Genomic DNA, 71,087 nt, shown 5'->3' on the forward strand with positions numbered 1-71,087 from the left:
AGCAACCCAAGGTTGTTTTTTTTAGGGCAAAGTGGAATATTCTTCAATGGCCGAGTCAATCTCCTGATTTCAACCTGATCGAGCATGCTTTTCACTTGTGGACAAAATCTATCTGAATTTGTCAAATTTAAATTGAGCCTCTGAAAATAGGGGACTGTATATAAAAATGGTTGACATTTCTAAACCTTCGTTCGATATTTTTGATCAACACCTTGAATTAAAGGTTAAAGTCTGCCCTTCAATTATATCTTGATTGTTTCAGTTAAAATCCTCTGGTGTACGGAGCCAAAATAAGGGAAATGGTGTCAATGTCCAAATATTCAGACCTAACTATATTCATATTGGATCATCTTTTAATCTTTACGAGTTTGAGATACCTATGTTCTCAAAGAGCCATTTTAAAGTACAAATGGCTATTAGCTACTTACACCTTTACTATAGTAAATCTGAGTCAAGCTATTTTAACTTTTACCTAATTGATCAGAGTAATCCGAATCCCTCACATTGATGCAAAATCAATCAACTAAATAAGACAGATATTTTTCACAATGTGAGGAACAAGTGGCACGGAGTTTTATTAGACTTCAGCCATCAAATAATACAATTTAGTTTATGCTACACGTGAACCTCCTAAGATGGCGCAATTTGATTGGTTCGCTATCTCGGGATATTATCCTATGATTGAGATCTCAAAGTCGCGATATTGTTTTCATCGCAAAATGTCCGTCTCGTCACGCTAATAAAAACAAATAAACCGTTAATAAATAAATCCCGGCAAAAAGTGTTTTCTTGTTTATTTTTGGAGTCTCACGTCACGTGTAGTATATACAATTATTCGCCGAAGTTTATCATCCTATTCCCACCCCGAAACAGAAGAGGGCGGTAATGCCCCCATGACGCCGAGACGCACGCTCAGAGGGCAGTAGGAAGAACAAGAAGGGACCGATCAAGGAAGCTGAAACTCGGTCGGTTCCTCCCAGGCCTTACATAGATCTTAACTCGAGTCCGTCAAATTCAGACTGACACTTCATGGTATATTACGAAATACACAACTCATTTTTTGTATCTCGTCAGGAAGTAGCCGTCGTTTACATAAGCGAGCTGTCTGAGCGGGACGTCTTAGTCACCCTAGCTGTTCCTGTGATCGGAAATGTCTGCTTCCCCCGGCTGCGGCTCTCAATCGGCCCAGAGCACTGCCCTGATCGGCCCTAGCCCAGGCATGTCCATGTTCCGGTGGCTGGAGGTGTTGGAGAAGGAGTTTGACAAGGCGTTTGTGGACGTGGATCTACTCCTGGGCGAGATTGACCCCGACCAGTCTGACATCACCTATGAAGGTCGGCAGAAGATGACGAGCCTGAGCTCATGTTTTGCTCAGCTCTGTCACAAAGCCCAGACCATCTTCCAACTCAACCACAAGCTAGAGGTTTGTTTGCTTGTATTCATGTATTTATTGATATGACGTTTGCATATGCATGTCCATCAAACAACATCTATCAATCAACCAACGTCTATCAGTTAACCAACTCTGACCTATCTTAACATGAAACGTCACTGTCTTAGTATCCAAAATGAAGAGAAATAAATCCAATAAGCTATGTTACAGTATCAATATTAACCTAACAAACATATTCGAACACATGACACATGCCAAGCAGGGTGGTTTCTGTGCTTATGCACAGCCTATTGAGATATGCTTAATATCTCAGTGTGCTTCATGGCCCTGCTTAGTAGGACATTCCAGAGACTTTTCAAGTAATAAACCAGGCCTGTTTTTCAGGCTGAACTGCATGATCTGAGAATTACCCCCAGTACCTCAGAGCTTGGTTGGATCATATTATCAGCCTTGCCCAAGCCTGAAAACGGACTCTTGGAAAATCTCAGTTGGAGTGTCATTGGATCTCAGTGTCTCCATCTGATAGGGTGGGTCATAGCATATTGATTGACAGGCTAGACAATTTGGTGGGGATATCTGGTACAGCACTAAATTGGTTCAAGTCCTAAATTACACTCTTTTGTCAATTGGCAACTGTATACCTCAATTGGTAACTGTATACCTCAATTGGTTACTGTATATATGAAGAACAATAATTATATTTTGGATTATCAAGGATTCATACTTCGTATGAATCGTAGGGTCGTTCAACCTTTTTTATATAATCCTACTTATCCAAATTTTGAGAAGCAAAAATACATCCTGACGCAACTATGAAGATGTGCTTAAATGACATTTCTCATTCAATCCGATGACTACGGTCTGATTGATTCAAACAATTAACTATTTACAAAGTTTGAAGGTGGATGACCTTCCAGCTCCATGACTCCCGGCCTAGCACTGTCGGATTCTCTCAAAGCTAACCAGGGCTGGCCTGGTCCATCTAGTGTAGGAGTGCCATAGGGGTTGTCCATTGCTCTGATGTCCGCTAATGTGATATGTCCAAAGCCTCAGAATGGAGAAGGTGACTCTGCCTTTTGCAAGAGCTCCCTCTTTTGGATGAGATGTTAAGGTCCTGACTCTCTGTGTCACTAAAGCTCCATCGCACTAGTGGCTAACCCTGGTGTCGCAGCCCGGTGCATCCAGCCTATAGTTTCTGCTTGGATGTTTTACCAAGTCCCTAAGAATATTGGGGACATTTGAAAAGAAAGCCATTCTGTTTTTAGGCCACTCTTCCTTGAATGAGCTTCAAAATGAGAATGAAGGAGCTTGTTAATTCTCACATCAATGGTTTTATCTGTGTTTGAAACTGATGTAGAGCAATCTTTCTACCTCCCTGCAAAAGGATTTGGTACTGTGTGGTGTTTACATTTTATGGTGTTTTATTGTATGGTTTATTGTGTTTTGTACATGCAGCTGCTGTTTTGGCAAGGTGTCTCTGGTAAAAGAGATGTTGAATCAGACTAACCCAGTTAAACAAACATAATATAATAATATAGAAAAAAAAGTATAACCATGAAACAATGTACCTAGGGAGTTGGACAAATGCATGGTTTCAAAGGTCAGCTAGAAAAGCTATATGGTAGCAACCTCATCAGAGTAAAAACTCAATTTCCACCAGAGCCGACATAATGGTTCAAGCTGGTTGGGGTAACAATTCTGAATTAATTTACCTCTGGGTTTTACTTTAAAGGAAAAGATTCATTGTTTTGTTTTGGAATAGTAAAATGATACATGCTTATTATAAACAAAAATGCATTGTTTAATTATGGAGGAATTTCAATGAAAAGGCCACTATACTATAACCAAGGCTTCTGTATTAGCCCTTGTTTGGACAAGAAAATACAGATGAGAATACATTCTAACCATTCAAAGGTTGTCATTTAAAGGCGCGGTCAGCAAGATTTAAGAGCTTTAATTTGAGTGTAATTACTTAAATGTCAAAGCAATCCATCAGAACTAGTGAATGCAATTTAAATCAAAGATCTCTTTTGAGTTTAATTTCTGACCAATAAGGGAATGTATTTTGTGATTGGATTACAGAGTAAATCTGGAAATGTCAATCACAGATTCAGAGGGTAGATGTTTATGTAGTTAAATTTCAAAATCCTTCTTCTCTTTCTGCTTTCTCAAATCTCTTAAATGTATACTTAAGTATTCAATTATTTGCTGCCCAATATTTATTTTTGAATCGCTGAATCAAATCATTAATTTGGTCAAATGTGGAGTGAAGAACAGAACCTCTGTAATAAGCATCTTTGTCTGTAGGAACATGAATGCCAATGGGGTTACAGGTGTTATGTGTGACCCAAGATAAGAGGGTTTTCTAGATGCCCTGGCGCCCGCCTTGTGTACACAACATATGTATTGGGTTTCTTGAATAGAGAGACGTGTGCCATACATGGTCATGCCTCAGGTTAGAGCAGTTGAATGATGTTACCCAAGAAGTGTTAGCCTGAAAGTTAATACAAGGCTCAGCTTCTGAGCAAAGGGTTGGAGGCTGATTATTGACTTTGCATGCTTTTAATTTGTTTTATATCCTTCAGCTTTTGATTTAAAATTTTGAGATTTTTCTTACAATTGGGTAAGAGTTAATTGTGTTTGCTCTTCATTTATTTCTCTGCTTGAGACCGGCTTTAATATGAAAAGGATGGGTTTTGCTTTGTTTCAGTTTTACCCATATACTGTGTATATATATATATATATATATATATATATATATATATATATATAATATATAATCATTCTCTGTATTGATCATCATTCATCGGAATGATATTTTAATGTTTATAGGAAATATTTACACATTTAAAATAACTTAAAAATAGATATTGGTAACAGATGTTTCTGTGAACCTGACAGTTCACCCGTCCTTTTAATTAGTATGAACTAAAGTATGTTATACATTAATGACAACCTAGTTATTCATTTATTCAAGAATCAACTTGAATGTATTGCACAGAATAATCACTATTTTACAAGGTTATGGCTGCATCCAATTTAATGTTTATTTAATGTAGGCCTACACTGGTTATTATTATTAATATTATGGTTGACCCATGCATGTGCTTCCCGTCTGCAGGCTCAGCTGGTAGACCTGCGCTCTGAGCTGACTGATGAGCAGGCGGAGCGGGCTGTGCTGGAGCGGGAGGTTCACGACCAGCTCCTCCAACTCCACGCCCTCCAGCTGCAGCTCCACGTCAAGCAGGGGACGGCCGAAGACTCAGACTCCATCAAAGAGAAGCTGGTAGGCACGACACAAAGTACAACGTGCCTCACTGGGTTAAAGAACTTGGGAAATTGATGTGCTTGTGCACCAGTGGCAATAAAATCGGGTTTAAAAGTAATTCTAATGCAGATTAAACCCCACATTGGAATTGTAATATTGAGTAATCTTTGATCCACAGTCTAGTGAAGGGGGACTAACCAAAATAATAATCTTTCATCATCATCTCTCATCATTGTTTAGTTATGAGTTTTTAAATTAAGTTCATGCCCTTTTTATATACTACTTATTTGCTGCTAGCATAAATGTGTGTTCATGCTTTTCAGAGTCCTACCCAGGTTGTTTTGTTAAATGGTGGCGCTGCCAGCCACTCAAATTTGGCGCTTGATTGTCAGATTGAACAATTATTCCTTCATAAAATCATGGGGGGGCAAAATATATTACAAAATATATATCATTCAATGAGGGCAAAGTATATCAAAAGCCATACCAGTTAATGGACACCAGTTACAATGTTTAAAATATTAATAATAATTTGTGATCCGTCGTCAAGAATAGTGCGTTTGTGATTTTCCTTCACATGCTCTTGTTGAGCGCTACTGCTGGGCAATTTGATTGAAACTTTGCACAATGAATAAACCACCTTTTATTTGTATGATAATTTGAAGTAGGCTACCCCATGAGTTAAAGGATGTGTGTCTTATTCAGGATCAGACCACACAACATTTCTGTCCACTCTCAAATGGCACTTGTCAAAAATCCTGTAATTATTCCATCCTAAAACGTTCATAATCGCCCAAGTCATCATAACAGGTGACTAGCTTGCTTACTTAAGCAATAGGTCTGCCTAGCCTTGCTTAATTATAGGATCAAGTATAGGATCAAGTTATGCACAGGCACAGTGGGGGCAGGTATCCGGGTAGGTACGTGGAGAGACAAGTTAGCCATCAAATATTTACCTTCAGGCAGAATGAAATGATTTGACAGACTTATTTACAGGCCTGCAACAGATACCTGATATCTATATATATTTTTCCTTAAATAGGACAAAATGCTTCTGAAGTAAATTGCCTAGATTTAATCAACCAAATTGACATTAAATTGTACACCCCCAAGTGACAGTAACTGAACCAGGTTTTCAAGTAGACAAAACAATAATGAGAGCAACACATTTAACTTTGATACATTTAGTTTATGAATCTGGATTGTAGCAAGATCATCACTTAGTTTATTTAATCCTTTTTTTAAACAACGTATCGCAAACTTTACTTTGGATGGTCTCGCAAAGCTCAACACTATATGTTTGCTTTCGGCATATCATAAAATATTATATTTTATGGAACCATATGCTTGCGTATCTCGATAAAAGTATGTTATAGTCAGTCCTGCAAGTGTAGGCATTTAATAAAGAGCAGATAAGGGAGGTAAAAAACAAACTATTCTGCCCTCTGCAAAGACTGATAAACAAGCATGTAACACAGCAGGTACTAGATAATTAACTAAAATCTTCCATCCAGCTCACCACCACCACCGTGTCTAGGTAGCTTTTCAACCTTTTTTGAACAAGTGATATGGAAAAAAGATGGCTTGTGAATTTGGTTTCATACTGGTGACATGCTTATTGTTTGTATCTTTGGATCAAAGTGTATGCTATGATACCAAATTGCCTTATCTAAATGCTCCATATCTTCTTTTTAATCTCTGCGCTTGCATATGATTTACATTATCCTAATCTCCTTGCTCTTCTGCCTTTTCTGTTTGAATTATTTTGCTTGAAGCCCCCATCCACAGTGGACGAGATGGTAAGTTTATTCCTGTATTCCAGTAATAATAAAGTAGGGGCAGAGGAATGTTCTATCCAATGTGCTTTGTGTACGATTGATAAGCAGTTGTTTTTTTTAATTCTAATTACATAGAAATGGCATTGCCATCAATCAGCTTTTAGTGAGTGAAACGCGTGGAGAGAATGTTTCTGGCAAACCTAGGCTTCCACTGCACGAGCCAATTACATGTTGAGACCACTCCCGGCTCATTTCCGACCAATCAGGGCATGTCTCACCTGATTGCTTGTTAATCACAGGTGCGGGAAATGCAACCCTTCTCAACGGCGGAGACACGCATGAGAAGAAGCTGAGTGGCAGGGGGCTTTTTTTGGCGGGAGTTCAGTTTTAAAGATCTCGCTTTCTTCCACTCTTTTCTGCCGTCTACACAACTCTTGAACCTTAACTACAGCACCTTTTTTTTGTATACCAAATGTATAACATAGTGGTTAGGGTTAGTATTGGAAGCATTTTAGGAATCAGATCTGCTTTGGCTCTAGATTAAGATCAAGTCTGGCCGAGTTGAGATTGCACAATGCAGACCATGCATTTCTATGATTATGAAATATTGCCATAGCCACTACATTGTATTTAATTTCGTCTAACTATTTAAGGCACATATTTTTGCCAAAATCTATTATTAGTAGAAGGGACTAATACCTCATCTACTACTCTATTCAAATATTCAATTGCAAAACAGTCAGAACATTATATTTAGTTGGGAACTGCCATTTTCATCAATTCGGTATAATCAGCCATATAGGTATGAGAGTCATGTATTATAAACGTCATGCATCTTTAGGACAAGTGTAATATGTTTCACGTGGCTACTGAAATCCATGCTACAATGTATAAGCACATATTGTGAAGCAAATATTGTGGATGTTGCCCGGCTTTGATTGCATTACTACTCGATCTCGCCATGTTTTGACATGGCAGTTGGGAGTGCATACCGGAGCCATTTAAATGAACTTGGAGGCAAAAATGTAATTACATACACCCAAACCAATTCCCACAAACCGCCAATGCTTAGAGGTGTCATTGATGTAAGAGGGGGCAGTTGACTAGAGCAACGCCAATTCTAACATTTGACAAAATGGAAAGAAACGGATGATATATCATTCTAAAGGTCCAATATCTACCCTTGCACCAGGCGTTTAAATGGGTACTACATTCCAAATGTACAATATTGGAGAGAGGTTGAGGACACTGAACAAACTGGAGTACAAGATGAGCTTAACGCAACATATTTTGATGCCAACGAAATTATTCTACATTCAGTTGATTAGCTAATGCCTTATGTATACTTTTGCAAAAAAGGTCCATATTTAAATGATTTTTTTTTACAAATGTGTTCTTCTTTAGTTATTTTGTGCTTTACAAGCCCATTGGTTTACAAACGGATACTCTAGAGATAGTCTCTCTTGTGGTATGTGACAGGAACAGGAGCTGGGGGCCAGCAGAAAGGGTAAACTGAGGGAGGTGAAACTGGACGCAGAGGTACGACAGCACAAGAAGGAGAACGAGGCCCTCCGCAGGCACATTGCAGTACTTCAAGCAGAAGTGTATGGCGCAAGACTGGCTGCAAAGTATCTTGACAAGGAACTGGCTGGAAGGTAATACATCTTGGCATAAAATGTTTACATATTTAGTCCAAATTGTGTCACCTATAGTTGAATAACTTCAGTGCCAGACCAAAATAAAGTACACAATTATTCAATGTAGATATTTTTCATACATAGAGTTGCACCTAAAAACACGTTTTTGCGCCTGCATCTGGTCTAAAGTTGTATCACATAGCTATGACACATGCCTGCAATGGTGTTAACCTCAAGCTAAATTTGGTTGAGACCTTCAGATTTCAGTCTGCAAAAGTCAGCTCTGAAATCGTGCAATGTATGCACGGCACTACACACATGTGCCATAAGAATGTGATTGCCTATTTAAGCAATATTGCACAAGGGTGTGCTTTACCATCATTATTGGCACGGCATTGATGGGGTAAAAACCTTGGTGCCCTGCAAGCATCACAGTCTGCAGGGCCCATACTGACAGTAAAACATACCCTCTGTTTGTAATATTGTGATAATTGATACGTTAAAACAAATTCTGCACTGATTCTATTTACCCTAAATGTGCATTGGTAATCAGAATATTCCTGCAGTAAATACTATATTTATTAGAATCACCTTGTTTATTTCCATAAATATTTACAGGATTGTTCTGGGCATAGCCGTGACCTTTCTGATGGGTGATGTGATCTATTAGAGTGCAGCAGATTCAGCTCCTGGGTCGGGACATGAAGGGACCTGCCCATGACAAGCTGTGGAACCAGCTCGAAGCGGAGATCCATCTGCACCGCCACAAGACTGTCATCAGAGCCTGCAGGGGGCGCAATGATCCCAAGAAGACACTGGCGTCTCCAGTCGGGCATGTGAGTCTACAACCAGGGGCGGGGGGAGAATGGCATTGACTTTGTAGGCTGAACGTCAACATAGACGGATTCCACTGGAAATGATGACCAAAATCAAAAAGCAGACAATTATACGTGCAATTAAATCTGTATTTTGAACCCTCAGGTCCCTGGTCATCCAAATCCAAACGTTTTCATCAGTTTTACAAATGCACACACGAAGCAGGCCCCCTATTATTATCATACAGCAGAAATTGCCGAAAATTGAGTTAATTTGTCACCGGTGTCACTCATACTACCCGTGCCCTGGTATACAAAAATAGCATAAGCTTTAGTATTGTTATGACTGACACCTGTCTGTATCCTATGATGATGCCTCTGTGTTTAGAAGGGTACTGGACAGGTGGGCTAATGTTTGTGATTGGTCAGGCTTATTATTAGCATTCACAATTAATCAATTAAATGTGAGGTCACTCCTAATGTAGAAATCCCCCCTTAATAAAATCTACTTACAGATATAGGCTTTTTTCTATGCATGTATCTACAGCTACTGCCTATACACTAAAACAATCCTAATTTGAAACTTATTATAGATTTGGGTGACCAGGGTCTTCAGGTGTAAACAGTACTCTTCTACATTTCCCTATTTTATTTATGGACTTTTTAAGTATGTATTAATAAAAAGCATAAGAAATTAATTAAATTGTTTGTTTTTTTTACATTTACCCAATGACTTTCAATAAATTGAAAGTCATTGGGTAAATGTAAAACAACCATGTTCTTATATCTTGGGAATCCCAGAAGTGCATTCTATGTTGCCCATTTGACTTTTTAAAGGAATGATCTTGAACCCATTTTCCTTTCATCGTAGGAGTCGGACATGTTGAAAAAGACTCAGGGTGTAGGCCCTATACGGAAAGTGGTGCTGGCCAAAGACGACAACGAGGGACTTGGAATTTCTATCACGGTAAAAATCTTGTAGAACTTCAACTCTGCTTGTATTTTATTTCTCTAGAAAGCCAAATTACATGAGAGGATACCTTTTCTGTAACTCCAATAAATGTTCCAAAATACATTTTGAAAAAGCTAAATGAACATCTTTGAATATTTTCTTGTCAAAAGTAAGTCTATTCTAAGGAATTTAAGTCAGTGGAGTGAGTTATACGTGTGTGTGTGCGCATTTGTGTGCATGTGCGTGTGTTAGACTTGGAGTGTGTACAGCGTCTTGATGCTATGCTCGCTTGAGTTAACCTTGGGACTTTGTGGTGGGGAACTCTCACCAGGGCGGAAAGGAACACGGCGTGCCCATCCTGATCTCGGAGATCCACCCGGGGCAGCCGGCCGAGCGGTGCAGGGGGCTCCACGTGGGAGACGCCGTCCTGGCCGTCAACAGCATCAACCTGCGGGACGCCAAACACAAGGAGGCCGTCACCATACTGTCACAGCAGGTAAGATCACAGACGCACTATACGCTGACGCAATCCTCCACGGCCGGTTACTGACTCTGAACAAGGGATATGGGTGAAGACAAATGTTTTAAAAGAACTTTAGCAACGCATGGCTACTTTCACATTGAATAAGAAATACATACTTTTCTTGTGTCATTCTACAACGGTCCAGTGCTTTCCACGGTGTCCAGAAAGCCAGTGCTTGTTGGCCTTTTTATCGTACATGTCGATCACACGTTTGTCGCTATTCGCCCGTTTAGATGTGCGTGTGTTTTTTTCTCCGCGCCCTCAGCGGGGAGAGATTGAGTTTGAGGTGGTGTACGTGGCCCCCGAGGTGGACAGCGACGACGAGAATGTGGAGTATGAGGACGATAGCGGACATCGCTACCGGCTGTACCTGGACGAGCTGGAGGAGGGGAACACGGCAACACACTGCAACAGCACTCCCACCGAGCCGTCGTCACCACGGGGTAAGGCTCAGAGCAACGCGCTCAGTGTAGACTAAGGCTGGGCGATATGGATCGATATATTATCACATTAAGTGATAAATATCATAATATGTTTATCAGTTAAGAATTCCAGTCTAAGTTCTCCAGTCTAAGTTAATAACATTAAAGTTTATTGAACTTAAGGTATAGTATAACAATACGACTTATTTGCCTTGGTTTCAAACTGTATATTCTGATCATTTTAATGGAATATCTTCTCGCAAATCATTTTAGACTATAAAACCTGGTATGAAGGTAAATCGATGTCTTCATTTCATGATCATGCAATCGCATCCAGAGATGATAATATTGATAATCACCCAGCCCTAGTCTTAACCTACCAGTGTTAAGATGCTTCCCTTAAAAAAAACAAGTAATCAGGCCTAACGGGCCATTAATGGATACAAAAGGATGAATAATGTATTGGGGTATTGCTAGTCCCTAAAAACATCTTGCCCTTCTGGTATACTTTTTATAGGCTTAACAATTACGCATCCCTAGAGATCATGTAAGCACATTTCACTAATTGATTTACATTTGTACATTATTCTTTTAACGGGTTTTGGACCGTAATCATTCTAGGAATGTCACTTCATCTTTTGGCAGACATCTTTTGGCTTATGTGTCCTACAAATAAAACAGTTTTGACTTAAAGTCTGGAGGCATTGCACGGGTTTGATTGGCCTTTGCTTCCTGCCCTTTTTATGACCGATGCTTTTGACAAATTTCAGTAGTCTTCAATCTGTATAATTAAGACTAGATTCACCGAAAACAAGTGGCTGCACCTTAGGTCTTGAGGTGCTGGCACACTGCCCCAACAAACTGCAACATCGGCCTAGTTAGCCATACCCATTTGTGGTCTTTGTATGCAGTTCTTTGTTGGCAAACTACATTGGCCAACCGTTCTGTTATTGACACGACTTCGAAGTTAGTTTAGTCATCATGCGATATTAATCATATTTTATCTCCCATTTCCTCCGCACACAGCTTCTGTAGTGAATGAGAAACCTTCAGAGGAGACCCCTTCCAAGGCCGCTGAGTCGACAGACAGCTCTTCCTAGAGGACACTGAGGAACTTTAAAGCCTGGAAATTATGTCCAGAGAATCAATGAGGAAAGGAGTGGCGGAATGACGCAATGGTCAGAAATACTGCCGACAAATGTGATGAGCTTGGAGCAAAGGAAATCATAACAGTGTTGCTATATTTTGATCCTCGTGATTAGAGTATTTGTTATGTACAAGCTGAATATCGGACCTATATCTTTTAGTTTAAGTCTTAACTCAAAAGATTTCGAAACTGACCTGAATTCCAAGCATGGTCATATATCCTTCTTGCCACTTTGATATTGTATATACGTCTGTATGGAAACCTGCGTACATCTGAGAGGAAGAGCCGAAGTGGTTATGGCTCATATAGAAGCAGGCTTTTGGAAGCAATTTTACATTTGTTTCAAAACTTTTCTGTTTTAAGCTCTGTAGTGCACCTATACTCCACTTACATTGAGAACACAGGGATGGCTGAAACTGTTTGAGGGTCTACATTGTATTATCTCTCCAAGTTGAGTCTTCTAAGCTAATGGGATGCATAATTAATGATGAAAGTATGTGTATTATGCAATATCTTAAGTGTGCATAGCTACCTTCAGAACTCACAAAAAAAGTTTTCTTTTGAAGTAGTGTTGAAAAATGATGTTTTTAACTCTAACTAGCTTGGAACATAATGTGGCATTGTTTTTGTGGTATGCCAGTTATCCACATAGTTGATAGTAAGACTTGTGTGATATTTAATAATTCTTCAATGGGGAGACGGGCTACAAAGTGACAATCAGATGTCATTCTTGCATAATCCTTGGATGGCTCTTTATATTTTTATGGATACTTTTTTTTTAAGGGGGGGGGGGATGCAAATGTGAAATGTCCCTAAAATATACATAAGTAAAATATATTTCAGACTTTATTATTATGTATTTATTTTGGCCCACACAGAACTACACTTATTACAGAACTAATACCGGTTAGGAGGACAATGAGGAAAGATACATGAAAAGCAATGAAAGGTCAGAAAAGGAGCCGGTGAGGTGATTGCCTGGCCTCCGATCATTCCGATTTGCGAGCATCACGATTGGACCCAACTATACACACCGTGGTATCCTTGTGCCCTTCCTTGTGAGGGCCATTGATGTGTGGAGAAGGATAGGGACCACCAGAGGTCCAAGTGAGACTATGTTACGATATGTACTAAAGCAGGGCACAGGATGCTATGAGGTCCCCTGGTCCAGCAGTTGTATCTGATTAGGAGACAGCGGCCCCCCCTCAGAGGCCTCTTTCATGTAAATTATTTCTTCAACTGTGATCCATATGGGACTTCAAATATGTGGGAGCTGTCACTGGCCTATACATTTGTGGATGGGAACTATAGTGTATTTATTTCCCTGTTTAAATAAAGTAAACAAGTCTCACTTCAATTCTTTATTGTATGTTGGCATGCTTTTCATTAGGCCCTAACTTTAAAAAAAATCATTTGAAAAGTTTGAACTTTCGCAGGAAAGAATGGACCGCCTCTTTGGGGTATGGCTTCAGAGCTAGACAGGTGGGAAGGTTCTCTGGCTGCTCGATCCACAGTTTATGTGCAATATTCTTCTCTGTTAGGGTTTCCGATAGAGTGGATAGGGTCGTCTGGTCTGGCACCTGGAACATAAACAGTTGACTCATGTCAATATTTGTATTCTAAATAACCAAGTGATCGACTTTTATTAGCCATGATTTTTCTTTCTCCCATTCTGCTCAGGCTATTTCTGTCACATCCAAGCTGACTCGGCAGGATTTAAATGCGTTACTTCGGTTGACGTAGTTATTGAAGACTGAAACATGCAACATCGAGTCACGGGTTGCATCGTCACTATCGTCTCAATGAGTCACAACGATTTGTGTGTATTGTACACATTCATCCAACAACCTAAATCGTTTGACATTACAACAATGTATGCATCAACTGCATTAGTATCTGTCAATGAGCTGATCAAGCCATATGTTTATTCAAATTACCTGGAGAACTACTTTATGCATTGTGTCCAGTTGGGCCAGGTACTCCTGTGTGTCGCTGTCATGGTAGTTCAGGTGGATGGCCGCCGTGGCGGCGTGACAGGCCTGCGTTATGACCGCTCCGAGAGGCCAGGCCATCTGGTGGAGCAGGTCCGACCTCACGACCACATACTGGACCAGGTGGCGAGCGGTCTCAGGTCCAGTCACGGCCATGACGCTCCTCTCGAGTTCAACCCTTTAGCGGTACTCGCTCTCGAGTTATCATATCCGGGCAGCACAGAGGGTGGATGCAATGTTGCCAGATTGGTCCAGAGAGCTGCAGCCAGTGTTGCCGGCTTGGCGGGAAATCTGGACCAATCTGGCAACACTGCATGGATGTATCGGATAGGGGATGATGTTGTTCTTCTTCTTTGTTTTCACGGGAGTCTACGTGCTCGCGGTGGCACAGTGCTGCCCCCCGCAGGTCGTCACAGTTAATAGAATGCTTTATCGTTGCATTGGTCCTCACACCTACAGGAGAACGACGAGACGCGTAGAGCAAAAAACGGCCCAGGTTCATTGTTGACGTTGTCTATGGAATAAACCTCGCAAACTATCTCCGCCTTGGATTGCGAAATAACATAGACGAGTCACTTTCAAGGCTCTTGTTAGGGAAGGTGTGTGTGGGGGGCTTCTTGTACATGAAGCAAGCTTTGAAACGGCCAACTTAGAGCGCCATCTAGAGAAAGCCCTTGACTTCTGTAGTGGGCTATATGAACATGAATTCAATGTTCAATTTTGAGTCCCTGTTCCTTCTCTTTACAAGTAAATTGCCATCAAACTTTGAATGAAAGATGGCATTATAATTAATATTCCACTTAGATTTCCCAATAATTGCAACACCAAGTGTAATCATATAAATAAACATTGTGCTTGTCAATTGTTCACTTGCCTGACTGATACTATGTAGTTGTTTGTTCGCTGTATAAATGTATAGCAATAAATTATATTTAATCCAACAACGTATCAATGTCCTTTTATTGTTTTTTGGTGTGTGTGTGTGTGTGTGTGTTTGTGTGTGTGTGTGTGTGTGTGTGTGTGTGTGTGTGTGTGTGTGTGTGTGATAGACTCACGGCCACGTTACATTCCGTCTGTGCACGGCACCTTCTCAACGAGCAGGTGTTCGCCTGCAGCCAGAGAGGGCGCCAATATACCAATTTTCCACACAATGTTATGTACTTCATTGAAAACCACTTCGCGGCGCGTTTTTATTTTTTACTGCTTGTGGCGCCCCCCATGTGATTTGGCGCCCCCCACAAATATGGCGCCCCGGGCGGCTGCCTGGTTCGCCCGTGCCTAAAACCGCCCCTGACTACAGGTCACAAGGAATCACATTGCTTATCGCTATGAGGTGCTCGGTGTTCTGGGGAAAGGGGTCTATGGACAGGTCCTCAAGTGTTTTGACCACGAGCACAATGAGCTTGTGGCCCTCAAGCTCCTACGCATTCAGCCTAGGTCAAATCATAGAATAAAGAGACTTCTGCACAGCACACAGCAAATACATAGATAAAGAACATTACAGCAAAGAAGCTATAATAGGGTCGGTACCATAAAATCACAAAGGTTCAACTGGAAACCTCCCCAGAGTTTAAGTTGATGCCATTAACCGTGATCTCCTAACCATGGCTTGAACATTCACATGAAGATCATTAATAGTCCAGTAATACCTGACATCTGTTCGATATTTCTATGACAGAATCATAAACTGCAAAACATAATAAATTGACAGTTGTAGCCAAAGCTCTTGTGAATCCTACTAACATTCCCTTCGGCCTCTCAGCGAGGTCAGGTAGTGGCTTGGTGGAGGCAGACGTTGCTTAAGGTCTCTCAGCAGGGCCGTGCAGAGGCTGGAGCCTTGAGGGCGTTTTGGAGGAGCTTGGAGGCAACAACGTCTTTCCTGAATCTACCTCTTCTGAGAAAAAAAAAATTCTGTGAGGGGATACCCCTGTTGAAGAAGGCGGTTGATGCACTGGCCAAGAGAGAGCCATATTGTTGGTGGATATCTTGAGAATCTTTCTGGCACACTGTTTGTATGTGAGGCAGAGTTTCTCTTGCTACTCTTAGGAAGATAGTAAATTATTGTGACCCTCTGTATTGACACTTGGCTGCCGTGATGTTGATTCTGCAGATGATATTCGCATGGCTCAGTGTTCCCATGCTAATGCCCTCCTTCATTTCCAAATCAACATCAAATATCTCTTCGCCAGTTGAATCTCTTGATTCAAAGTGCTTTAGCAATAGCACCACTGCCTGCCCAGCTGAGCCTTCAAACATGTGAATACATTTTGATGTCCTCCGTATCCGTACTGCCATCGGCAGAAAGGCTGTAATGATGTTTTTTCACTGCTTCTGCATTCCCTCTGCATCATTCATTGCTTTTATTTTTTATTATTTTCTATTATTTATTTTATTAAAAAAAACACGTGTCATCATTATAAAAAGGAGGCGTTAATGGCAGTGCGAGTGCAGGTTGCCAAATTACACATTCACGCCAAATGCTGAGACTAGCGTAAGCGCCTGTATGTACTGAATCATGAGTGGATCTACCGGCACCTAGTGGTGGTATTTGGAAAACAATAACTACAACTAAAGGTAAATGGTGAAGTCAAATATTCTACTGCGTATATTATATTGTATAATATTATATATGTTATATTTGAAATATTGAAATATTGTAGTATTCGAACATGGATATCATTGAATTGTTTTATCTTTTGGAGGATCCGATTTACTTCAGTTCAGTTCAGTTTAACTTTATTATCCCAAAAAGGAAACTTGTCTTGCAGTCAGGTACCCATAAATAGCACATAATAACATAAAGATACAGAACAAAGAAATAGACACAGGCTAATATAAGTTTAAAAAAACGGTCATACTTATCTAGTCATCAGATTCAAATACATTTACAGGTTTACTTGGTATCAACAACCACGTGTGCTCTCTTTTTAAGTATGGTTCCCCTTGTCATGTATTGTTTATTGTAAAATATATATATATATCACAATTCGTTTTTGCATCAAATCATACTATAAAATTATTTTATATACAAATAATTAATTTAATTCTGGGGCTATGGTGGAGAAAAGGGAGGATGACCCCAGAAAGAATCTAATTAATAAAACACCATATTATATATAGATTTGAGCTTTCATAGAATACTGTTGCTTAATGATTTATCATAAGGTCAGGAGTTACCTTCATAAAGGTCTCGTTCATATTGTCTAATCAATATGTTCAATCTTGATGTTCAATCTTGGTATAGTTGTAAAGATCTGGGGCGTTTTCCCCGTCTGACCCGACGGGGAAAACGTCAGAAAACAGCCCTGCAGTCTGACCCGACGCTCCAGGGGGCACGTCACGCCCCCCCCCCCCCAGATTAAAGATGGAATTGCTGGTGCAGAGCTGTATAGGGGATACATTATTAAAACCTATGCAGCCTCATTATGCAGCCATGGGCTCGGTGGCAGTGTGTCACAGTGTACAACCCCATTCGTGAGCGATACGCCGTCAAATAACTCGTTTCTGTTTGACCCTGTTTGTGCCCCGGGCTAAAGGCCATATGGCTACATAATATGGGGGGGGGGGGGGGGGGGGGGGGGGGGGGTTGGTAATCTCTGAATGAGCTGGTTAAGAGGGGGAAGTGAGATGGAATTACCAAGAGAAAGGGGATTGAGATGGAGGAGGGTCTGCTGCTGGGTGGACTGGACGAGTAAAGTGTGTGGAGGGGATGGGGTTTCTGGTCTTTTGACCTGCTTCGGGCAGTCTGTTGCTGGGAGCTTATGTTTTTGTACATTTCATAATCCAAAGTGTAAGCCCCATTTTTTATATCCATCTCTTCAGAGATAGCGAGAGAGAGAGAGAGAGAGAGAGAGAGAGAGAGAGAGAGAGAGAGAGAGAGAGAGAGAGAGAGAGAGAGAGAGAGATATCATGGGTCAGGCTTGCGTTATACTTCAACCAACACAATTTGTTTGTGCCCATAAACGTAAGCCATTATAGGATGACGACGACAATATTGTTGACCTTTTTGGAAATTGTAGTGTATACTAAATATGCGTTTCAAATAACAATTAGTTAATTCTCGCAGAAGATTTGACCTAAATCTAACTAGTAAAAATATATCTAATTGAGCACGGGACATGCTCAATGCTCAAAACCCACAAGTTGGTAGAATATTTCATCAAATAAAAGACAAAATGTAAAAACATGAAACTACATGTACCACAACCTCCCCAGATGTCGCGCAGGCGCGTTGCGGAGCAGCGGCCGTATGGAGTCACGTGGAGATCGTCGGTTGGATCCACCTCACACTAGTGTCCGCTGGAGGCTTGTGGAAGGCTGGTGTGTTTGAGCGTTTGCCTCGAGTTTTATTTGATTCATGTTGTTTTTGAGTGGCCCGTTCTTTTGAAAGAGGGCAATTCGGCCAAGGATGAGCGATAACGATGATATCGAGGTCGATAGCGACGTGAGTATAGTGATTTATTGTGTTTTTTTCATGTCTGAGTGGCTCATATAGCTGGTTAGCACTGGTTAGCTAGTCGTAAACAGGCTAGCTTGGTTTCCCTGAGTGACTCTAATGTGGTTGTCAGTAAGATGTTTTTTTATCGGAAATAACGGCTTTCGAACTCAGTCGGTTTCCCGAAATTGCTATACTATTAAAAACACGATCATAGACATAAGACTTAGGGTCCATTTAATTTTTACAGTGTCTACAATTGCACTTTTTGTTCTGTTTCTTTGCAGGAAGACTCCCCGAGGTATCACGGTGTGGTGCGTACCAAAGGGGATACTAGTCCCCGTGTCTTATCTTCTCCTAGTCTCTCTCATTCTACCTTTTTCCTTTCTGCCCTTTTTAAAATTCATCAGATGTTAAATTTGCGCTCGAAAACTTGTTATCGTTCAGTGCGAGACGTTACGGTTTACAGGAGATGCCACTTGAGTCACACCGTTTAGATATTGCCCGTCGATGCACACCACGCTTAGTTGTCGATAGCACGGAACTAGTGAGGCTTGCTTATGTATTTATGATAGGGTAGCGATTGGTTTGCCGTGTGAAGCGTGCATTAGTGCAGCGCAGGGCATCCCTATCCTGTGTGCATGCAGCCATAGGGAGTTGTTGAGACGACATCTATATTTAGACCAAAGCCTTATCCTGGTTGAATAGCTGTATTGCTTTTGAAATGCATCACAAAGCGTACTGTACTTGATAAGCGATCCCGAACGCCTTTTCGTTGTGATCACTGGGGGATACCACTCGCGATAACATTTGCATTGAGGTCATCTCACGAAGGAGTCACCACTGAGCACGTTCATAATCAGTCGACAGTATTGGGGTTAGGATTGTCGGAGCACGTAGCGTTAACGTTGCCCTTCCATCTCGGCGCAGTTTGAGTGTCAGGAAGGATGCTGCGGGATGTTTTCTTATGTTGCAGCCAGTGATTAGAGCCATCTTCTCTCGACAGACCATTGAGTGCTGGCAAGCAAAATAATGACGTAGCCGCATCCCATACGGGCGAGGGAAAAACACCCAACACGACATGGGCAGAGAAGCACAGTCGTATCATCTCTGAGCATGCTGCCAAAATGTCAACGCACAGTACCTGCTTTTAAGTTTTTTAGATGTCAGTTATAGTATACATGTAAAGACAATCCCACTTTAAAATCCAATGCTTCCTTAGGACGTAATATAAAAAAAAATTCTACCATTGACACTTCAAGTTAAAATTATGATGATTTACATTAATGTCATTCAGCACTACATGCCGTTGGAAACTATTTATCTTATCAGTAGATTAGTTTCTGTTTAGTTCCTTATGAGACATGATAAAGGAAGAGCACAGATGCATCATAAATACGTATCCAAAGTAAGGATTATGCCGTATCTGAATTGAAACAAATACTCTGTTACTGGTGATGACAGCTTACTGGAAATAAAATAGCTGTCTAGCAATGAGGGAACACGTTGCTTGTTAGAATTATTGCTAGGTGTTCTTTGTTTTTCATGAAGGACTACTGCTGCATTACTTTGTAGAAGTAGTAGTTGGTGGCCTGCCGTTCCTGGTTTTTATATAAAGACAATGTCTCTGTGCCTCTCCTGATCACATGTGATGGGGTAGCTTTGTTTCGCCAAGGTGTGGCACAGTGTTTGGCCACCAAGCATTAACTATCACCAAGGCTGGGGTTGTTATGTAGCCCAACCAGTCAGGTATGAACGGCATGGAGGAAGCGGCCTTGTTTGCGTGTCATCTCTGAGGTGGCCTGCGAGACCTTTCCTGCTTTATGATGGAGGTGCCATCATGGGCACACCCTGGAAACTGGATACCTAGTCCTAAGGGACCTGTTGGATGTTTCTATAGAACCATATGTACCATAGCCTGCCCGCAACCAAGTTAGTAACAAGCAGGGCCTACCCTTGAGGGCTAATACCCTGAAGAACAAGCTATTAATGCCACTGGACATAGTGGCTTTAGTGCCACTGGTTAGTCAGCCGAGAATACAAGAACGGTCTGTTGGTTTGTCAGGGAATTACCTTGCAAAATGGCTCTCCATAATTACAATTATTGCAAAGTCAAAAATCGAACCAGCATGAGATACATCTCCAACGCTTATTTTAAACTCTCATTTTTCACAGCCTACTGCGGTGGACTTTGGGGTTAGAGGCCATGTAAAAGGTTCTGCTCATTACATCCCTACAGGACCTAACCTAAAAACTGCCACTCTTGAAAAGCATTTTCTGCCTGAGATAGCAGACCCCTCGTTTATTACATACAATTTCCCCTGTTTTGCACCCAAAATAACACACTTGAAAAAGATATTTGGGGTTTACCCAACCTCCATGGAACTAATGGTGCTGCCACAATTGTGCCTGTGATGTAATCCAAGTTGTTGATTCTGTAAATGCTCTGAAAACCCTTGAACCAATGCCTACCCTTTTTCAATCCACACTTAATTTGCTGCAGGATTTCCAAACATAGAAGAGACACGTATATTTTGAAGTGCTCTTTATATTTTGTTCCATCCTTTATTGATTCAGCGACGTTCCTCTTCACTCTGGTTTCTGAGTAACACGTTTGTCTATTGCTTACAAGTCTGGATATTGAGTCACACATGACGTGTGTCGTGGCTTACTATCAAGGTGTCTGTTACTGAGTGATCCGGCGGCAGCGTCCTATACTGCGTGCCGTCCAACAGGTGGTTTTGTTTTCATTTTTGATCACACGAGCCAGTGAGTCACGGTGTGATGTGCATGTGACTCCTGCCATGTCGTGTGACTAGGGCGTGACTTGGCTGCATTGTTTTCTTTCTGCCTCTTCGTGTTTAGTCCGGGCGTTTTCTCATTAGACAAGTGTTAACAGCATGATGAGTGGGGTTATCTGGTGGCCAGGACGACCGTCATAACGTCATTCATTAGTCGGGTCCCAATCTGCGTACAGGTTATGACTAGGAACAGGTTGAACCTCTAATGGGGAAAATTGCTGGCCAGGCTTCAGTTATGCGACCAGGGCGTCCATCTTGTTCCGCACAACAATCTTACTGGATGCAAATGTCTGAGTTCATTGTCTGTACCTGTCTTACTGCATTTTGTCTGGGCTTTTTTAATACTGGGGAATAGGGAAAAAGGGTTAAAACTTGACGATTTACACATCTGATGAACATCCCTCCCACTGTGGGTTGGCCTGGAGGTGTCCGTGTGGGTTGTGGTGGGATAGGAACAATAGTTCCACAATCCATTAAGCTATAGATATACCCCCATATTTATCTCCAGTTGTTTAATTCTATTTTTATGAAAATGCTAAGGCCGCTTATGTTTTCAGCAAATCTCACTGTTGACACCATTTTAAAGGATAACACCAGTGTACCTTTTTGTGTTCATGAGTAGGAGTCAGGTTAGTTTCATTGTCATCAGATATTACTGCGAAGGGCGCATTTTGTTTTGTTGCGTGGAAGGATTACCTGTGTGCTGTAATGTTCTTGCAGAGTGTGGTGTCGTCCCTACAAATTTTCTGCATGAATGGCAGTGAACATATTGGCTTAGTCTGTGCATTGTGCGCATGAATACATTATACCAGTATGGTCCTTTTTTTAAACGCGATGAGCAGAGATCAAAGCAGAATGTTTTCTATAGTCTACCGGAGGGGCTGGGGTCCCCTTGGGCGGGAGGCGCATGCAGCTCCTAACTTGGCTCAACATGCCCCGGACCCTCTGTCTCTCTCTCTCTCTCTCTCTCCCTCTCTCTCCCATGGCCACTCTGGTCCTTGTACCGCTGGCCCCGTCCCAGGCCCTGGTGACGCTCTCTCTGTGCTCCGCAGGCTGACAAGCGGGCGCACCACAATGCACTGGAGCGCAAGCGCAGGGACCACATCAAGGACAGCTTCCACAGCCTGCGGGACTCCGTGCCTGCACTGCAAGGGGAAAAGGTTGGTGGAGGCCTGGCCTGTGGTCGGGGGGCCTGCAGGCCTCCCTGCAGCCCCCTCCTCAAAGGGAAGTGGGTTGGTGGGTGGGAAGGGGTCAAGGGTGTTGGTTCGTGGAAAACCTTTTTTTATCTTGTTTACAATGTTAACAAGTTTAATATTATGAAAAGTATGTACGTATTAAGAAATATGTAACTGTTTGGTGAGCCATATGTTGTGTTTTAACATGTGTGCGTGTCCTGATGAATGTGGAAGGCTGTGTTTGTCCTTAGTGGAGGCCAGAGGCAGGGCATAGATGCTGGAGCAGTAGCTAGACTGGGACGCTGTCTGGATTTACTCCAAACAGACTCATCTTGTAGAAATTAGTTTTTCCTTTCCTGTCTCGACATCCCAGACGTGGAGTATTTCGGAGGCCGGGCCGCCCCACCCCTACAGTGATGTCTAATATACAATTCTATGTGATTAATGTTTTAGTGGGGAATGCAGCATAAAGATGTCTGCTTGGATAACGGCTCCATTAGCAGCGTGTGGGCCATTGCAATATATTCTGTCTTTGGGTTCAGATTTGTACCCCCCTGGTGTCACTTGCCATGGTTTGAATGTGGCAGTTGTAATTATGAAAGATGACCGTGTGCTATGGTCATTCCTGAAGGTTTAAGTGTTTATTGTGACGGGTTCGGGTCAAGAAGGCGCTCAAAGCATAAAGGCTAGGAGGCTGATCTGTGTTGGTTGGCACCCCACCACACCCTGTTGTTTGTTGTTTTTTTTAAGGGCCATCTAATCAAGATGTTCCCTTTCCAGCTGGTGGTTAAGAGAGGAGCCACACATGACTGTAGTAACCATCTCTGTTTGGTTTAGTGCGAGGAGCTGAACGCTCCAGTGGCCCATGGCCAGGGAGGCAATAGGACCCAGCTTCCCCATCTCCACACAGAGGTGCTTAAATACTCTTGACAGGGTACCACGTTGTGTGTAAATGGACCCGTGTAAAGTCATTGGTAGATTCCCTGCAGTCATCCCCCCCAGCGTTAGAGCGGCGTGTGAGAGACGAATGCAGTGGGCATGTGTGTAAGCGATGTGATAAAGACACTGTACCCTTGCGGCCCCGCTTTATTTTTTTCATTTCCCACCAGCAGCAGTCTATCAAGCAGGCGTCTCGAGCCCAAATCCTAGACAAAGCTACAGAGTATATCCAGTACATGAGGCGGAAAAACCACACGCACCAGCAGGACATCGACGACCTGAAGAAGCAGAACGCACTGCTGGAGCAGCAAGGTAAGAGCATGGGACACACACACAACCCTCTGCGGCCCCCCACACCCAGAACCACTCTCCTCCAGCATCACTGCATGTCCCTTGTGTGGGTGCACTTTATCACACATAACCCTTTATGTGGTGTGTTCTCTCGTCGTGTGTTTGTGCGCAGTGCGCGCACTGGAGAAAGTGAAGGGCTCCACGCAGCTCCAGCAGGCCAGCTACTCGTCCCCCGACAGCAGCCTGTACACCAACCCCAAGGGCAGCGCCGTGTCGGCCTTCGACGGAGGCTCCGACTCCAGCTCCGAGTCGGAGGCCGAGGAGCATCCCAGCCGCAAGAAGCTCCGCAGCGAGGACAGCTAAGAGGGCCACGAGACGCACTCCACCCCACCCCTCTCTCAATCCCCCCCCACCCCAGCCAGCCCTCTCTGGCTGGGCCTGCACCAGAGGCTCCCCCAAAAGTGCTCAGTTTTCTCTGCAATCAATTAGTATTTGGAAAGGGTCGGGGTCCTGGCCACTAGTTAACTAAACGTTAACTGTTAACCTGCGGCCAGAACGTCTCCCTAGGTTAGTCTCTCTTTTGACGTGTCCAGCAAATCCCTCTACCAGAAAATACGACCAGAAACCAACAACAAACCCAAATATGAGGCAGCTTGGCTTCTTACAGACTTGATGCTTTTTGTACCCTCTACGGTCCCGTCTCCTGGGTTCTGCGGGTGAGGGAGAGGGCAGGTGACCTCCTCCAAGCACTGCTATATTAATAAATATGTTTATTTCTTTCATTTCGTTTAATGTTCTTGCTAAGAATGTCATTGAATTTATTTACGCACACCTAGATGAAATGTCCTAGGTATTTTCTTTTGGGCGAAGAATTGTTGCCTAATTTTCCACTTTAGAGAATATGAACTGATAACGCCGACCTCAGGCCCATTGGATGCGGATTGTTCCCCATTTGGACATGTTCAACATGTCAAATAAATTTTAAATTGATGTTTTGGAAAAAGAGCAAGGAACTCTTAAGAGCTTGTATGGTCCTTTAGTTTGATCTAGTGAACGAATTTTAGGTGGCTGAATACATTAGGCGTCTACGTTTTATATAAAAAGCAATGATTGGGTCTTTTTCAAGTAAAGTATGTTATGCATTTTGTAGTATTCTCATAAAATCATGGGAAAAGGTCACATGTAGTTTTCATTAAATGTATGATCTAGAAATTTATTGTCAAAAGGTAGCTCCCTTTGTTTTCCAGATCAAGGAAAGAAGGCAAATTAAGTTGACGTGTCGTGCTTTAGTTATACATTCAATGTTGCTGACACCCCCCCCCCCCCTCTCCTTTTCATCAAGGACAACTAGCAAGCTGTTTCTGCGTGTCTAGGAAATGTGTGTATATATCATTTCCTTTAAGTTCAATGTAGGATATAATTATTGTTAAAAGGTCTTTGTTCCATTCCATGGAAGATACAGGTATGTTGTACATACTGCCAACAATTGTCTTGCAAGTTGAGGTGTACCTTAACTATAAGACTGAAATAAACTATTTTATCCGTTAACTTTGTATTTATTTCATTCACCATGTCCGTGATCTAGTGCAACCCAATTTGAGACCTTAAGTGACTATGAAACTTGACTTTTCGCCCTTTCAATCAGTTTATTCTATCCATCCATGCAACAAGCAAACTCAGAATTTGAGCGTCTTTCGCTGTGCACTACGAACAACTTCACTCAACCTGCAATAGCCTCCAGACATATATGGTTATAGCTTATCGATGGTTTCTAAATTAAGACCATTGTAGTCTATAATTTTATAATATCTAACACTCAACACCCGCACACATCCCTCCAACGAAAGTGGAGCCCCAGAAGCGTTCATGAAGAGGTGTGTCGCTCATTCTCCCCGAGGTCAGGAAGACTTCACAGGACAGGAAGAACATTCTCACCTCATTAGGGTTTTGCATGGGGATTTTATTTTTAGAATAGCCGTGATGCAGTGTCCAGCCGAATCTCCACGTCACAGTTCACTACATTAGCTATTAATAGTTACTGAGCATACATTTCACACCTCATGTCTAATGACGTCGAAAGCGCCGTCTTCCGTGAACTTTGTTACGTGCCATCACAAGACCCTTCGTATAGCCTCACTTTCACCCGTCTAGAGCGCGTGACGTTCAGAAAACAAAGCAACAGGGCTAGCAATAACTCGGTGAAACGCAAAGACGTCCCACCAAACCCCTCATCTTTTATTCCAGCCAGTCCTAACCCCCGACCCCCCACTAAAATCCCCAGCCCCATATGTCCGTTGCGGCACCACAGTCTGCCTTCGTGGTGCTAAGGTCTGTCCACATCTACTGGGAGACCGCCTGCAGGGTGAGGACAGGTGGAGCTCGCCTCCACCGTTGACGCCCGCTCGAGGCTCCGTGGGGCCCTACGACAGCTCCCCGTCGGCGGCGGCTGCCGGTTGTTGGTGGCTGCCGGAGGAGGGGCTGGAGCTCTGGCCAGACACGGGCAGCTGGTGGAAGTGCTGCAGAGCCGCGGCCACCTTCTCTGGGCAGATGTTGTACACTGGGTGGGTGGGCGCCTTGGAACCCAGGATAAGTTGAGGAAAAAACGTTTGCAACGTAATCAGTTAGGTTTGAAATAGGTTCCACATTAGTAAAAGTTGATCGGTGCAATGTAGGCTCGTCTTATTAGTTGGTCAGCCATAAATAACAGCCATATTAAATCCTATATTCACATCAAATGAAGCTAAAGAGTATTACAGGCATACAATGCAAAGCAGAGCCACTGGTCGCTAGAAAACTGGTGTCATGATATGTTTACGCTACAGAGTTGACTCATCATTTCTCAACCAGATATATTTGGTTGTCTGCCCGTCTCACATTTCTTTGATGCAACAATGTCGCCAACAGCAACGTCATCACTCTTTCATATTTCTACGGAAGTATTCTGCAGTTATGTGTCAACGTTTACGACCAGCCCCAACCCAAAGCTCCACGGTGCCTCACCAGGCGGTTCTCCTCCTTTCCCAGGATGAACTCGCGGTGGAGGTCCATGTTGCCAAAGTGCTGTGCTATGGAGAGGCCACTCAAACAGTAACAGGTGTGGTAGAAATCTCTGGACCTAGAGGGAGCGAGATATTTATTGAGTATGCAACAAACCTCTGGGGACATGCATTATTTTTCTTAAAAAGACAAAAACAAAAAGACAATAAGAGCAAAACCATCAAGACCTTAGCAAATGCTCAGTCTTTCACTTAATATTTCATCGAACACTTTTGGATCCATCAATTCCATGGTAATTCTCTCCCAACGGGGAGAAGAGCAGAACATTGGGGAGAGATAAAGCAGCATGGTCGCAAAACAAATAATCCCCAGGCCTTGGGTTTCTGTGTGTGTGTGTGTGTGTCTTTGTGGTGTGGTCCAGATGGCGGCGGGTACTGACTTGCCAGGTTTGTCCAGGAGCCCTCCGGCCGGGTTCTGGCAGCACAGGAGGATGTACTCCTGCAGGGCCTGCTGCTCGAACATCCACCTCTGCAGACTCAGCTCAGACTCACCTGCACACAGGGGGAGGGCGGGGGGCAAGATCAACCCCAGACTCATGACCAATGGCTCGGCTGGCGTCGCTTAAATACACACCACAATAAAAACCTTCTCATACAAATCTGAATAGATTTTCTCATCTCAGGTTAAAGTGTTTCTACTTACTTCAATGTATCCCAATTTTTCTGCCCAATTTTTTTTATTTTTTATTCCATAGCTACAGGTTCCTCTTGGTGGTAATACCCCTAGGAAATCCAAGTCATTACTTAAAAGATGCCAATTTAATGGTCGATTTGCCCGGCGCAACATCCAGCTATACTATGGTCAACCCTGATTCATAAAGATGCCTTTGAATTGGGGCGTTGGACTCCCTGTGGTGCAGATTGGAGGCGCCAACCTAGACTTCGTCTCTCACAGCTTTAATAATCAGTCGGTATCAGTTTATGCGCCAATTAAAATGTCTATCTGCCTCCACTTTAGCACCTTTAATTAAGACATCTTTTGTTTTCTCCCTACTTTCTCTAATTTACACAGCAGAGGTATTAAAATTCGAATTGATGAGATTCGCATTTCATAACGTTAGAGTTATCCACAAAATATCGCCTGCATCTCATCTTTTTCGTCATTTCCAAGTCAGACATTTAGTGGACAGCCCTGGGAAGATTGCATTGGGTTAAATCCCTGTCATAAATCCTTAATCTCAAGGATCTATAATTAACTATTATCTCTCAGTGAAGACTGCTATAAAAAATACTAAACCAACAATGGAGCTTGAGTCAGAGCGGACTTTGCTGAGGAGTGGTGGGACATGGCAGAAGAAAGAATGCCTACAAGCCCGGTCTGTACCGGACTTGGGCCAATACAATCTGTAGCGCTGTGCAGCCGTTCACTAATCCAAGAATGAGCCGTCTGAAACGTTCCCAAACAAGGATGACGAGTGCGACCAATGTCAAACCTTCTTTTCATGTCCGGTCACGTACAGCTCCTGGAAGTGTAACCTCACTATTAGCTCCGACATACTTCCAATAAAATTTCTTGCTTGGCCACACTCGGCTGTATGTGGAGCTTCTACTGAAGGGGCGTCATTCAATGTCAGATTTCTTCATCTTTATTAGCAAGCCGTCGCCTCTTACTACGCTGGAAGTTGCCTAAGGGCCCACTTATGTCCCGCTGGTTGACAGATGTCATGTCCTTTCTGAGGCAAGTCAAGTATACTCATGAGCAGGGACGGCTGGTATCAATGGGCTAGTGGGGCTAAGCCCTCCCTATCTTTTAGAATAAACATGAGAACACTATTAAATTAATGAAAATATTAAAAGATAATAATTACCTCAACTTAGAATTGGTTGATTTTGGTGCAACGGAGAAGCAACAGCACCAAATAATCACAAAAACGCATGGGGATACATATAGATATGTTGTGTGGGCTTAAGAAAATCAGCATCCAATCGGTGTCGTCCAATCGTGATCGACAGGTGTTATGACATACCCCCTTGATTTAGAGACCATTTGGGCTAAATTAATATAGCCCAGACCAACAGAGACAGTGACTCTCACTGGTGACGGTCCCTGTAAGAGGCGGGAGAAAAAAGTGAAAAAAAAACCTGACCACAATGGCGAGCGCTAATTTACCTAACAAAGTGGACTATCTACTGACTCATCCGTTTCTGTTGATGTCTTTAGAAGAAAAAAAAGAAATAAAGAGGGGGCACATCGGCCAAACGATGTTCAGATAAAACAAAATGACACGCGACAAAATCGTTCATTTTGCACCTCTTGGTTCGAAAGGAAAGACTGGCTAACGGCTAGCTTAGCTAGGAGCGCTCTCTTCCGTTTCCCTTGCGTGCTGTTCGGAGGAGACACAGCTTGAACCCAACAAGGGGTTGCGGATTTAAAACATGTGTCCTGTAAAGTAAAGAAACACGAATGCAGTGCAACTCACATTGGAAACTGTGAAGCTTTCAATGTTGGGCAAAGTAAATATTGCCTGTCAGCTGGATGACGGCCACCGCATCTCCGTACACAGAGACACAACGAGCAGGTGAAGAAAAACAGACATTCGCTGTCACTGATTGTGGACTCCATTAGGTTCTGTGGGGCGCACGAGCTAGCTCTCAGGGGCTCTGAGGAACCGGCAACTTCACTCCAGCGGGCCGTGTTTTTGGACTTCGTTGACCAGTTCTCTTTTTTTTTTAAGACAGCCAGTTAGCAGATCACCTGTCAAACGCACATGTTGCCAAGTACACGTCTAAGACTAGCCCAAACGAGTTGCAACCCCTGTGTCATCGGCAGAGTCAAGAGAGGTGCACCAGTACACTGAAGAGGATCGAAACATTTCTCCGAAGTGCCACGGGACAAGATGGGCTTAACGCCCTAGCGATGCTGTCTGTTGAGCGGGACCTCATCCAAAAATCACCGGACTTCAATGACATGGTGATTAACCTGGTTGCGACTCAGAAAGGCCGTCGATGTGAGCTTCTCTTCAAATAAGGTAGGCCAGAGCTGCCCTGATATTGATTGTATTCGGGAATTGATGCTTGCTTCATAATGTTTGTGATAAAAACAGTGCAGTTGGCAGTCGTTACAGTGCGAACACGTTTTGTTTGTGTGTGTGTGTGTGTGTGTGTGTGTGTGTGTGTGTGTGTGTGTGTGTGTGTGTGTGTGTGTGAGAAACTTTTGCCATCAGAACATGTTTGTAGCCTACTTATCTAATTGTTTATAGAGCATTATTAATTGCTGTAACTTGGTGCTGTGTCTCTGGACTGTACCTCGGATGTGATTTTGGAAAATCATTTCGTTTCTCCATTGCCTGCTGTCTCCCTGCATTCTATTTGTTGTGATTCGAGGCCTGATATTGAAGTTATTCGGGACATGATGCTTGCTTCATGTTTGTGATAAAAGCAGTGCAGTTGGCAGTCGTTACAGTGCGAACACGTCTAATTTCTAACACTCTCTCTGTCTCTGTCTCTCTGTCTCTCACTCCCCCACCCCCCCTTCCCGTGAGGATGGACACTGGCTTACAGCGGCCCTCACAACCCCACACCACCACCCCACCCCTTTCAAGTGTAGATTGTATATAGTTCTCTGCAAACCTATGGTGGCATCATGCCTTCAGTGTGTATATTGTATATAGTTCTCTGCAAACCTATGGTGGCATCATGCCTTCAGTGTGTCTTGAACAACCACGCATAAAAGGTTGCACATATTATATTGATATTTTATCGTATTTGTCTAAATGCATACTTGACTGTAGATAGATTTATGAGTGAAGTTACCAACACAATAGGTTGGCCGTAACTCACCCATTTTAGAATCACATTCTCTCTCGTGTATAATTCCCAATTATTATTGATGTATTTGCACTTTTAATCTTGCTGAATTCTACAAGGCAAATAAATTAAGTTAAAACTTAGTTCCCCGGCTCCATTCGTCTTTGTAAGGAAATGTTCTCTTTTGTCTTTATTATTTTGTCAGAATGCACCAGAATGCTTAGTTTGTCTGTGAAAATCACCAATCTTCGGGGGAAGGATGCCCCCAGTCCCCCTACAGGGGGTTTGGTTTACAAACTTTTAGCCCCCCCTAAAATAAAATTCACCAGCCGCCGCTGCTCATGAGGGGAAACTCTTGAAAATGTCTTGATAAATTGCTGTACTTTATGACAACTAATTATCAGTATCGCCATCTAACTCAAAGTATGTATGCTGAGAGCTGAAATTATGTAGTGGATTTTGATGGACTGCTCTCAGCAGAACGATGCCCTGCTTTTCAATGAGGATCTCAGACTCGCACACTCATCGCCCCTGACCTTTTATTCTGGTCACTTGGATAATGCTTTGGCTTTACTGGTGCAAACCAGTTTTCTTTGTTGTCCTAGTTTGACCTAGTTTGCGCCGTCTTATGAGACCAGCGTCCTGGTCTCATGAGACCAGAGTCCTGGTGCTGGTCTCCGATGGTCTACCTCTAGGACGCCGCTCACGGGCATCCTGACGCAGGGAGGTATGGACTCTGACTAAATCTGGGTTTCATCACAACAGCAATTTGGGTCTGATGAAACCAAACGCATCTCGCCACAGTCCTTGAGAAACCCTGAACGTGGCTCATCTCAACAGTTTGTTTTGGTTTGTTTGAGGCCAGACATCTCGGCAACCTTTACACAACACCCAAGAGTTGTGTAAAGCTTGCCGTATGGTTGCCAAATAAAGATATAGGCCACGTACATGTGTTAGCGAACTGTTGCATCACCACTGTGTCTTAGTTCCCTACAGTGAACGCCGCTATCTGCAGTCAATGTAGGAGCCAAGGCTTGATCTTGACAAGGTTTTTAATCTGTGCAGAATACCTTTACTTTCTTTTTGGTGTTTGCACGGTTTTCAAAGAAAAAACATTCCCTTTCATACCCTGTCATGGGTGTGATTGAGCTCCTGCCCGTATCTTTTAATCTGCATTTGTCGCCCCACGAGGAATTCTTCTATCAAGCAAAATCAACAGAAATCCCAGCCAACTTTAAACGGGGACACAACAGAAAAACATGTTTACACTTGAAACCCTCTGAGGCACTCCACGAGATTAAAGAGCTCCGTTAATAAAAGAGCGACTAGGACGCAAGACTTGGAAGTGATCTCCTGTGTGTGTGGGTGTGTGTGTCTACGTACGTGTGTATCTGCGCTTGTCTGTGCTTATCTCCGCGTGTTTGTGTGTATCTGCGCGTGCGTGTGTGTGGTTGGCGTGCGTGCCTGTGGTTGGCGTGCGTGCGTGCGCGTCTGCGTGCGTTTGTGTGTGTCCCAGTGTGGGGGGCGGCCCCTACCGTCTCTGAAGAAGGCCCGGTGCAGCAGGGGCAGGAGCCCCGCCTGCCAGAAGGAGTAGCAGCCGTCCACCAGCTTGTTACAGCGGCCCTGGAAGCCTCCCTCGTAGCGCATCTGTCTGCTGACCGTCCACCGCTGCAGGGGAACAACGGCGCACAACACCCTCAGAGACATCCCCTTTAGAGGAGAACCAAAGCCCATGAGACGCCTCCCCCTCTGGGTTAACCCCGCGCTACTGCACGCAGAACTACTTATTGACGCATGTGGATACTGGTCACCTGCTGGTGAAGTGGTTCGTTATCTAGGTTCATGGATTTGAAAGAAAAATTGGCTTTCCTCTGAAGATCAACTTGCTGTTGGCACGACCGGTTATGTGGGGAAAATATAAATAAAGAAATATATATATTTTTTATTTTACTGAAATACAGCTAGCCTTGTTTTTGTAATGCAACATGCAAACGCAGACCAAAGGACTAAGTGGGACATGGCTGATAGGAAGAAAGGAGCCAGAGGGGACGGTCAGTACAATCGCAGAGTCGAGAGCGTGAAGTCTGAAGCCGAGGACGGTGAATGAGGGCCGGCTGAATCCTTTTTTTGTTGCTATGGAAACCACTAATTGGCTCCCATTCCACTCCGCATGGCATAGATTGGTTGAGCATGAAATATGATTTTAAACCAGCTGGGCTCCAGTCTAATGCCAGGCACAAATGATAATATTTTAGATGATTAAATGCCATGGGTCCACTGTCAGGACACGCACCCCTCACTGCCGTCAACCCTGCCCAGGGCTGAAACAGACCTGGTTAGAGTGTGGACGCCTTCGGCAGTTCTGCGCACAGAGGCTCTACGTGGATAAAGGTGGATTACAGATGCTGGGAACAAAGAGGTTCATCCACTTTGAATCTGAAGAGGTGAAAGATGTTTAAAAGGATTATCCCTCACACGATGGAAGATGGACTCCATTATTTTTAAGACATTTTATGTCTTATAAATCGCTAATGCTGTGGCTCAAGCTCCCTCGTTTTGACATGTTCCCTTGGTCAATGCATCAGGAAGCCTTAAAAAACGCTAGGTGTGTTTCAGTCTTGTGTCCTGTTCAGAGATAGGGTCTGCTGTGGGGCGCAGGGTTATTTTTGTGATGGTATCACCTTTGCAGGGTTTTTGCCTTGGCTTCAGCCCTGGACCATCTGTTAAAGAGCACCACAGAGAAGCAGCATTCTTGCTACCGTAATATCACACAATATTCCACGTTAAAACAGGATATTAGAGGAGGATTTGAACCCCCACCCCTCTTCTCCAAACGGCGTTATCAATATCATCTGACGTTGAGGAAATCAACGTCAGATAAGGCCGCATGGAGCTTTAGCCAGGTTTCGATCTGGAATGGGAATGAGGTTCGCTTCCCCAGTAGGCGCTGGGTAAACAGAGTCAGCGCGTTATTCGTGTTGTACGCGTGAAAGGTATAACGTCTAAATAAACACAGGTGCACTACATTTTTGGATTGCGATGCAACCCAAATCAACCCAAATGAATCAGGGTCATATTGCTGCATGTTCAGGGAGTGGTGGAGCCAGGTGAGGGCTCACCAGCAGGGCTTTCAGATCCAGCATATGCTCCTTGCCCAGGATGACCATGGCCGCTGTGCCACAGAAGGTGTAGCCGCCGTGGGCCTCCAGGCCAGGAACACCCCCCAGTCCGCCCTCCCAATTCTGACACCTGCGGAAGGAAGCAGCGTTAAAAGCTCATTGCTGAAACATGGTGTCAGCAGGGGCCGGAGAGGGGGGGGGGGGGGTGTTTGGTAAAGATTATTTATTTTGACCTTCACAGCACCATGTTTATTGGTGCTGAGGGAGTCAAGAGCAGGAACACCCACTAACATATTAAGAACGAACACTAACGGTAAAAACAAGTCCAAAGGAAGAGGTGATGGGACTGTAGAGGGACTACGGACAAGACAAGGCTGGGAGAGGGATACGGCCCGGGGGAGCGGAATAAATAAATCAACTGAAAGGAAAGGCGTGTCTCACCGTAGGATCCAGCCCGGGGTGTCCTCAAAGAGTTTGGGCGTGAGGATGTTAGTGAGCGAGGCCACGGAGGCTGCGCAGTACGCACTCCTGTGGAGTGGAGGGACCAGCGTCAGGAGACCCACCCCCCCAGGGGCAACAAACACATCACTGCCCTCGGTAGAACTGGCCTAATATGCCTGAATAGGTTGTTTCTATAACGCCCTTGTGAACAGAACCAAAGCATCAATTTCACACCTTTTCTTTTTTACGCTTTTTGTAATGACATGTCTTTTTCTGAATTCACTGTAAATAACTAAAAAAAGTATCAAATTGTACATAAGAATAAAAGGGATAATTTCTCAGTAAATGTACTGCCTGCCAAAACCTTATGCAAACAAGTGTGCATGTGTATATATACACATAGATTAGCAACATAATGTATGTGTGCATAAAAAACATTGACTAAATCTTATGAATGAAATGTATTGATTGAGTTTCTGCTGATGACTGAGAAAGAGGAGTCTAATCTGAAAGCCAAGGGAAAGGATGCAGGAGAGCGAGACAAGAGCGAGAGACAGAGACAGAGACAGAGAGAGAGAGAGAGAGAGAGAGAGAGAGGCACCCCTCGGGTGAAACCATGGCGATAGGCCTTCACCTGACATCCACCTCGCCGCCGACATGCATCACAAAGGAGCCATCTGGCTGCTTGACAGAGCGTAGGAAATCCAGCAGCCTCTCCCTGGAACACAGGACAGTGGGAGACATGTGCCATTAGTATACAGGACATTTGTATTCAAATCCCCAGGCACAGGTTGTTTATATTGCCTATTTATCACCCATATTCCCAATGGAACCAGGACTTCATATTTCCATTGAATGTGCAATATCCCAGCCTTTAAGCAACTGTTATAGTGCCATAAAGTTTTACACCCATGTGTATTTTATTTATATTTGCTGGTCGATTTGCCTGTTTTCTAGGTGTCATGCGTTTAATCCTGACTGTATTTTTCGGTTTATATGCGTACTTGTACTTTATATCATCTCTTTTTGGAGTTCACTTTTTCTATCACGAGCAGAGCAATTGCCTGAGTAAACAAACATCTTTCAGGATTAGCAAAGTGCTCTGAACGGGATAAACAACAAACAACACTGTGTCTACCACTCACACAGCGATCGCCCTGTCTGGTGGTGCAGACGATCAGCACCCCAGCCTCTCACCTTAGGCTCTCCGTTCTGGAGATTAACCCGGACAATAGCGTAAGGTGCTGGTGCTGCGACCCCTACCGGTCTATGATGCCGTAGGCCTCCTCCGTCCCGATGATGCACAGGGCGTTGACAGCGGCGTAGGTGGGGGCCAGGTGCGCGTGCTGTCTGGGGCCCCCTGCGAAGCCCCCGGTTGGGCTCTGGCAGTGGGCCAGGAACTGACACACACTAGACGGGGGGGGGGGGGGGGGATAATGGGAGACTGTATTACTAGGAGTGGTGTGAAATCAAATGCTTAAATCAATATGCTGATTGGATGACATGTATCGCATTACCATGTAATGGACATTGCTGATATTCCCAATAGGTTGTTGGCAGATAAGGTCACACCAGTGGAGTGAACATGGAGTGCAGGAAGTGTTCACTGGATGTAAATACACTGCATGTAATTGAAGATAAACACTATGTTTCTTAGAGGTTGATGTGTGTTTAACCCTAATGGTTTAATGATGTGACGCTATCTAGCAAGGTGAGCAGCAAATGTTTTCGTTTACCGTTACAACCCATCCTTAGCATTGGGTTGGAAAGCATTTCTACTTGAAAGCTTAAAAGGCATACCCTGAAGGTCCATACCCTCACCCTGGAGAACACTAGCTGTGCTTTAGTTTATTTGTTCCCCATCCAGGAACCGAGCCACACATGAAAAGGAGATATGCGTCCAGGCTTTTAAAGGCCGTCGTTTGATCTCAGGTGTAGCATGAGTTCTGCCTTACGAGGTTCAGGTATTTAATTTTTTTAACATTTGGTTTACAGTAACAGACTAATGCTGCTCGGCATTCTCCATTTCACTTCCTGCCCTCCCTCTGAAGTTTGCGGGACATGGGTGTCACATGACTGCCAACAACCTATTGTATTTATTTAACCCATTTGTGCTGGCTGCTGCGCGGCGCAACATTGTATCTACTAGATACAATGTTGCATACAAATGGGTTAATTGAGTGTTCATTTTGTTTTGACATTGAAACGTTCATTACAGTAAGGTGGATCCGTTTCTTGACGCCATTGGACGTAAAGAAGGATAGTCTACTACAAGAGTGAGCAAGTGGGAAAACATTTCCCACTTTATGCAGAGAATGCAATATCAGCTCATAATAGGTGACATATCTTAGCACATACACTACGGTGCAGATAATGAGAGAGCAGTTCAGCTCTCCTCTCGCTCATTAACAGAAACGCCATGGTATCTGATAATTGGACAACAGCAGCAACTCTAGGAGGGGCAGAAGGTGCTGTATCAACACCTGCATGCACGATGTGTCAAGGTCATGCATTCTCATGAAGTCTTTGCTTCCGCCAGGCTCACAGACACTTTTTGCAACTTTCTCTGAGACATCAAACACGCACTTGTGCACACACACACACACAAGCAAACAAAAAACGTACAAACTCCAAGCCACACACACACACACACACACACACACACACACACACACACACACACACACACACACACACACACACACACACACACACACACACACACAAACGCCTAGCCACTCACTGCACACACTCACATAGGAGCTTGTGTGCATCCACAGTAGCAGAGACCAGGTCAGCAGGGCTACAGTCTGCAGGAGCAGACAGAGGGTGAGGCCAGGGGAATGGCTGCCGCCACCGTGGGCAGCCTGGACTTGTGTGTCCAGACGCCTGGCGCAGGCCAGTGGGAGAGCGCCAGCACGCACCATCTGTACCACACTTTACTCCCTCTAGTGCAGCCCTGGTGCTCTTAAAAACAAATCAATAAAAACCAGCCAACTCAAGCACCCCCCCCCCCCCATCTCCTTCTCAACGGGGATGAACACTCACAGATCACAGAGGACCCTGTCGACATGTCATGTTATTTCGCTGTGTGTGTATGTGTGTGTGTGTGTGTGTGCCTGTGTGTGTGTGTGTGTGTGTGCGAGTGAGTGCACATGCACACATGCCTGTGTACTAGGCCTGCACGTTTCGGTGAAAAATATGAATCAGGATTTTTCAGCTTAGAATTGATATCACGATTCTCTGCCACGATTTTTTTCTCACGCAATGTATTTTTTATAGAACACATGAACCATGACAAAAAGTCATTTAAAACTTAAATCCACACAGGGGCGATTCGTGATCGCGATGTTATAACGCTTTATCGTGCAGGCCTACTGTGTACTAAAGGGATGTGCGCTGGCCAGCCGGCAGGTTGGCATGAATCTCTCTAGGGGTAGTAGTGACCGGGAGCGGCTGGGAGAGACCGGGAACAGCCTCAGCCCTCCCAGGGAGCGGGAGGCTCATTAAGGGCTGAACATGCTTCTTTGGCCGCAACACAAAGAAACGCCCTCGCCTCGCTTTCTGTCCCCCCTGGGTAACACAGAACCGTAGAGGCTTTTAAAAGAAGATGACTCCACACCTCCAGCTTGGCAAAACGTGTGTGTGTGTGTGTGTGTGTGTGTGTGTGTGTGTGTGTGTGTGTGTGTGTGTGTGTGTGTGTGTGTGTGTGTGTGTGTGTGTGTGTGTGTGTGTGCGCGCGCATCAGGTGAGCAAAGGCTGACTGGTTTAGCAAGGTAAACTTGTGTGTGTGTGTCTTATTACATGTTAACAAGTTTTGCAGAGTTTGCATTGTCATCACGCCCTTGATGATTGGCCGAAACAAATAAGGAGTGAAAGAAAGTGAAGCGCCCCGGATTTGAGCATGTCCACTATCCGACTTTAGATCATTATTTTTAAGTACGGCTGCAGCTAAAGATTATTTAAGAGGCTATAAAATGTCATAAATAATAGCAAATGTCATCACAAGAGTCTAAAGTTATTAGTGTGCTTGCTTTATCTGAAAGGCAGCCAAGAAAAACTCAAGTATACCTTTTATAAAGATCCATCATCCAAATATTTGAATTGAGCTGCAACATTTATTCATTATTTATCAACTGATCGTTGCGACCCCAATCCAAAATTTAATTTGTGAGACCCCCCACCAAATCCCTCTCCAGCCAGGCTCCAGCTCACACAGCCCTGCCCTGGCCCTCAGGAGATGCGTGGCTAACAGCAGCACAATAAGACAAACCGTTCTTTTGTCTGCCATGCAGAGCCCAGGTCTGAACAGCGTCTGGCCCACCCGCTGCCTGGGGCCATAACTACAGTCCCTTTGTTCTGACCCTTAGATCCTAATGTGGCCTCATCTGAGTCACCCAACCCCCCTCCTTTCTTTTGCAGGAATTACTTTGGATTGAACTTGACTGCAACGTCATTGGTTCGTGACCCCACAACACCCTCATGACTAGATATGCAATGCTGTTGAGTGGTGGGGTCTTTATATAAAAGGTATACATGATATATAAAGGAAGGTCAACAGGCCACTCAGAAAATAACATAATCTCTAGTCTGCAAAATAGAGTGCATGCAGACACACAGTATTTATAGCTGGTGAGCTATGTCTGTTATAGTCACCTGGACAGCTCACCTACTTGAAGAGGGGGACCCCTACAGTGGCACTCAATTAATTTACCCCAGGTTAACTTAAGTAACCTTACGTTCTGTGTATGTGCGCGTAATGCAAAGTCTGTGTGTGTCTGTGAGACACTTACTCTGAAGCCACAGCAGCAGGAATTGGTTCCTCCAGCAACTCCAGACTGTGAAGAATCCAATAGCAAAGCCATGGTCTGCTAGCATCCAGACACTGTAACACACACACACACACACACACACACACACACACACACACACACACATATTTTAGAAAGGCTTCAGACTAGTGCTTCAGAAGAGGAATTATTAGAGTGAATTGTTGTAGACTGAGATGAAGCAGAGATAAAAGAGGCAGAAAGGGGTAGGGCTGAGGCTGCGTCCGAGACAGAGAGAAAGGGTCCAAGCTCAGAGTGGGAAACAAAAAGGGCCGCTCTTTCTAGGCTAATTCATTTCTGTAGGAGTCGCTAGATTCAATGGTGTCTTTTTGGTGCCGTACCTCGTAAGCGTCGGAGAGGGTACGTAAACCTTTCTTGAGATACTGGTAGTGCTGTTCCCGTAAAAGCGTTGGCCTGAGGGTTAGGGAGAGAGAGACAGTTTGTGAGTAGGCTCTGTTGGGACAAGTGTGTGGAGCTATAATTATAGAGACATGAGAGACACAAACATATATTCGGAATTGGTTGATTGATAGATTGAGGTCTACTCATATGCATGGCCATAATGATACACATAATAAACTAGAGATTGTTAAACCTAAATGGGGAAATTGCAGTAAATATAGATGCAGAATGCAGGCAATGGGCTACCTAATGAATGGACAAATGCAGGTAATTTCATTTGAATAAAAGGCCTTGTAAATTGTGTAACACTGGCTAGGGTACAAAAACCTCAACGCTGAAAGGATTGCTTTGAATTTTCTCTTGGGATCTACTTTTGACTATTTTCATACACTTCGGGGAAATGCAAGCCATTCACTTTCCCTAGCTTCTGCAGAACGACTTGCTCATCATAACCACACAACGGCGGCTCATGGGGATGAGTCATGCAGAGAGCTGACCACTCCTCCATCCCTCCCCTCGGCCCTGATCCTATTAGTCGCCTGCCCTTTCCATGCAGCACAGAGCTACCAGCCCTGTAATGAGACCCTACCTATACAATGCCGGGCAAGTCAGTGATCATCCACAGCGTCATAGCTCTAGCTCTTGCACTGACTCAGACAATCAGTGTGAAGCGGTGGTCATGACAACAGCTAAGTCAACAGCACCATCTATTTCCAATAGTGGAAAAGCAATAATATTATGGGCTGGCCAGTGTAGTTGGTTGATCATTAGACGTGCTATTAACGGATCGGGAACAACCAGGAGATTTGACTGTGACTTTTGACTAGGAGTATGACTATTATGGTCATATTACTAATAGGTCATGTTCTATAATATTAAATTAGTTGTGTGGTTTAATTAAGGCCGATACATTCAGAACAATGAGTACTTACTCTGGTACACTGTGCATTTGCTTGTAAACACTTAGGACTTCTTCAATGTTGCGTTCAACTTTTTTCTGGGCGGGGTAATAAAAAAAAAAAAAGCATCAACGTCAGCGTACAACAAGACGAGCTTTGACAACAAACAGTGACACCACCAACATTTAGAAATCACGTCAGTATTTGGCAATGGTACTTTTTCCAGTTGTTAATTAGAACCCTGGTCGTTCATATATCTTTTCTGTAGTTACTCCCATTTCAAATGTACACTTTGACTGTTTTCCTTTGATAAAAGCTTCTGCCGATTGTAATTCATCTCATCGACGGAGGCTCAACGCTATTGAGGCTTTTCGTCAGCATCGAGTGATGCCACCAAAAATGACCAATAATATCTTGATCTCCAGTGTGCTCAGGAGGCGATTACCCTACGAACCACGCTGGGTGGACCGCTCACGTTCAGAAAAACAATCGTTTGCTTTTCTAAGTAATCCTGTTAACCCCGATTCATACAAGGTTACTCTGGGAAATCGATGGTAAGCTAGCACTTGTTTTATTGTCACACACTTATTTGAGCTAATCCAAAATACCCAGAGGATTACACGTGTTTGACATGTCGGTTACTCCTCACAGCTATGAAGTGGTTGTGATCAATGTGAGCGATGCAGCAGCCCTTACTCTTAAGTCACTGTTATGGCTTATCCTCCCACTCATGCCTCACCTGCTCCTCTGAAGTTACTGTCACCACTCCGTCGTCAGGGAACAACTCTGCACAATGGTGTTCATTAAAGCAACGCAAAGTCGGTGGCGTGTTTTCCATAATAGATATGAATTAAATTCCGTGGTTGGTGAAATTACAACGCTTTCGGTTTGTGTTGGTAGTTTTTATTTGATAGCCTTCTCCGTTACTATTCACTTCCTCTCAACAAAACAGTGGGCGTGGTCTGCGCGCGCAGGGATGCTTTATCCGCTACGGCAAGTCCGAAAGAACAAACCGCTTTAGGACCACCACAAACTAACAATCCTAAATGCACAGCGGGTGTGAATATAACCAGGCATAGTAGATTCCTTTAACACAAGCATGTTCAATATTGTTCAAGAGTGTTCAATAATATATAATTCTAATGATTGAACTTCCACACATGGCAGGAGCATACAAATACGTCTGTGTTGTAGCTGCATGTGTGCTTGAGTGCCTCGGTGCGTGTGTGCGTCGGTACGTGCGTGCGTCTATGCGTGCGCACATTCGTCGGTGCGTGCGTGCGTCGGTGTGTGCGTGCGTCGTTGCGTGCGTGCGAGAGAGGGAGGGGGAAGTTATTCCATCTCAATCCCCACCCCGTGGTGTGTGGATGCTGCCGCGAGAAGAGCAGATGCTACTGAGCGGACCGCTGCCACTGCACCCAGTGGAGCCCAAGGTGTGCTAGATAGCTGCAACATTCCTGCTTTGTTGTCCTCCAATACAGTGTAGCTGATCAGAAGAGAAGCATAGGCAGTATGTTGGACCATAACGAACAAAGACACAGGCCTGTTCGCAGTTAGTGAGTGAGATACGCGAGGGAAGGGAATGTTCATTCATTTTACGTATTTCTTGACACTATGGCTAAACAGTATGATGTGCTCTTCCGACTCCTGCTTCTCGGAGATTCTGGGGTTGGGAAAACATGTTTGTTGTGCAGATTCACGGACAACGAATTTCACCCGTCTCACATTTCCACAATCGGTAAGGCCGTCCGAAGGTGTGATGTTTTAAATGCTTGTTGTTGTTTGCATGATGTCAATCTCATTCCGAGAATTCTGATGCAATTTCGCACAGCGCTCGCTCTCACAATCGTAATAGAAGTGTATGTGCTTAAATAACACGCAGTAGTATTATTTATAAACTATTAATTCATATGTATCAACCTCTTCAAATGTTGCATGTTTGAGGGCTACAACATCAACTGTTATTGTCCCATCAAGAGATCGACATTGATCGTTTTTCCATTATACACAATGGGGTTAAGCAGCTATGGTGACTTGAGGACAGTGTAAAATTTATGAACCGAAGACATGATTGCCAGTGTTTCGAGTCATAGAGTTTGGTTAGCTTCTTAAGTATTCTTAAGGCCTACAGTTTATGATCCAGTTAATTGTAGGACAAATTAAGAGAGTATTCAGTGAAGGAATAGGCTTTAAGTCGTAAAGGCGTACGTAATGGCCCGAAAAATCCTCACTTTAGGTCCTTACTTAACACAAATAATTAAAAGTAGGAGTCTGTGGTCTCCTCTTTGATGATGGACATAGCTGTCTTGTGTTTGCATTCCTGTTAGTGAGGATTCCATCATCAAGCAGTAATTGGGCAAATTAAAGCTCTTGTGATGACGAGGGAAATAGACAATTATTTTTAATAGCCCTAGTCTATATCTAATGAATTGAGGCCACCCAATAAAGTCCAGCTGCATCGGCTACACCGTCCATTCAAGAGATATAAAGCAAGTTGAATACAAGCAAATGTCTATAGCAAACCATTTTCTATTCCCAGTCATACACCATGCATTAGTTATCTGAGAGGGCGCCCGTCAGATATGGAACCGCACTAACAAAAAACATCCCAAAAAACATCTTTAATAGGGGACGACCACAAATCAGATTATAGCATAGAGATCTAACTACTTCTGATAACATGCCATCCACAATATATTTTTGACCGAATGGTCAAGACCACAACAGACCACAACATTCAAAGGGGGCCACACTTGAGTGTCTCATGGGAAAGGCTTTTGATGTGCCCAATAAATCAATGTGTTGGACAGTGGTGCATTTTGGATCCTGACATTTCTTTACTTTTAAAGAACAAGGAAATGTATGACCGACAGTAGACCATAGAGCTTGGATGATTAGTTAACAGTTGTGTGCTATATGAACTCAGAGACCTAGCCTTGCCCCTTTCCATGTATAATAAATATGGGGGAGGATGTGTTAAGTACACAATGCATTCTGATATTGTGTATATACTGATGTAGCCTAGTTCCCATATCATGGTTGTTTGCTGATGTCTGTGGATGGCAGAGGAATTACAGGTGAAATAAGAGCATACACATACATGTAGGTGCAGTGTACGTATACATGTATACACTATAGAAGAAGCCTGTTGTTAGAGTGGTATTAAAATGGTTTTAATTGTTGTATTGCGGCACTATTTTGGGGAAATTTTACATATACAGCGAGTTGTCTTGTTAGGAATGAAGAACGTTATGGCTTTCAAAATGGAGTCTACTAATCTTGATTTGAAAATCAACTTTCAGTCAATTATCTTCCATGTTTTCATCTATTCATTTATTTTGAAATTTCAGCACTGTATGCCATATCCAATATCGATGGTTTCATTGTCAATATACCACAAAAAAGTGATTTAATCGTATGCATAAATGACTCATAATCATTAATCCTCGTAATATTAGATATAGGAATAGCGTCATAGTATCCATAAAACAGTAATAAATGAACTTCAGTGACTCTCCCTGTGTCCAGAAAGCCATCGTCTTTCTGTATTTCTAAATTAGTGTCTCGCAGACGTAGAACACAGAGCTCTACCACTCGAGTGAATAATGATCTACCTGCACACACTTCATTAAGACCCCATGCTATTTAAAGCCATGGACCTATTGCGCTCCGCAGGGGACTATAGTAGAGTTTTGGTCATGTAATGCTAAAGCCTTTCAACCTATACTCCTCCCAGACTGCCGGTTAAAAATCAATTGACCCATTTCACAGGGGCGCCATTGTAGGACAAACACAGGTGTTGCTCATTACACTAGTTATGGGGCTGCTGCTTTATGAGCAGGACAAACGTTCAATGTGTGTTATCTTGACTGGTTAAATTCCACGACCTGCTGCCTGGTACACAGAAAGAGCAGACCCATAATAAGTGTTCTGAGTGACACCCGTGTTTTTTTCCAATAGGATGCCTCTGTGAAAGGGGAGTAGCTCTAAGCACTCTTTGCCATAGAGAAGGTTCTTGTTGCCTTGTACTGGATGTTCCTTATCTCAGCTGGAGGCGTCAGAAGGTCGGGCCCTTTGTGCAGGAGCAAGGCAGCTTAACTGGGATATTTCTGTCAGAATGAACAAACTCGCACTACAGGGCACAATGTCCATAAGCCCTGGTGGGTGTCCTTTTATTACGAGAATTAATTCAGGACCAAAATGGTCTCACAGAGAGGGAGAGAATAGAAGCATCCAGAATTCTCGACAGTATGACCCCACACACCCCCACCACAATGAATCAATTTGGGGTATTTCTGTAAATTCACCCTCCCAGACGGAATGCCATAACTCATCAGCTGACATTGAAAGTTCATCATGGTGGCTCATCTTAACAGGGTTGCAAAAAGCGGAAGCAGGTTATTCACCAAACTAAATCATACTACCTATAACTACAGCCTTGACTGTAATGCAGAGCCCAAAAGATTGACACATAATCTTTTTAGCATTTCTACCAATGATGTCAAATCAGGCCGATTCAAAATGACATTGGATAGCAACATGGTTATCAGTGATGTGTGACAAATGTCTCAGTGACAGAATAATTACCACTTAACACAATGACCAGTAGGTAATAGTATGTATTGGCCTAAAATCAGTTCCTGCTCTGCTTCTGTCATTCATATCACATCCAACAACTTAAAGCTAAGCCTTTGTTTTAGATATATACTTTTTTTTAGAGAGGAGCGTAGATCTGTTTGACGGGAACTGGCAGGGCAAACACTGTTATACTCTTAAAACACATGCCTGAACACTAGTATCTAATATATAGTAACCCAAACCAGTGGTTGATTACCTACACGGCTGCACTAATGAATGGAACCCAATAGACAAATTACAAGCTAGGATGCCAGATGCGATGAAGATGAGTCACCCTTATGACGTATAGGAGGAAGACGCAGGAGATGTGATGTATTTCAATCTGTTGTGTCTGCAGTAGTTCATGGATTTAGTATTCCTTATATTTCATATTGTCCAGCAAAGGACTCCAGAGGTGCAATCCTGCACAAGCTACCTTGCTCAGAGCCCTCGCAGATGACTTCCGGCTGTTTGGCAGTTGGAGGTCATTTAGGAGTAGAGATTATTGAGTAGCACCTTCACCTTGCTGCTTGAGTGTTTCATATCTTGGCCTTCACCCTGGGGCGCCATTATCAGGACCGATCTAGGATTACAGCCGTCAGACCAACGATGAAAGATTGTACACAATCTTCCTCCATCCCCCAAAAGGATGGATACAAAACTGTAAGCATCCTTGAGCAAGATGCCCCATCTGTTCCTATAATTGACCCAATGAATGTATCTGAAGCTGTTGTATCCATAAACTAGGCTAAAATTGTATAAATGTTTTCATACAAAATGATATATAGTATTTTTTAGTTTTCCCAGGCTATAGTGACATAGATTACATCTGTCCCCTCATCATAGACTTCGTGTCACAATGGCTCTGCTATTACTCACCCGAGGGACATGAAACATGCCAGCACCTAATCTGCGTCACCCAGCTGTCACAGTAAATGAACGAGTTCCATTTGGGGTGTGTGTTTCCCATTAGTGTCTAGTACATTGTGCTTTGCCTCGTGCCCATTGGGAAGCACTGCCTTTTTTTTCTTGATAAGGTATTGTACTCACCCCCTATCAGAAGAACGACAGAGCGGTAGAGAACGTTAACCTCCAATAATTTACTGCAGCCTGCAAAATATAGTTTTTGGGTTAGTTGTAGGCTTTGTATAACTTGATGCTGAAATTCTTTTGTGAACTAGAAATAACCACGTCCATCCTCCTCACATTGGCCAACGCGTTGCGAACCACATTTGCGCATTGGACTGTGATAGTTTCATCTAGAAGATTCTATGTTCTGATAGATTCTGATTTAAGTTGTTAAGTAGGCCGCTCATTTATAAGTGAGCTGCATGGCAGATGTTTGATCGTATCTATAAATAGCAATGGTTACAAATGTGCAACAGATGCTAATTATATGTGATTTTCTTATCTTATATTTCTCGTTATTAGTTTCTCTCCATCAGTTAAGTTACAGTGACTCTCTAACCACAGCAAGTCCTGGCCAAGCTTATTGGGGCACAGCCGTTGGGCACTGTTCAGTTCTCGCAAACATGCTTTAGTAAACGCCCATGGCCTTGTCCTAGTAGTTCCATTGTGTTGCGAGTCTTTCGGAATAAAGACTGAGCAGGAAGCTAGCAAATTAGAAATAAAAAGCACATCAGCTTTTTAGCCCGTTTTTGAAAAGACACAATGGTGACTTTGCTTTTTAGATTGAATTGACTGGGGCTGCTCGGTTATTGGACTTAGATTAGGAATTCTTTAACTGCTCTATTTTTTCTCTTCAGGGGGAAGTTAAGCACTCAAAATGGACAAGAAAACCAAATATGGGAGAGCCGTTAATAGTTACCTCTTCCTTGTTTTTTTTGCCTTTCTTTACTGAAAGTCACCTTATTTAAACAAAGGGATGAAAGCGTCAAAGACAAATCCCACTGTTAAGATACTGAAAACAAGAGGCGATTTGGTTATATCCTATTAGTGGAGCAACCTGTTTAGTTCACCTGCTTTAGGCTATGGTCTATGTATTTATTAAAATGTATCCAACAATTATATCCAAGATCAACATATGGTACTATATTTTCTTCTAACAATTATTGAAGTTTGTAAGCATTTTATTTAATAGTGTAAATTATACAGAAAGTCGGTTCTTATAAAGTGTTTATAATTGGCTTAAGTTTAGGTTGACATAGAAGATGTGGTTATGTGTATGCAACAGACATAGATTCCATGTTCCCATCAGGCGCTTCCCATCTTGCTGAAACCACCAAGATGGTTGATCACTGACGCGTGGCAGACCTCCTGCTTGCTCTTATGCTCTCTACCCACTCTTACTCCTTCCGTGATGTTACCCAACCCTCGCAATCATCAGCGCACACACACACACACAGACACAGACACAGACACACACACACACACACACACACACACACACACACACACACACACACACACACACACACACACACACACACACACACACACACACACACACACACACACACTAGGCTAGACCCCAGCATGCGATCAATACGTGGAAGTGCAGTAAGGCTTGCTGGAGGGATCTTGTCCCCACCCCCCCTCCGAACCCTAGCCTCCATCTACAGCATTTGGCCTGTGGAGCGTAAATGATATACTGATGTAAAGATACAATGCATTAATGCCGTCCTTTCATGTTACTAAGCCACTGCCTGACTTGGAGGAGACTCAAAGCTCGGGTAAATTGATTCCCCCCCTTCCCCCTGATTTGTCAGAAAGGGATACTGCATGGCACCACGTTTAAGAAGCTCCAACGGCATAACAAAAACAAGGGTCTGCAGAAAGGGTCGAAAAAATATGTTTTTTTTACTTCCATCTCTTGCAGGAGTCGACTTCAAGATGAAGACACTCATGATAGATGGAGTCAAAGTGCGAATACAGATATGGTAAGGAGGCAACAAACCCCATTCATAACGATTCATTCTATCGTTATGTTTGATTATATATAGATATATATATATATCTATATATATGTGTGTGTGTGTGTGTGTGTGTGTGTGTGTGTGTGTGTGTATATATGTATATATATATTGGTCTACATTGGATGGATATGATTTCTGTTGTATTAACCTAAGTTGTATGTTTGTGTGTGGGTTTCTTCGTCCAGGGACACTGCAGGTCAGGAGCGATACCAGACCATCACAAAGCAGTACTACAGACGAGCGCAGGTAACCCCACCTGACAATACCCGGTTTGTCTTTCTGGCCCCGGCACCGTCTTCCACCAGAGATGGTGCTGCGGGGGAGCAGTACAAAGAGCTCATGTTGCATTAAGAAATTGTGACCTGAACCTTTATTTTATGATATGTGTAAAAATATCTCCTTAAATGGCCTATTCTACTTTTAGCAATCTTTGCTCAATGCACAACAGGTGTACAGCCTCACCAGGCCCCAGAGTCCGACTCGTTCTGACTTGGCCAGGTGAGGCTGCCTAAACCAGCCCTCATTCCCACCCATTCCCACATACCCCCAACACTCTCTATGGCGATACAGTTAAATTGTTCCCGTAGATCCCTATGGGAACAATTTACGGTGAAGCCAACGACACCCAGTTAGTTACATTCATAATTCTGCCAATGCACCACCTTTCATCAGTCACCATAATGTTACATCACTTTGGCAATCGATAGTTACTTACAGAAATGTATTAACATGAAAATCTTTGTAATAATTATCATTAAGAGGTCTCCTAATCTGTACTGCTCTTTTTTTCGCTCAACATGCAACTATATGTGTAAACACATTATTTTTTTATTAGAATAATTATTGTTAAAATTTGTTAACAATCATTGCATTTGCTTTGAGTGGAGACATGTGTATCTATGGTGTCTTAAGTTTGGCCTTTTTTTTATCATGTCTACCAACCATCGGCATCGTCTGGCACAGGGAATCTTCCTTGTGTACGACATCACCAGTGAGAGGTCCTTCCAGCACATTATGAAGTGGGCCAGTGACGTAGACGAGGTGAGTTCAAATTGCGTTTGAACAATCCTTCCACTGCTAATTCCTGTACTTTTAGTATCTGCCCTCTTTCAAATCTGCTAGTAGTAAAGGTAGAAATACTAGTGTTTTGCAGCAACATAAAATATACTTATGTGTCATAAAACATCAGCAAGCAGTAAATCAAGTTGAAGCTAAAATATAAATCATTTTATAGATGGCTCTTGATATTGGAAAATGATATCTGGATTAGGTTCAGGGTTTGGGATAGTCTCAGAATCAATACCCCTTTTGAGGAAGACCAGAGTAGTGAAATGTTCTCTGCTGTCCGAACCACTTACCATATAACCTCAGCCAGATGGATAGGGACAGAGAGCAGACAGCCTCTATTGGGTTTAAACATCCTTAACTGACAGTTCTCTCTCTGCCACATACACATACACACACACAGACACACACAGACACATACACACACACACACACAGCTCTTCATCTATCCAGTCTCTGGAGACGAATAGGCGTCCGTAAACCTCCCCCTCCCCCTGTTCCATCTTAATCCACTGTATGTGTCCTCTGTATTTCCTGACGTTTGCCCATCTATTGTGACACCACATGGACATCTTAATCCTGGCCGGCCCTCCTCTGCTGTGCAGTACGCCCCAGAGAAGGTGCAGAAGATCCTGGTGGGGAACAAGTCTGATGATGTGGACAAGAGGCAGGTGGCCACCGAACAGGCACACAAGGTGGGCACCATCTTGCCCCCCCCCCCCACCCCACGCCCGGCACCACATCTGCGTGGGGCTTCCGATGTTTGATTTGCAGCTTTTTTGCCCAAAATCAAAGATTTAATAATCTTTTGTTTTTCATGACGCTTCTCAAAATCAATTGTGTTTCATGCTATTATGACTTCAGGAACTGTAATGGCTCCCTATGTAAAAGGTAAACGCTGGGAAAAACGTCATGCAATATGAAATACTTTGGACCCAGCAAATCATTTTGTCTTTTAACTACCAAGCCTCAAACAGTCTTCCTTTTCAGTTCCACTATGAAGAAATACTCCTCATAGTAGCTGATTATAGTAATCATTGTCTCAGGAAATCCACACCTCTTTGAACCCAAATACAATCTCAACATATGGTTAAAGGCTAGCTTTCACTTAAAGATAATTCCATTTCACAAGCTTTCAATGTATGTGCCCCTGAAACGATGACGTCTGATGACATAATAACATAATGTTTTCAGCCATGCTAAAAACTACAGTTTGTAGAGCAGGTTACATTTGAGCCTACTAAACTCACACCTATAACAAGGACATCAATTGTGCTTCTCATTGGTTTTAATGGCAAAAAATAGGTTTACATTGGTTTATATTTTTGCATCTTTGGAACCTTTTTCAAAGATTTCAGTGTTTATCTATCTGATCATCATGCCAGCACATTTCAAATGTAGGTCTCACCCTCATCCATACAAACATTGGTGTTATTGTCCCCCTAGCTTGCCGAGTCCTATGGAATGGACTTCTTTGAGACAAGTGCCTACAACAACCACAACATCACAGAGGTGAGGGAATAACCATTAACGTTTCCTCAAGTACGCTATACTCTATTGGTGTGTAGACTCGTGAGTAGGATTGGTTCTCCAATCTTCATGACCAATGGCCTTGGTTATTGATTTTCAATTCAGTGGCGGAGCTAGAACATTTTCAGTGGGGTGGGCTGGGTGAGATCAGAGATCATTCTGGGGTGGCACATCAATCTAAATATGATATAAGGCATCTTGGAATTTAGGGAATATTTAAGGCATGTACACGCTGTAACTCTACCTCATAATATTAATTCAGACAGTGGTGTAATTGTCAAATACACTTTACTTCATCAATTTCTTGCTGTAACCTATGAGTTAATTTATTTTCTGATCAAAAAACATCATCAGAAGAATTTCATTTCTGACTCATTTTAAATATCACATTTCTAAAGGCCTCGTGTGTATAGATTGAACTCAGATTCTAAGACAACAAGTGCAGGTTGGTCTCAGTTTTTCAGGTCTGTTAAATAAATAAAACACTAACTCGACCTTTTGATCTAACATTGTAAAAGTAAAAAGTTAAAATGCAGTGCATTTATCAGAAAATAAATTACACAATTGCAAAAACATTCATTTTTTTAACTTTTGAATCCCTGCCTCCAGTGTGCGAAATGCCCGTCAATATTCGGGGGGGTCCCCATCCCCCGATTGTTGCTCAATAATGATCAACATTTTCTCAACATGTAGTAGGCCTATAACATCGGACCACAACCAACCACAAGGCCTACTTAACCATGCAGTATGCCGAAGCCGGAAAGGACATGCGCACAGTTGCACACACTCATCTTATGCACAACAATCAGTTCTATCATCACAATTCAGTCACTGCCAAAAAAATATTGCCTCCTACCTTAAGTTAGAATATACCCAAAGTGTGTGAGTGATACACTCTGGTTTAGCTTTCGCTTGCTAGCCGTTTTTAGTATGACTTCTCAACATTACGTCTTTCTTCTGTTTGGCGCATAAGTCTAATTTTCATTCTGAATATTCTGCATTCTGAATACTGGACGTGGTGAGCTTAAAAACATTTTAGTGACAATAAAATATTTATTTTTTTTGATAAAATCTGAGAGCCCCCTCAAATTTTGCTTTTGAGGCTTTCAGGGAGTATCATGGGTATATCGGGGGGGTTGAGCCCCCCCAGACCCCCCGTATTTCACACACTGCCTGCCTCTAAAATATACAAAAGACATTAGCTTGGTATAGATTCATCTTAAAACAGCCGTATTCTGCGATTATTGTGGTTTGTAGCAAAGCGATTCACAAAATCACCAAAATCCAGGGCTTTTGCTCGTCTTGACTCTACACTTTCGGGTTTAGAAATTAAAAGTCATGCCATGCTTATTGGTGTACCCATGCAACTACCCAGCTGATTGAGTTAATATTAATTTTGCTCAGTGGCTGGTCCGTTGCCACATAAGTCTGAGCCATCAACGGTAACATAATTCATATGGATGGACAGTTTTACATTCTCAACCATTTAGTCGGCATGCCAGCCGTCTCGGGTGGTGCTTTAGGCCCTGTGCTTCAACCGGTGTCCGCGTCCTCCGTCCACAGTGCTTCACCAGGCTGGCAGAGCAGGTGCTGGCGGCCAACAAGAAGGACCTGGACCTGCTGCGCATGTCCATCACGGACGAGCTCGACCTCGCCGCCCTGGAGGATGAGGAGGGCATCGGCGGCGGGCCGGCCGCGGACCCCGGCCGGAGCTGCTGGTGCTGAGGCACCTCAGCTCGTCGTTTCGGGGGGCCGTTTTGATCATTGAAAATGTATGGAGGATTGAGTATTAATATGGTTTGAGTATTTGTGTTTTTGTTCGCCCGTACGTTTGCTCTACTGCTGGTGGTATGATACACAGTGAAGGAGGGAAGGGGCTGAAGGCTCCTTATACTTGTTATTACTTTCACTTCACAGAAACTGCTAGAAAGGACACTTGTGACGCTACAGGTTTGCAGCTCATTCCCCTTTGAAGCCGGGGCCCCGTAGAGGGACACAGGAGTCAACCCAAGACTATTTGGACCGCGCAGAAAGGAACTTTATTTTCACACTATGTGCCTAGCGACTGGCGAAGAAGAAAGATGAGTCAAGTTGATTTTCTATTGAGTTCTAGGTGTTCCTCTTTTTAAACCCATGTTACATTTTGTGATGGCCGAACTCCATTAAGTTGACATACCCCGTGTAAAAATGCTAATACTGGGCTTTTGGAACCTGTTCATGTGGTGGATTTGATACTCAACAGCTTGCTCTTTACCTTTTGTTGATAGTATTTTTCCAATGTGTCCGTGAACTTGATGTTTACGTTTTTCCAGTAGAGGGAGCCATAGGCATAGTAAAGCTGAGTTAACTGCCACAGTACCCAAACCATGTGATATGCAGTTATTCAAAAAACAAATTGGTATCAATTTCAAGCCGGAGTCAGGAAAATTCTACTGATTAAAATATTCACATTTATCTCATTCAGCCTATTCAACTAATTGTATGTAGCTACATATGCAAAATGCATTATGATTGAAACCGAAAAATACCCTCAAGTAGGCTTCTGTAATTAGAGTTGGTTTGAATCATCCCCCCTATGCCTTCTAGACCATGAAGTATTTCCATAATTTGATTATATTTGCTTTCAGTGACTGAATCCGTCATCCAAAATATTCAAGGAAATTGAACCATGCGAGTTTTCTGAGCACAGGGACCAGGGAGAGATTTGCATGCAAACCCGATTCTACGTCACGTTTCTTCTTCTTTGATTTATAGTGTTACGTCACAACTTCAGTGAAGTTATAACAACGGGAACTCCCGGAATTAATGTGATGCGCTGTTCCGCCAGTGCTACGGACCTACGGAGCAGAGACCGCGGACGTGGAATATTCCCTCAATGATGACTGGACTATACGCTCTGGATACACGTATTTGTGTTGTTTTGATGAACTACTTTGGAATTTATTTTAGACTACTTGAATGGTGTTTGTGAAAATATATGAAGTGTAATCAAATAATCGAATGAATGTCGTTCTTTGCAAATGGAAATGTTTGAGAGTAAATATTGGCTAATACATCTTCTTCTGTTATCGGTGAAAGCAAGTATTTTAGTTTGTGCTGGGAGATGTTGACATGTTTATCTGTATGTATGTACACAAATAAGAAGTACATTTACACTACACAAAGCATAGGAGGTATGCTGTAGTGTAAGTAACTCAGTTTTCTCCCACAATGGCATCTAAGCAGCATGGTAGCCTATGTGTATTCTAGTCTGGCGTTTAGTCCAGACTTGGACACTACCACTGCACACTACACGTGCACACAACAAACACAATACTTACTAGTCATAGTTTGCCTTTATTTTGTAAAACTAGCAGTTTTAACATCTGAATTTGTGTCCAAAATATATGACGGCCATACGTATTGTACAAGTTCACCCCCCCCCCCCCCCCCCCCCACACCACACACACACACACACACACACACACACACACAAACACACCCTTCAAATCCGAGAACCCACCTCTCTATGATCACAGTGAGACAATGAATAGGCCTGATGGCTGTAAATAGACTAAATCACATTAAATCGGCAGCAACTGTGTAGGTAGAACATTTTCGACGTCAGACGATTTTTCCCTTCCTCTGGCACATCCCCCTCATCGCCAGTGGATGTGCCAGAGGCCCACGCTTTTAAAAACGACAGTGTTTTTTGTGTTTCTAAATACAACTCCCACTTTTGTATCATCAACGACAAGGGCATCATATTTGCTGTTTTGCATGTTGGCTGCAAGAACAGTCTCAAAGCAAATAATCTCTTCATGGTTCAAGTTCAACCGATGCTCAAAGTGACAAACATATAATGAATTGTTCTAATAAAGCGTTGAACTGAATTTTGGGGTGGGCAATTTGGAGAAACCAGCTAGACTTGGTAAAAACCCACCCCTCTCTAAAAGTGTAAGTCCGGCAAAATTAAACACATGGTCCCTTTCTGCATGAAAATATATCAAATAAGCTGGTCAGACATTTTAAGAGTCTCAACCGGAGTTCGATTCAAGGAGGAAAGTTTTGGAATTCATAATTTATATAATTTATATTTATAAACAATATCGCCTTACTTTGCTTTATAAACAATATCGCCTTACTTTGCCTTACTTTTGCATTACATTCGATAATTTCCTACGAGAGGAGCTGGTAGGGGGGACAGTTGGTAAGTCTTTTAAAACAGAATTTTTTAACAAACTCCGGGTTCGCTTACTACGTTGTTGGTGCTTTGTTTATGTCAATGCACCCTAGTCAGCTACTGCAGAGGTTTGGTGCTATTTTGAGCAAAATTTGTGGTTAAAAAAAATTTGGTGCACCGCCCCCAGCCAATGCAATGTAAGCCATTTGGGCTGTTAGCGTTGCTCCGGGCCAGCTTTTAACTGGTCGATCAACGAAAAACACTGTCTGGGCGGCTTAATTGATCTGTTTCATGCAGGAAATTGGTTGAGCATAATATTCATAACCATTACCCTAATCGTAGGCCTAACCTAGACCCCAATTATGACCGGGTTGGAAGGGGTCAGGCTCCACCTATTTGGCTCTGCCAATTTAGCACCACCTGCTGCTAGATGTCGCTAAATCCTACACACTGTACCTCTAAAAAGATTGTTAGGACTGATCAACAGGGGGTGCCATGCAGTCATAAGAGCGGAAACGCACACTTTCGAGATGTTGAGCCGTGTTCGTCTCAGTGATTGAACGAAACAAAGCATGGAACTTTGTTGATGGTTGATTGAGGTTTCTCTTTTTAGATAGGCAAAATGAATGTTGCAATATGCACAGGCCTACTGACATGGCCTGCATGTAGGAGCCTATACGGTTGTCACACAAACAAGCACATACATTGCTTCACAAAGAATATAAGCTAAATCGTGCTTTATTCATCCTAATAGGAAACTCACAGTGCCCCTTCCTCTTAATATGCTTTAACTAATCGATGCGCTCCAACCGTGAGCATATTCCATGATGATATGCACTCTGGCCACGAAGCCCGCCAAAGACCACCTCAAACGCTCCCTGCCAGCTTTAATATGATGGCTCAGTATGCAGTCTGAATACTGGGCAAGTGTTTGAGGTTTGAGAAGCGTGCATGCGCGTGTGCCGTGGGTGTTCGTGTAAAGGATGGAATGGAAGATGGGGGTTACGTGTTACATACTGTATGTGTCAATGTATTTGGGCCATAGGTGCATAGACCTTGATCCAAATCCAAGACTTTCAAGGTGTTGAGATGTCATCCTCCCACCCCTCTACTGGGTCTTCATTTCAGTTTTGAGTCAGAGACGGAGTCGAGGGTGTGATGTATGTGTGTGTGTGAGTGCCTGTGTGTGTGTGTGTGTGTGTGTGTGTGTGTGTGCCTGTGTTTATATGTGTGTGTGTGTGTGTGTGTGTGTGTGTGTGTGTGTGTGTGTGTGTGTGTGAAGGAGAGAGAGGGAGAGAGAGAGAGGAATAGGAGAAAACAGTTTGAAGTGACTGTTTTCTGTTGCTCCTCTTTACCGTTGACTCTTCAAAAGACTCCTATCTGCCTCTGCACTTTGCAAATGAAGCTCAGGGTTCAAGGCACAATAGCAGCGCACAAAGGTTCACTGTGCACTTTACTCGGCACTTACATCTTGCACCCAAGTGGCAGGCAGTATTGTTTAGAAACCACCTTGACAAAAGTCAGCCTGTATTCAGCCACCATCTTATAGAATCTAGCAAAAATCTGTTGAGGTTTTTGTCTTAATAGCAATATAAGTTGGCCACTGAATTGTGATATGATGACCATATGGGTTGTGTTTATTGATTGATTGATTTAATTTATTGTTTATCACTCGCATATATACAAAAATAATCATATAGCTACCTAAATATTTTGGACGTAAACAACTTGTAACAATTTCTAGTATACATCATACTGACTTAAGGACTCTGTTAATGGTTTTGTGGAATTGTTTAGTTATTGTATATTGATAAAAAATCCTTTCTTTCTTTCTTTCTTTCTTTCTTTCTTTCTTTCTTTCAGTAACTTATCTACTGTCTGTCTGTCTGTCTGTCTGTCTGTCTGTCTGTCTGTCTGTCTGCCTGTCTGTCTGTCTGTCTGTCTGCCTGTCTGTCTGTCTCTCTGTCTGTCTCTAAGCAGTAGAAAGTTGTACAGGATAGGTCCTATGGTAAATGCAGGCATGGAGCTGCCAGTCACTCCTTGCTGTCGTCCTTGACTTGTCCTGGCTCAAACACAGGCAGTCTTGCACATTGACTGACATCGGTGCTGTAGCCCTTCTTAATTAAAGACCCCTTCATCAGTTCCTATGGTCATCTTAAAAAACCTATAGGACGGACAGATGTACCTCTTTTATTTCTGTTAAGAAATGCTATTTTTACGAACAATAAGAAAGTCACAAATGGACATAAAGGGCTCTGCTGTCTTTACTGGAGCACATGCTTAGAGTACAATACACTTTTAATTACCCTTAACCACGTCTCCTTTGACTGCTTGCTCAGCATACAAAGCATCTCAATGTACCGCAGATGCTTTTTGCTAATGAGGTGTTGCAGAAGTGAAACTGAATCCCCCGATCATATCGTGGTTAGAAAAAGAAAGAGGAAACATTGAAGGTCAGTATAGGAAGTGTGCACTAGCATGTATGGCTGTGGTGTATCATTACAATTACAATTAGGCATTTAGCAGACGCTTTTATCCAAAGCGACTTACATCGGTTAATACACACATTGACACACCGACGGCAGAGTCAACCATGCGAGCCGACAGCCAGCTCGTCAGGAGCAGTCAGGGTAAAGTGTTTTGCTCAGGGATACATCAACACTCAGCTAGGAGGAGCTGGGGATCGAACTAGCAACCCTGCATTCACACTGAGCCCTGTAATTATTATAGTATATCTAAATAGTATTTATTCAGGCCTATGAAATCTGTACCTCCTAAGAGTCTCTAATGTTCAGGATTATAAAGAAGGCTAGAATAGGAGCTCATAGTCCCTGCACTCACCAGACCCCACATACTCACCAACGTGTCAATTCATTAAGGGGGAACATAATATCAACAATGCAAATGTTCAAATTGTAAACAATCAAAAGAGGAGACACTGGAGCACGATTTGTTTGTTCAGGTGGTCAGGTGTGTGTTCCAGGCCAAGTGTTACCTCCCAAAATACAAAGTTTTGTTTAACCTATTAATTACCTCGTGTACCTGTGATTAATCTGGACTTTTCCATGGTGATTTATTTTTACTTGATCTTAAAGTGACACTTAAGTGACTGCATCAACAGAGACAAGTATTTTTTCAGGTGATGATGTCACAATGGCACGACATAAACACAGATTCAAACAACGCACACACTGGGTGGGGATGAGAATATTGACCGTTTGGGTTTTGACTGTGCACAAGGGTGGATTACCGCACGGGCAAACCGGGCACATGCCCAGGGGCCCAAGGGCTCTGGGGGACCCTAACCTGAGCTCCTGTGTGAAGTCGCTGTTAGTCCACGTGCCCATGGACGTCTCATAACCCGCGCAGTTAGGTTGAGTTGAGACAAGTAGAGTTTTTCCTGTTTAGTAGGTCTACTTTTTGGTTGAATTCAACAATTAAAGTCACTGTTTGTTCAAGACAAGTGACATGGATGGTAAGTTAAAGTTTTGATGCATTATGCAGAAAGTAATAGACAATCACAAGCTATGTTGTAATGCCTCATTTGAATATTCTCAAAACAATTAGTAGTATTATTAACAATAATAATATTAGTGACTGATATTAGGGACAATAATTATTCTTATTATTAGTGTTCACATTAACAGTAATATTCAGTGGGGTTCAGTGTTGCACGATCCCCATGCATGGAACTGCTTGAGTTTTTCAAATGATGATGTCATAATGGCCCAATGTAACCAAGGACTACATCCAGAGTTCCACCGATACACATTCTATTTGGAGATGAGAATGTCCACCATTTGAGCTGTGACTTTGCAGGGTTGAGTTGAGAGTTTCAACTTCTTCCTGTGTCACTCTTTGAGTTACGGTCGGGACTACAATGATTTAAGTCACTGTTGGTTAGAGACAACAAGTGACATGCATGGTGAGTTTTTAAACATTATAAAGAAATAATAGACCCAGACGGACGGACCAGAAAGACGGACAGAACTGTTACAAAATGTTTACTCAGTTAGCTTCCCTCTCTCCCTTTCCAGACTCTGAGATCCACTGTGGAGACCTGTTGCATGGAGCCTCCTCAACCTACGTGGTGGAGCGCTTCCTGGGCGAGGGGAGTTTTGGGAAGGTCGCCCGGTGCCTTAAATCAGCCACCCAGGAGAAGGTGGCTGTTAAGATATTCAGGAATCAACCACGTCTGATTGAAGATGCTCGGCAAGAGGTAAAGCGGAGAGAGGTCAAATAATACAGCTCCCACACAGTGTTTAAGCATATCATTATATGTGTAGGGAATATATGTATGCACACAGAGAATACTGAGCTGGTGTTTGCATTTCTTCTGATCTTGTCATGAGTCTTTCTGTGTAAGAATTGGGACACTGTCTTGACCATCTTTTCTCAGATCCGCATGTTACAGAGTATACAGGAGCTGGATACGAGTTACATTGTGAGATGGAGCGGATGGTTTAAGAGTGGACCCCACTTCTGCCTGGAGTTCGAGCTTCTGGACAGGAGTCTCCGCGACGTCCTGGATTGGAGAAAAAGGATGACCTTGAAGGAAGTCAACAAGGTTCTGTACCAGGTCTGTGGTAGCTCCAAACCAATAAATCCCACTTTTACTTGTAAAACATTGATCATTTGACAACATCAACATTTGTATTACGTAAATTAATTTGGCTTTTCTACATACAATAATTTGTCTGTTGCTTGAAATACCTTTAGTTGTGTTCTTACTACATCGATGTTCGGGATAGAGAAATAACTCAATACAATTAATAGTGACAATATAATTCATAGCCTTCATGATATTACTATCTTTTCAGTTGGCCACAGCATTGACTCTGCTGGAGACATTTGGGATCATCCACGCCGACCTGAAGCCAGAGAATATTATGGTGGTCGATTGCCACAGACCTCTCAAAGTTAAGTTGATTGACTTTGGCTTAGCACGCCATATATCTCAGGTTCAGGTTGGAGATACAATTGTGACCCAATGGTACAGGTAAGTTACCCACAGCAACACTCAAATTTTAAATTTTGCTTCAATCGGTGACACTAATGTATTCCTGTCTTCTTCTTCCGAGGGCCCCCGAGCTCCTGTTGGGCCTGCCTTACACAGGGGATGTTGATGTGTGGGCTCTTGGATGCGTGGCCGTTGAAATGTTTACCGGGTTCCCTATCTATCCTGGGTTTACTGAACACCAAATGGTTGGTTTAAGGTTTTAGGTCATGGTAGAATTTCCATTTTATTTAGTATTTAATTTTGCCATTTCCAATTAGTTGGAAATATAAACATGAATTCATGTTTTTTTAGTGCAAATATCATATAATATAAGACATTGTTATTTGATTCTGAAGTCATATCTGTCTCTTGTGTTTAAGCTGGAGTACATCTCTGAGACCCAGGGTCCGTTTCCCGACGTTATGCTGGATTTTGGTATCAAAACTAAGCGATTCTTCAACAAGGGGTGGTTGTGGACACTCAAGGTAGCACTGTTGTTTTTCACAGGTCCTTCTAGCTAACATTGTGGGACGAGTATATCACTAAAACACAGTTTTCTATGCAGTCATCAGACCAGTATTTCCGCGAGACAGGGGTCCGTGATGTTTGGAACGAAGAGTGCCCTCTCAAATCACTGGATGAACTTCTGGAGGTGAGGCATCAATATTCATTATTAAATCTGCAATGGGTCACTTTTATACCGCAGCTATTTACTCCAATGAAAATGATCTGAACTAGAAAGTTGCATCCAGTCAATCCATGCAGGGAATTCTTCAATATAAATCACTTCATTGTGGTCTGCTCTTGATCCCTCCACTGTGGGAAAACAAACCATTGTCTGAAAAGGAAGGAACTAAAGCTGTAGCTACAACTAAACTGCAAACAGAAAGATGACATAGTGCCTCTTCTTTGAGAAGATGAAAACAGCAGCTTCTTCCTTCTTCTGGGGCCTTCAGTCCGAGGCGGGGGATCAGGTGGAGAAATTTGTGGGCCTGCTGAAGGAGATGCTGCAGCTCGATGCTGAGCTGCGCATCTCTCCGCGGGACATAGTGTGCACTCTTCACCATGGCAACGCTGAACACGATGACGCTAGAGTGTAAGTCTCTTTTCAAATATACCTTCCACTTTTTATGCTCGCATCGCTTCAGTTCTTACAACACAAGGATGAAAGAAAACTGTCCAGGGAAGATGTGAAGCCGATCAAGAGACTCACGTCAGGGTTATTAAAGTGTCGAGTGCAAACAAACAAATAAGCACTGAGTTACATATCCGTTCAAGGCCTGTGTTCGCCCATCCCTGATTAACTGACTGCTTCTCTTCCAGAGACAATGCAGGGCCAAGCTGCTTCGACATGGTCACGAGTCTGAGGCTGAGCCCCAACAGCTCCCTGGCGTCCGAAGAGCAGACCTGGTTCGGCTTGCATCGGGGATCTTCTTCGGAGCGTTGCAGCAAGGGAAGCAGGTAGGTGTCTGAAGAAGCTCCTTCAAATTCAGGCGCACCACCTGAGTCCTTCAGTGGTCAAAAGACTTCTCAGCTTAATCTTCCCATGCTTGTTCCCATGCATTTTCCAGTGATTATTCTCCCGTGCTTAATGTCAAGTCATCACAAACCACAGTATATTATAGCGGATGACAAGGGCGGGCCTCTCAGTTACCCCCAATAATTACTTGTTATCATACAAAAAGGTGTAACCCACGGATCACTTTATTTACTGATTGCTTCTCTTTCAGAAATGTGTCAAGCTCCAGAGGCATGGTCCCACGTTTCAGGAGGAACTCCACTGAGCAGAGCGGACTGCCACAGCTGGAGTCTTGGGGCGAAACATCCAGGTTAGCTCGCCTTGTCTGTGTTTGATTCATTACAGCAGCTGTACTGATTGAGCACTTGAACACTGCAGTTACTCAAGTGGAATTCATCATAAATAAACACGTTTGATATAGTATTACACAGTGTGTGTGTGTGTGTGTGTGTGTGTGTGTGTGTTTGTGTGTGTGTGTGTGTCACATTTTGCAGTTCCTTCTCATACAAGTCAGCAACAGAGGTTATCTCGGACCATTCAGGAGCTTTGAGACTAGCAGCAGATGTCCAGAAAGGTCTGTGAAGAGTCTGGCGAGTCAGTGACCTTTTGCTTGTTTATTTTTAAGTGTGGCTGTTCGCCATTCATGTTTTTCCTCGTGATTTCAGAGGAAGCAGGGAAATGGAGCAAGGTGAAGCTGAAGACCCTGTGCTGCTGTTGCTGCCCCACCGTCGATGCCGTTTAAAAGGCATGTGGTGGTGCTGGTGCATCGATGGGCGGTGATGCACAGGTGATGGTGTCTTGCCATAAGGCGACATTCGTCTAGCAATGCACCAGTGAGGATAGCCTGCCATAGAGGGAGATCAACCCAGTGACCCACCAGGGAAGTTGTCAGTCAGGTACATCTGTCCAGAGATGCACCAGTGCTGATTTCCTGTCACAAAGGGATGTCCGCCCAGTAATGCACCAGTGATGATGGCCCGTCACAGAGAGTCATCGGCCCTGCCATGTAGCAGGGATGATAAGCTGTCATAAAGGGACATTCTCCCAGTGATGAACCAGGAAGGTTGGCCAGTCAGGGCCATCTGCACAACCATGCACCAGGGATGAAGTCCTTTCATAGATAGACACCATTAAAGCGATTTACCAGTGATGAATCGTCATGTTCCACCTTTCATAATGGGACAACCTTCCAGCGATGCCCCTTTATGCACCAGGGACGTTTACTAGAAATGAACATTGAGCAACCTGATGCAGTAGCGATGATGCCCTGTCATATAAGGACGTCCGCCCAGCAATGCACCCACAATGATGACCTTTCATAAAGGGACATCTGCCAAGTGATGCACCAGGAGAGTTGGCCAGTCATGGACATCTACCCAAAGAGACACCAATGCTGATATCGTGTTGATGTCCTGTCCTAGAGGGCGACCAGCCCAGTGATGCACCAGCAATGATGTCCTGTCAAAAAGAGGCATCCGAACAGTGATGCACCAGCGAAGTTGTGGGAATGTCAGGGCATTCGCTCAGCATTTGCCTGTGCAGTTATCCTTCCTAAAATGACCAAGCAATGCACCAGCTGGGATGCCCTGCCATGGAGGGTCATTGGACCAGCCATGATTAATAAATGTTTTAAATTAATTTTGCACAGCTCTGTCATGCTACAACTTTGTTTTTGTATTGATATACATATTCAAAGAGTTGTTTGGATTTTTAAGATTATAAAACTTTAGAAGTATTTTATAGTATTAAGTTTTGGTGCCACTCTTTATATTACAAATTATATCAAATGCATACATGCAATTATGTAGTCTTCAAGTTTTAACACTTTAATGACTGCAACAAACCCTATTCAACTCTATTTGACGGCTCCTTTGAGGTGTGCGGTATTCAGGTGTGCTGTATTCAGGTGTGCTGTATTCAGGTGTGCTGTATTCAGGTGTAGCTGTATTCAGGTGTGCTGTATTCAGGTGTGCTGTATTCAGATGTGCTGTATTCAGGTGTAGCTGTTGTCGCCCGGGCTCAGGGACATGGTAGATATTTGCTTTACATTGAATCTCCTCCTTCTGGAGTACCAATATCTCTTCTAGTGCAGTTAAGCTGAACACATGTTTATCGATGCAGACACAGCTTCACATTACCCAGCTCATATCCAACCCCAGACCTGCAACACGGACATGCATTAATCAACGACCGTCTGCTTTAAAAACATCAAAGCAATGCTGGAATCTTATTTGTAGAGATGTGAGTAGATGATACACATGTCCAAAAACATTTAGTAAGAAGAAACATTCCTTTTATTAGAATATCATAAATAACGTATCATCATAGCATTGTGACAAATCGTCTGACTAGAAGCAGGTCAGTTATCTCCATAGCCAGATCTCTTCCCTCATATTGTTTGTGTCCTTCATTGAAAATGAGTAGGCCTATATAATTATCAGGCCTACAATCACATTTTCATTAATAATTGCAAACAAAAAATCTGGCATAAGGTGAAGTTCCAATTCATCTTATGCATGTGAATGATCAGTTTGATTATATAGCATGCTTCCCTTTAATAAGTAACCGTAACAATCAATAGCTTAAAATAATAGAAAACAACGTTTTAATTCTCACAAGTATTTGTGAGAATTGAATCAAACAAAAGTGAGGCTGGCCCCATCTAGTGGTATTTGGACTACACTACAATAGTAAGGGACGGCACAACCGAATGATTGATGCTGTATTATTGCGCCAAATATTGTGGGCCAATGTTGGCTTTTCAAATAATAAAACTGCATTCAACAAGAACTTCCAGGGATCCCAATGTAATTAAACTTGGCAAACTTGAATAGCAAAAACACAATTTAGTAGTTTAGGTTATCGTGGGAAAAAATGGTAAGAGGCATAAGAGGAGATAGGAGGAGCATTTTGTTGTAGGCCTCGATTTAAAGAGACCATATTTTCATTTTCATTCGATATTCTGCGGGCCAAGTGGTAGGTGCCCAGATATAAACACAGGGTAAATAATTAATGATATATCTTATTTCCACTTCGTCTGTCTGGTTTGTCTAGATCTAAATGCTTTAAGACAACTAATGCTGAGCCAGCCATGCCTGCAGGCTACTTGTGCAAAGATCGGCACAGACAGAACTGCAACCCATACATTCAGTGCATGTATATTTCACAGAATAATTCACTTATATTCTACTGCAATACAAATTCGTTTATTGGGTTAACCACAAGGTTCTGAAATGGGTTTTTTTTAACCAGAAGCCTTTATTCACTGAGAAAGGATCCAATACCAACACTTAATTGTTAACAATAACAAGGGAAAACCAAGGGATAATTAAGCTTCTGTGGAAAAAAAGAGGGCATCAAATTCAGGTGGTTTTCGATGCTCCACACTAACCATGTCATCTACTCTTCATGTCCATGTCTATTAGTGCAGAGGCCCAATAACAGGGCCGAAATCTATGAATGGGTCTTAGTATTCTCATCCCTTTCGCATATAGCAGCAACCCATTCCATCACGGACAACTGAGATCACACACACACACACACACACACACACACACACACACACACACATACACACACACACACACACACACACACACACACACACACACACACACACACACACACACACACACACACACACACACACACACACACACACACACACACAGTCTCTCTCTCTCTCTCTCTGGCTATGTATTATGTAGGTGGATGACACATGTCGTCTTGCTGACTCTTCTGACACCTTAAAGGAACAGTACAACATGTAAATCTGTTGATTATCTTCTAATCCCTGTCAGTTGTAGTTTTCTCACCTGCAACGTAAATAGAGGTAGCTTGCACAGCTTCACAGCTTTGTTCATTACTTTTTAAAAGGCTTCATGGGGGAGCTGAAACCTGGCTCATTTTAGTCATTTGGCCATGGGAATTAAATATATATTTGAGATATTGCTAACTGTAAGAGCTCTTTAGCATTTGATGTAGGCTACTTTAGACTCACGGTAGTAAAATTGACCGCATTGACTTCCGTTGTTGTGGGAGAAGCTACTGGGAGAATTCCAACAAGGTTTCAACTGCCATGGAGCTGAGCAGATATGGACCTAATGTTCATCCAACCGGCGCTTTAATATACTTCCAGAAAGACTCTTTCAGTGGAGTGCAGAAGAAGAACAATGTAATTGGCTCTGCATGAACAATTATGTAAATTATTTTATTTGATTGATCTGATTGTGGCTGTGCCTATTGTCTGCCTCTATCCGCGGATGAGATAAGTGGCCTATGCAAGTCGATTTCTGTGGTCATGAAGTCACACGTTATATTAGGATACTGAAGAAACTCAAACTGACTTGCTACTTTGGATCACACTGGGAGTGTTGTTTTTCATGGGATTAAAATCAACGACGCCCACTTGAATCTGCCCCCAGAGACCATCGGTGGGTGGTGGTGCATCTTACAGTGGCTTTAATGAGGGATATAGCTCCGTTTATTCGGTTGTTATCCAACCCAGGGAGACGTTTTAGAATAATGGCTTTAAAGGATTAATGAAATCTCTATTTCCCTGATTCATTCATGAATTGATTTGTGGCCGTCATATGTGTGTATTATTTAATTGGCAGTGTAGTATTTACACTAGTATATCTGCAACATATTTATAAGAAATAAGTATTGTATAAATGTTATTTTGTGTTTCCCGAATTCATTAATGATTAAATTTGCGGTCCTACACATTTCTACACGGCACAAAGCTTTGCAAGTGCAGCGAACGACAAGTTTCCGGGGTTTCATCAGCCGTGCTGCTCATCAACACCCGGACCTGACACAAACACCAGTTGCTCAGTTCCATCGCTGACAAGCCTATTGGAGGCTGCGTTGCCAGAGCAACGCTCCCCCGCCATCCTTTCATTTGCAATCTGTTCATCTCTCCAAACCTCAACCACTCTCCTCCGCATCGCGAGAGTGTAACGCCGGAGCGGCTGAGTCGGAGTGACCTCATCCCCCCCCCCCCCCCCCCGCCCCCCGCAGCTGCGACGGCGAGGCGGAGCGAAGTGCTGCTCCAACTTTGGATGAACTTCTGAGCCCGAGCAGTCGAGAGGGGGACGTTGGAGTACCCAGACGATTGTCAGTGAGGTGAAGAGACTCGATGGTTAACGTATACGTTCAGTCGTATGTCTTCTTTGTATTCAACACGGCTCCGTTCTTCGTGACCGTGGTAGCGCCCGAGCCTTTAGCCCCCCGGACGGCGGCTCCGCAGTTGAACTTTTGCGAGAAGCCGAAAGGTGGATAAATAAATAAAAGGTGAGTACGCTTTTTCCTGCCCTTGCTCGACGGTTTCCGTTTGTACTGCTAGTAACGTCGACACTGTTATGTCTGGCTCATGGTGACAGCTTAGCGTCCATACTGCCCGGTGTGTCGCTTTTTGCCGCAATTTGTTGCCACTCTGGGACTAACGCGGTGGCTCCGGGGAGCAAATTCAACCAAGTTTTGCTAGCAACGTCCTTATCATCACCATATTTTTTCACCACTTTACAATGTACAACCTCTCCGAAAACGACTTTGTGTCCTATACATACTTTGTATGTACTTTGAGTACTGTATTTAGTGTGGTTATGCATGCAGCGCTTGTTAGTTGAGTGTGTAAGGTTAGCGTGTGTGCCTTGTGATCCATCTGTATCACCGTAACTCCACCAGCCTGCAGCTGAAGGACAGCAGGACTCCGCTACAGCTTTTTTCTGACAACGAAACGTTGTTTATTGTTTGTCTTGTGATGGAAAATGCTTCCAAATCGAATCAGATAAGTAATCGTCTTGTTTGGTCCTGTGGGATTGTAGCTCATTTTGGTGGAGGACTGAATGCACTGTTTTTACCAAGACACTTGTTGCGGGTGAAGCACTGTCCATGTAAATGAGAGTATCCAGCATCCACACGACTGTATCACCGGAGAGCTAGTGAAGCTTTGGGCGCCTTGCTTGCCTGCAGTTGAGTACTCCTTGGCGTTGTTGTTGATTTCATTTCATTTCGTGTTCCCTCCAAAAAGCCAGGCAGTTGAATCTGCAGTGGCTCTGCAGGAGGATGCGCTGCTGATGTTGTTGGTGGGAATTCACCAGCTGAGAACGATGATGACATGGTTGAAGGGTTTTAACATTGAATACGATGTAACTTTTAAAAAAAGCTTGAGGTATTAAATTAGCAAGAACTAAATCTGTATAACGTTTGCATTCTAAAAAAGAGTTTATTTTGTTTATTTCTTGTTTGGTTACTTGTTGATTAGACCTTTACTAAACCTATTAGGCATATGTAATACGTTTGTGTCCATATGTTAACTCTTTATGAGGCATTTTGGACCTAATGCTGTTGTCGAGTAGCTTTGTCATTGTAAGTGTACCCCCTGTAGCTTCACTATTGTCATTGCTGTCACCCTTCACCTGTAGAGCTTTTCGATGGGCACTCCGTGGGAGTGAGAGCTATTCACTCTCTCGCTCTCTCTCTCTCTCTCTCTCTCTCTCTCTCTCTCTTTCACTCTTTCACTGAAGTCTCCAATAATTAGTTTAGCACTGATTCTGCTCTTAAACGGGCCAAGAGCCACAACAACATCATGGCGGTTGGTACACCACTTGCCGACCCATTTGTTCTTGCGTGCTTGCCGCAGCGGCTCTGTTGTATCACATGCTACAGCAGTAAGTGGGCCATTGTAGAGGCCGCGTAGGTGGATGGCATGCACACGTGATCCGTGGCGCATGGAGCTGCCAGTGAAGTGGTGGCAGTTGTGGGGCATCAGCTCCTTTTGAGTGGCAACTGGAAGATTATTTTGGGATGTTGTAGAGCGCCACCAACACATCTCCCATCAGGTGCTCCACCAGATAAAGCAGCTAGGGCTTTGGGATGGAACTTTTAACCCCACTCACCCTTATCATAAGCATGGTTCCTATCAAGGGAATCTCTCATGGGGTGGCTGAGGACTGACCAAGAAATATGGAGGGGGGCACAACAATTTGACAAAAAATGTTGCTAAATCCAATTTAGAGTCTATATATAGTAACTGGTCTCAATGGGACAGACGGGATCTTCCTTACTGTTTTTATTGTCTTTGGCATTACACAGACTGTGTGTGTGTGTGTGTGTGTGTGTGTGTGTGTGTGTCCTCACAACCAGCCCCCTCCCCGCACACTTCCACAGTACCTTCTTCCTTTCCACTGTTGCAGGCAGTTCCTCTCCCTCCCTGCTTCCTGTCACGGAAAGCAGGCGTTTACTGCACTGACATTCTCATCTCTGCCGAGTCTTCTTGGCCTTATCTCACTTGCTGCATCCTGACTTCTCATTCTCTCCTTCCCCCAACTAGCGCCCTCTCGTCCCTCCTCCCATGTCTGTCTCTCTGACTCTGTCTCTCTCTCTCTCTCGCTCTCTCTCGCTCTCTCTCTCTGACTCTGTCTCTCTGTCTCTCTCTCGCTCTCACTCGCTCTCTCTCTCTCGCTCGCTCGCTCTTGCTCTTTCTAGTACTTTCTCTTCACTCTTCCCCACTCTCTGCAGACAGGGGGAGATTGGAATGTGTGCTGCCCTGGCAGATGCTTAAGGTTTCAGGGGTGGTCTCCTCTATTGAGAAGTTACAGAGTCGGGGCCCTCTTAAAGTAGAGTGGGTCTCTACCTCACAGGGTACTGATTAAATAGACCCGCCCACTGGGGCCTGGTCCTTACACTGACATGAGAGAGCATTTATATAGGGAACACCATTCCTATTTAAGAGTATGTTTATTCAGAATAGTTTGAATCAGTGACTGTGTCACAGGTGTAGTACCACTAGGTGTATTAGCATTAGTAATTGATGATGTGTTAAGATGTTAAGGTACGATGTATCCCACCACTTCGCCTGCCTTTTATTTATACCCTCACCTCTCAAATCTCTTTGGATTTAACTTCCATGAGTGTGATTGCATTTAGTAGAAATTACATAAGATGTCTTTCTGTTACACCCGCGAATCATGTTGATTTACATATGATCAATTTAATTAAGTTAATAAAGTGAAAACGATTGAAGAGTCTTAACATATTAGACAATAGAATCCATAGCTTGGAATAACATGCCAGAGCAGAACTGCCGTCACAGTTATGTGCAATGTGTTTCACAACTCTCAAATATTTTTGAGCAATGTAAGTTCTTAATGCGCAATTATATCCTACGAAACAAAAGGGGGAGAGAAGAGTATACAATACAATTCTTATCAGTAGCTAATTGCACCTGAGATGACGTTAAAACCTGCCTCTTTCCTCGTCCAGGTTTAGTCTTTTTAATAAATGTTTTTCATACCTCGCCCCTCTTCTGGTGATGTAACAGCCTAATTAGGGCTGCGAGAAGGGATTATGGCACATGAAAGCCATGCCATATTATCCAATGAAAAAGGAGTAAGCCTTCGGCTGTGAGCAGACGAGCAAGACGTCTGTATGAACATCCCAAAACAATAGAGATGTTGCTCATCTACGCTGAAGAGGAGAAGATAAAGTGCAGTCTGTGCACTGTGCAGGTGGAGAGCCTTGAGATAGTGCAGAGCCTAGTTAAACATCAGCTGCTCTCATCTTACGCAAAACAAAGGACTCATCCTCCTAAATTGTTTGCGCAAGTCTTCTTGAGTGAGCAAACTCGACGCCACCCAAAACCAGAACCATAACACATCAGCTAAAATACTCTTATGATGATTCGGTGAAGTTAATCTCCTGCACGCTGCTATGGGACAACTGATTGGTCATCCCTGTAAGGATAGACCCTCCTTTATTTTAGGCGAAGGGGAAATATAGACCTACTAATGGAATATGATAGGACATGATCTGTCTTCTGTGATTCTTCTACCCATTTGCCAGCGGGGAGGCTTGAAACAAAATCTATTTTTAACACCTCTGGTTACCAGAACTAGACAGTGGATATTGTCTGACAAGCCTTTTACTTTCCGGTTAAACTTTTATTTTAGTTGTATTGATTTGTCTCTTGTTTTGTATTTAGTATGACTTGTCAAGTCCTGTTTGTGAATGAGAGCGTTGACAAATACTGTAAATCCTCTTCATCCAAAATGTACAAGTGCATTGCAGAGATTCCTGTGCACCAACTGCCCTGCCATCTGTTTTTGTAGCCTGACGAAGCTCTTGGTGCGAGGAGAGATTTCCTCTTCACTGGCTGAAAGGATCGAGTCTACTAGTTTTCTCCTAACAATGTAATGCTGCTCATCCTTTCTTTAATCATTCCAGATTATTTCCACAGCCTCCTGTCGAAGGTGTTAACTCATTTTTTTTAACGCTACAAATCACACCAGTCAGGGAATTGCAATGGACTCTGAAATTGTGGGTCGTGTTATTGGAAATCAAGGATGGCTTTGATAAGATTTGGTAGCTCTGTAGTATTAGAATTATTTGTATGCTGATCAAGTGTAACAAACAAGCAGAGGCTCATGGAGGAGTAATTTAGTTTTGACTACCCGGTTCAACTTAAAGACATTAGCTAAGGCAAAGTAAATTACGGTAGGTAGGAAGGTGGGGGCTAGTGAAAGATGAGACGACTGTTCTTCACCGCTGGATGCCACTCTAATGAGCAGTGGAGACCGTACCTCTACATGTTGAGTTTCTGAAAAGTTGCCGTGCCTCTCAGTCGGTACATAGGCCTGCTTGCTTTGCAGCAGATGTCAGCAGCGCAACATGATAACAAATGTCTTCCTTGTCCCATATGTTAAATCCACATCAAACCACACCCTCAGGAAAATGTGGTAGCCTTCTGCAACAAGTTTTTCACTTTGTGAATTACTTTGTTAACAGACGGTCGCTGGGCCCCCCTTCCTATGAACAGAAGCACTCGCCACAAATGTAATGCCCAACTGAAACCCAGCAGCCCTTACACAGAAACACACGGCTGTGTCCACGCCTCGGTGCTTGGGTTGGTTACCGGGCGGTTTAGCTCTCGTGCACAGGAATCAATTATTTGACAGATGTGCTTTGATAGCCTTCGTACCTCATGCACCAAATCAAAAGTCATGTAAATAATATTGCATGTAAATGACGCTCTGGTTGGAAAGGCAAGCTGGTCTGTATGACATGCAGGTAGACCTTTTCAATGGTTATCCCAAGATATTATGTTAATAAAATGATATTGGTAGGTCATGCATGCTATTTCAGTGTGGGCTTGACTTGAATTTCAACATTCTTGTGCCATGCCAAGTGGGGAAGGG

General features: G+C 43.2%; 5 protein-coding genes across 8 annotated transcripts; 3 read left to right on the plus strand and 2 right to left on the minus strand.

The window, feature by feature from the left end:
* The first annotated feature begins 949 nt into the window (after positions 1-949).
* gopc (golgi-associated PDZ and coiled-coil motif containing) lies at positions 950-13,249 on the plus strand. 2 transcript variants are annotated; one of them, XM_079753313.1, is made up of 9 exons: positions 950-1,423; positions 4,515-4,679; positions 6,437-6,460; positions 7,919-8,094; positions 8,747-8,912; positions 9,763-9,858; positions 10,175-10,339; positions 10,632-10,809; positions 11,815-13,249. In XM_079753313.1, exons 1-9 carry the CDS (start codon positions 1,151-1,153, stop codon positions 11,886-11,888), a joined length of 1,317 nt encoding a protein of 438 aa, XP_079609439.1. In that variant the 5' UTR covers positions 950-1,150; the 3' UTR covers positions 11,889-13,249. The 2 variants fall into 2 exon arrangements, with proteins under 2 accessions (XP_079609439.1, XP_079609440.1); XM_079753314.1 differs by lacking the exon at positions 6,437-6,460.
* A 32-nt stretch (positions 13,250-13,281) lies between these two features.
* On the minus strand, positions 13,282-14,139 carry ptrhd1 (peptidyl-tRNA hydrolase domain containing 1). Its single transcript, XM_079753315.1, has 2 exons — positions 13,873-14,139; positions 13,282-13,515 (listed from the first exon to the last, which is right to left on the minus strand). Exons 1-2 carry the CDS (start codon positions 14,080-14,082, stop codon positions 13,345-13,347), a joined length of 381 nt encoding a protein of 126 aa, XP_079609441.1. The 5' UTR covers positions 14,083-14,139; the 3' UTR covers positions 13,282-13,344.
* Positions 14,140-18,232: 4,093 nt separating this feature from the next.
* Positions 18,233-25,106, plus strand: max (myc associated factor X). Of its 3 annotated transcripts, XM_079753696.1 has the most exons (6): positions 18,233-18,370; positions 18,649-18,675; positions 22,215-22,322; positions 23,175-23,249; positions 23,447-23,588; positions 23,740-25,106. In XM_079753696.1, exons 1-6 carry the CDS (start codon positions 18,335-18,337, stop codon positions 23,928-23,930), a joined length of 579 nt encoding a protein of 192 aa, XP_079609822.1. In that variant the 5' UTR covers positions 18,233-18,334; the 3' UTR covers positions 23,931-25,106. The 3 variants fall into 3 exon arrangements, with proteins under 3 accessions (XP_079609822.1, XP_079609820.1, XP_079609821.1); XM_079753694.1 differs by lacking the exon at positions 23,175-23,249; XM_079753695.1 differs by lacking the exon at positions 23,175-23,249 and having other exon boundaries at positions 23,450-23,588.
* A 409-nt stretch (positions 25,107-25,515) lies between these two features.
* On the minus strand, positions 25,516-40,997 carry fntb (farnesyltransferase, CAAX box, subunit beta). The gene is made up of 12 exons (XM_079753894.1): positions 40,800-40,997; positions 40,094-40,158; positions 39,101-39,173; positions 38,724-38,815; positions 35,194-35,340; positions 34,565-34,648; positions 33,931-34,017; positions 33,490-33,619; positions 31,906-32,038; positions 27,004-27,115; positions 26,568-26,682; positions 25,516-26,140 (listed from the first exon to the last, which is right to left on the minus strand). Exons 1-12 carry the CDS (start codon positions 40,896-40,898, stop codon positions 25,988-25,990), a joined length of 1,290 nt encoding a protein of 429 aa, XP_079610020.1. The 5' UTR covers positions 40,899-40,997; the 3' UTR covers positions 25,516-25,987.
* A 677-nt stretch (positions 40,998-41,674) lies between these two features.
* On the plus strand, positions 41,675-51,933 carry rab15 (RAB15, member RAS oncogene family; the record flags this gene model as incomplete). The annotated part of the gene is made up of 7 exons (XM_079753187.1): positions 41,675-41,798; positions 47,517-47,577; positions 47,799-47,859; positions 48,577-48,654; positions 49,284-49,373; positions 50,125-50,190; positions 51,772-51,933. The coding sequence occupies 7 exons, from the start codon at positions 41,675-41,677 to the stop codon at positions 51,931-51,933; spliced, it is 642 nt and encodes a 213-aa protein (XP_079609313.1).
* Between the last annotated feature and the right edge of the window lie 19,154 nt (positions 51,934-71,087).

This window comes from Pollachius pollachius (assembly GCF_949987615.1).
Source record: "Pollachius pollachius genome assembly, chromosome: 16".
In the NCBI taxonomy this organism is placed as follows: Eukaryota; Metazoa; Chordata; class Actinopteri; order Gadiformes; family Gadidae; genus Pollachius; species Pollachius pollachius.

Bases quoted from the DNA above. Each gene is read 5' to 3' on its own strand.
- gopc (XM_079753313.1), top strand. From the start codon at position 1,151: ATGTCTGCTTCCCCCGGCTGCGGCTCTCAATCGGCCCAGAGCACTGCC. The intron at 1,424-4,514 runs GTTTGTTTGCTT...TCCCGTCTGCAG, and splicing joins AACTCAACCACAAGCTAGAG to GCTCAGCTGGTAGACCTGCG. The intron at 10,340-10,631 runs GTAAGATCACAG...CCGCGCCCTCAG, and splicing joins TCACCATACTGTCACAGCAG to CGGGGAGAGATTGAGTTTGA.
- fntb (XM_079753894.1), bottom strand. From the start codon at position 40,898: ATGGAAAACACGCCACCGACTTTGCGTTGCTTTAATGAACACCATTGT. The intron at 34,649-35,193 runs GTAGGGGTCGCA...CCTGTGTTCCAG, and splicing joins GCCTACGGCATCATAGACCG to GGAGAGGCTGCTGGATTTCC. The intron at 26,683-27,003 runs GTCAGTACCCGC...CGCTCCCTCTAG, and splicing joins CTCCTGGACAAACCTGGCAA to GTCCAGAGATTTCTACCACA.
- max (XM_079753696.1), top strand. From the start codon at position 18,335: ATGAGCGATAACGATGATATCGAGGTCGATAGCGAC. The intron at 18,371-18,648 runs GTGAGTATAGTG...GTTTCTTTGCAG, and splicing joins ATATCGAGGTCGATAGCGAC to GAAGACTCCCCGAGGTATCA. The intron at 23,589-23,739 runs GTAAGAGCATGG...GTTTGTGCGCAG, and splicing joins CGCACTGCTGGAGCAGCAAG to TGCGCGCACTGGAGAAAGTG.
- ptrhd1 (XM_079753315.1), bottom strand. From the start codon at position 14,082: ATGGCCGTGACTGGACCTGAGACCGCTCGCCACCTGGTCCAGTATGTG. The intron at 13,516-13,872 runs GTAATTTGAATA...TTTATGTTCCAG, and splicing joins TGCATAAAGTAGTTCTCCAG to GTGCCAGACCAGACGACCCT.